Source organism: Arachis ipaensis, chromosome B1 (assembly GCF_059453495.1).
Source record: "Arachis ipaensis isolate K30076 ecotype BB chromosome B1, ASM5945349v1, whole genome shotgun sequence".
NCBI lineage: Eukaryota > Viridiplantae > Streptophyta > Magnoliopsida > Fabales > Fabaceae > Arachis > Arachis ipaensis.
Window position 1 is genome coordinate 63,426,258 of NC_142436.1, and position 72,089 is coordinate 63,498,346.

Below are 72,089 nucleotides of genomic sequence, written 5' to 3' on the forward strand. Positions count from 1 at the left end.
AGAATTTGAAAAATAAAAATTAGAATTTAAAGTTAAATTTCAAAAATAGTTTTTGAAAAAGGTTAGTAATTTTCGAAAATTAGGAATGAAATAAAATTAAAATTAAAAATTGAAATAATTAGTTAATTAAAAGAATTTTGAAAAAGAGGAAGGTAATTTTCGAAAATTAGAGAGAGAAGATTAGTTAGGTGGTTTTGAAAAAGATAAGAAACAAACAAAAAAGTCAATTACTTAGTTGAAAAAGATTTGAAAATCAATTTTGAAAAGATAAGAAGATAAGAAGTTAGAAAAGATATTTTAAAACCAAATTTTTGAAAAAGATATGATTTTGAAAAAGATAAGATAAAAAGATATTTTTGAAAAGATGTGATTGAAATTAGTTTTGAAAAATATTTGATTTTTTTAAAATCACAATTAATGACTTGATTCACAAGAAATCACAAGATATGATTTTAGAACGTAAAGTTTGAATCTTTCCTAACAAGAAAGCAACAAACTTGAAATTTTTGAATCAAAACATTAATTGTTGATGATATTTTCGAAAATATGATATAAAATTAAGAAAAAGATTTTTGAAAAATATTTTTAGAATTTTCGAAAATAAATAAGAAAAATGAAAAAGATATGATTTTTGAAAAAGATTTTGAAAAAGATAAGATTTTTAAATTGAAAATTTGATTTGACTCATAAGAAACAACTAAATTTTAAAAAGTTTTGAAAAAGTCAACTCAAATTTTCGAAAATTTATGAGTGAAAAAGGGAAAGATATTTTTTTGATTTTTGAATTTTTAATGATGAAAGAGAAAAACATTAAAAAGACTCAATGCATGAAAATTTTGGATCAAAACATGTGATGCATGCAAGAACACTATGAATGTCAAGATGAACACCAAGAACACTTTGAACGCCAGTTTACGTCGTCTATTCTTGGCCAAAGTTGGACTATTATATATTGCTGGAAAGTCCTGGAAGTCTACTTTCCAACGCAATTGGAAGCGCGCCATTTCGACACTATGAATGCAAAGATGCACATGAAAAACAACAAAAGACACAAAATAAGAAAACATCAAGATCAAACAAGAAGACTTACCAAAAACAACTTGAAGATCATGAAGAACACTATGAATGCATGAATTTTCGAAAAATGCATAAATTTTTTTTTTCAAAAAAAAATGCAATTGACACCAAACTTAAAAATTGACTCAAGACTCAAACAAACAACATAAAATATTTTTTTATTTTTATGATTTTATTAATTTTTTTTGGATTTTTGTATATTTTTATTCTTCGAAAACATATAGGGAAAAGGAAGCAATGAATTCAAAGTCCTCAATCAAGATTCCAGGAATCATACCATGTTAGTCCAAAGCTTGATGGCCAGCCAAACTTCAGCGTACCATTTTGAATCTTTAGAATTCATTCTTAAAAATTTTAAAATAATTTTCGAAAACAATAGAAAAAATTTTTTTTTGAAAGATTTTTTGAAGAAATTTTTTTTTTCGAAAATAAGAAATAAAAAGCTTAAAATTAAAATAAAATTACCTAATCTGAGCAACAAGATGAACCGTCAGTTGTCCAAACTCGAACAATCCCCGGCAACGGCGCCAAAAACTTGGTGTGCGAAATCGTGATCATTTCATTACTTGGTAACGGTGCTAAAAACTCAATACGCACGTTCATGATCTTATATCTGTTTCACAACTTCGTACAACTAACCAGCAAGTGCACTGGGTCGTCCAAGTAATAAACCTTACGTGAGTAAGAGTCGATCCCACGGAGATTGTCGGCTTGAAGCAAGCTATGGTCACCTTGTAAATCTCAGTCAGGCGGATTAAATTGTATTAAGAAATTATAGTGGATGAAAATAAATAAAATATAAAATAAGATAGTGGTACTTATGTAATTCATTGGTGAGAATTTCAGATAAGCGTATAGAGATGCTTTCGTCCCTCTGAACCTCTGCTTTCCTGCTGTCTTTATCCAATCAATCCTACTCCTTTTCATGGAAAGCTTTATGTAGGGCATCGCCGTTGTCAATGGCTACATCCCATCCTCTCAATGAAAAAGGTCCAAATGCTCTGTCACGGCACGGCTAATCATCTGTCGGTTCTCGATCATACTGGAGTAGGATCCATTGATCCGTTTGCGTCTGTCACTACGCCCAACACTCGCGAGTTTGAAGCTCGTCACAGCCATCCCTTCCCAGATCCTACTCGGAATACCACAGACAAGGTTTAGACTTTCTGGATCTCAGGAATGGCCATCCATGGGTTCTAACTTATACCTCGAAGACACTAATAACTCAGACTCGGTCCCCTGTATTAGATATCCAAGAGATATCCATTCAATCTAAGGTAGAACGGAAGTGGTTGTCAGGCACGCGTTCATAAATTGAGAATGATGATGACTGTCACGATCATCACATCCATCATATTGAAGTGCGAATGAATATCTTAGAAGCGGAATAAGTTGAATTGAATAGAAAATAGTAGTACTTTGCATTAATCTTTGAGGAACAGCAGAGCTCCACACCTTAATCTATGGTGTGTAGAAACTTTACCATTGAAAATACATAAGTGATGAAGGTTCAGGCATGGCCGAATGGCCATCCCCCATAAAGGTCTAAGATAGCATAAAACTAATCAAAGAGAATGTAAATACAATAGTAAAAAGTTCTATTTATACAAAACTAGTTACTAGGGTTTACAGAACTGAGTAAATGATGCAGAAATCCACTTCTGGGGCCCACTTGGTGTGTTCTTGGGCTGAGCTTGAAGTTTACACGTAGAGAGGTCATTCTTGGAGTTGAACGTCAGTTTGCAACTTGTTTCTGGCGTTGAACTCCACTTTGCAACTTGTTTCTGGCGCTGAACGCCAGACTGCAACATGGAACTGGCGTTCAATGCCAGTTTGCGTCATCTAAAATCGGGCAAAATATGGACTATTATATATTTCTGGGAAGCCCTGGATGTCTACTTTCCAACGCAATTGGAAGCGCGCCATTTGAAGTTCTGTAGCTCCAGAAAATTCACTTTGAGTGCAGGGAGGTCAGAATCCATCAGCATCTGCAGTCCTTCTTCAACCTCTGAATCTGATTTTTGCTCAGGTCCCTCAATTTCAGCCAGAAAATACCTGAAATCACAGAAAAACACACAAACTCATAGTAAAGTCCAGAAATGTGATTTTAATTAAAAACTAATAAAAATATACTAAAAACTAACTAAATCATACTAAAACTATGTAAAAACAATGCCAAAAAGCGTATAAATTATTCGCTCATCATTGACCAATCAATTCCTGTGGGATTCGACCTCACTCTATTGTGAGTTTTTACTTGACGACAATTCGGTATACTTGCCGAGGGAGATTTGTTAAGAGACAAGTTTCCGTGCATCAAGTTTATGGCGCCGTTACCGCGGATTGATTTTGTATCAACAATAATTAAATTGGTGGATAACTAGATTAAGCACTTTTCTTTTGTTTGATTTAGTTCCATCTGAGTAATTTACTTTCAGTTTTAGTTATTTCATTTTAGTTATTTCCTTCCCTTTACCTCTCACCCATTTGTGGTGCTATCTGCATATTATTTTTTTTTACTATTTAGTTAATTGACCCACTAACTGTTTGATACATTGTATCACTCACACTAACAGCATTTCTGCAGAAAATACTGTCTGCATCTATCCTTTTTGCTTGTGCCTTATTGGTTGTATGACAGGTAGAAGTGATACGCGGAAAACTTGTCTCTCAACAAATTTTCTTCGGCAAGTGTACCGAATTTGTCGTCAAGTAAAAACTCACAATAGAGTGAGGTCGAATCCCAAAGAGATTGATTGATCAAGCAACTTTAATTAGAGGAATGTTCTAGTTGAGCGAACCAGAATTTGATTTGAGATTTGCAGAAAATTAAATGGCGGGAAAGTAAATAGCAGAAATAGTAAATGCTAGAAATAAAGAGCTGAATGTAAATGGCGGAAAGTAAATTGCAGAATCTTAAACGGGAATGGGGTAATTGCTCATAAAAGTAAATGGCAGAAATTAAAGAGAATGGGTAAGATCAGAAATGGGGAGTTCATTGGGCTCAGGAGATGTTGCATTCTCCGGATCAAGTTCATTTTCATCTCTTCCTCAATCAATGCATTCATTGATCTCCTTGGCAATCTTAAGTGATCGAATTCCAATTTCTTGGTAATTCAATCTCTCAAATCTTGATCAATAGCCAATTCCTTGGTCAATTGCTCATGAGAAGAGATGAAGTATGGTCACTGATTATACCACATGCATTTTCCAAATCAAGTTTTGGTAGGATTATAGTCACATATCCATCCAAACCCAATTTGGTCCAGCATGAGAAAGCATTTCTAGCATGATCTCTTTATTCCTCTTTCAAGGTTCAGAAGAGATCCAAGTATGAATAGCTTCTTTTCCAAGATAACTACCCAATTGGATGAAGATCGAAAGCTTTCTAGTAAAATCAAGAGAAAAGATAGAAGAAGGAGAATGAAAACTAATATTGATCCATCAAATTACAACAGAGCTCCCTAACCCAATGAAAGGGGTTTAGTTGTTCATAGCTCTGGAAAATGAAAACCAAGATGGAGAATACATTATGAAAGTAAAACTAGAAGTGCAGAGAAAGTAAAATACAGAGAGTAGCTCTATGCCAAAGGCTCCCTAAAGTTTCCAACTCTCCTCTTAACTAATTCAAAGCTACTCCTATATATACTACTATTCTCATCTTCTAGTTGGCTCTTCAAGTCTTGGGTATGGGCCTCTGAATCTTGAGTTCGAAGCAGTTATCCTTTTCATTGGGCTTAGCTTTTCTTGCAGAGAGAAAAGGTGAAGTAGGCAGGGACTTTCACTCAGGACGTTAGTGGTGTCAACGTTAAGTGAAAGTGTGGGTTCGAGAACGTTAGTGACAATCACCTTTTTCACTAACGTTTCTAACCCAAATATGATCACGTTGACTTCAACGTTAGTGGCACTAACGTGACCACTAACGTTGCCTCTTGGTCCTTCGCACACGTTATTGGGACTTACCTTTCCCAATAACGTGGAGAGTCCTCCATTGTCCCTACGTTAGAGTCCACGTTAACTAGGTTAACGTGGCTTCTAACGTAGCATTGCCAATTCTTCGAGAACGTTAGTGACACTTACCTTTGTCACTAACGTTCCAATATGCCCCTTTCCCACGTTAGAGTCCATGTTAACTAGGTTAACATTGCTTCTAACGTAGTAATGCTAGCCATCCCCAACGTTAGTGACAAAGGTGAGTGTCACTAACGTTGGCTCATCATCTCTTTATCCACGTTAGCTTCCACATTAACTAAGTTAACGTGGGAGTTAACATTGCTCATGGTGGCTCTTGGTGGTTCACCCCAACGTTAGTGACAAAGGTAAGTGTCACTAACGTTGGCTATCAATTGCTCTCTCCACGTTAGCTTCCACGTTAACTAAGTTAACGTGGGAGTTAACGTGGCTTATGGAGGCTTGGCCAACGTTAGTGACAAAGGTGAATGTCACTAACGTTGGCTTCTCTTTTGCTTCTTAACGTTAGAGTCCACGTTAACTAAGTTAACGTGGCTCTTAACGTGGCCACTTATGAGCTTGTTCCAACGTTAGTGACAAAGGTAAGTGTCACTAACGTTGGCTCCATTTTCTTTCTTCCACGTTAGAGTTCACGTTAACTTAGTTAACGTGACTCTTAACGTGGGTTATGATGGCTTTGAGGGCGTTATTGGCGATTACTTTTCTCATTAACTTTGCAAGTTAGCACCCATTCCACGTTAGAGGTCACGTTAAAGGGACTAACGTGACTGCTAACGTGGTTCTTCTTTGCTTCCTTTATCCTGAAATCAAACAACAAAGTGCATCAAAGTTCTAGTCCAAGTCATGAGTCATGCATCATCCAATTTGTCATATAATTCATGCAAAATTCTCATGAAATCATGTAAAGTGCACAATGTATGCTTGAATCAAGATGTAAGTGAATATCTACCCAAAACTAGCTTATTTTCTAAGAAAATGCATGAAACTACCTTAAAAATAGTAAAGAAAAGGTCAGTGAAACTGGCCAAAATGCCCTGGCATCACAACACTAAACTTAAAGCTTGCTTGTCCCTAAGCAAGTACTGGAACAAGAGAATGATGAATGGAATGCCAAGAGAAATGAGTCATTCTTATGGAAGTCATGTTCCTGGTTTTATGGTGGTTTCATGCATAGCTACTTAGGTTCATTCCTTCACTGGCTTTCAGACCTTTATCATGTTCTAGAATACTCACTTGATTGCATCCCATGAGACTTTTATTCATTGATCCTTTTGTTGTCATTTCAGGGCTTATTTGTGTTCTTAGGCTAAGTGCTCTGTAAGGGGGCAACTCTTTAGAATAAGCTTTCAGCCAACACTCCCGAACCAGTTGGTTTAAGGTGCTAGGTGTTGAAGCACCCCTAAGGACTTACTTCCTCAAGTCTCTCCCCCATACATACACACCACAGGCACATGGTTTGTTTATTTTCTTTCCTTGAGGTCTTGGTGTCCAGCACCTCTTTGGGTTACTAAATGTTCTGTAGCAAAGATTGCTCTTGATAGTAGACTTTCAGCTGATAATCCCGGGTTAGTTAACCCAAGTTACCAGGTGATAAAGCACCCCTGAGAGCTTAGTAATCCAAGAAGATCCTTGGTACAGGAACACCACAGACACATCCCTCAAGACTCAAACCCTTGGTGCCTAGCCTCTTTTCTTGCTATTTTTCTTTTATTCTTCAACTTTGATTGTTCTTTCCATTTTTATTATTAGGATCTTATTATTTAGCTAGTCTCATGGGGTGTGTTCAAGCATATGATTCATGACAGATAGTTGTCTTCCCACCTTGTGGTTGAACCAACTTAGCTAACTTATGACCACACCACAAACTCAGGAACTTACTCCATAGTATGAACTCCACTCTGGTCTTTTATAAAACACTCATTCTCTTTTCATTTGATTCAAAAGGACAAGCATACAATTAAGTAAGGAAATGATGCAGTAATGACATTCAAACTAGCAATCCTAGACCTAAGCAATGAAAAACTTAAAAGACAGAATTTAAAAGGGTTCCAACTAACGAGTAACTATTAATCAAAAGTGCATTCGGACTTCCAACTTTCATCATTCTAAGTACATGGAATTAAGTAACAATACAACCTTCGGGTGATGGTTTCTAGTTGCCCTCTTTTTGTCATCATCCTAGTCTTTGCTACCTCACTTCCTTGGGTGAAGGTGCACCATTTCCTCATAAGATTCCTGCAAAGTTATTGGAAGTTGCTTGTTCCCAAAGCACTTGAAAAATAGTTAGCTTGCATGTATGCTTGTGACTTCTGAACTTAATTTGGTGTGTGAACACCAAACTTAGTTCTTTTTCCAGTACAAAATCTTGCATATATGCAGAGAGCCTCATATCTTGTTATTAACAAAACAATTATTAACTAAAGTCTAACTACATCTAAGTGGTTTCCCTTGATTGGTTGGAGCTAGCAATGTGCTTTGGGAGTGGAGTGTGATTCTAACTAAGATCCTTTGGTGGAACACCAAACTTAGAATTACACTTTCACTCTTGGATTATTTTAGTGTGGAACACCAAACTTAGCTCCTCACAATACATGGGAAACAACTTGTGACCTTTATTGAAATAAAGATGAAAAGGAAACTACCTGAGGTTGGGTTACCTCCCAACAGAGCGCTCTTTTATCGTTGCTAGCTCGACGATTCCTCAATTACTTGAGATGATACTTTACTCTGGGGTTTTCCCCCATGTTGCCCATATAATGTTTGAGTCTTTGTCCGTTTACAGTGAACGTTCTCTCTGAACCTTCATCCATGATTTCTATGTGCCCATATGGCGAGACCTTTGTGACAAGGAAGGGTCCTGACCACCTTGACTTGAGTTTGCCAGGGAACAGTCTCAATTTGGAGTTGTAAAGGAGTACTTGTTGCCCCTTTTCAAAACTCCTTGGTGCCAGATGCATGTCATGTCTTCTCTTCGCTTTTTCTTTATAAATCTTAGCATTTTCATAGGCTTGAGATCTAAATTCCTCCATCTTTTGCAGTTGCAGGATCCTCTTTGCACCAGCAGCAATGCTGTCAAAATTTAGTATCTTGAGAGCCCAGAGAGCTTTGTGTTCCAGCTCCAATGGTAAATGACAAGCTTTCCCATACACCAGTTGATATGGGGACATTCCAAGTGGAGTTTTGAATGCTGTTCTGTATGCCCAAAGAGCATCATCCAGCTTCTTTGACCAATCCTTTCTTGATGCACCCATAGTCTTTTCCAGAATCCTCTTTAGCTCTCTGTTGGATATCTCCATTTGCCCACTTGTTTAGGGATGGTAAGGCGTGGCCACCTTGTGTTTTACCCCATATCGTAGGAGAAGAGCTTCTAGTGGTCTGTTACAAAAATGGCTCCCTCCATCACTGATGAGTGCTCGTGGGACTCCAAACCGGCTAAAGATATTCTTCCTGAGAAAGTTCATGACCACCTTGTTATCATTCGTTGGGGTTGCAATAGCCTCTACCCACTTGGAAACGTAATCTACTGCTACCAAGATGTACTTGTTTGAATATGAGGTTGGGAATGGTCCCATGAAATCGATTCCCCACACATCAAACAGTTCCAGTTCCAAGATGAAATTTTGTGGCATCTCATTTCTTTTGGGCAAGTTTCCAGATCTTTGGCATTCATTACAGCTCTTTACTAGTTCTTTGGCATCCTTGAAAAGGGTGGGCCAAAAGAATCCGCTTTGTAACACCTTTGCTGAAGTTCTGTCCCCTCCAAAGTGGCCTCCATAGCATGAGCCGTGGCAATTCCATAAGACCTCTCATCCTTCTTCTTCCGAAACACATCTTCTAAGGATTTCATCTGAACACTTCTTGAAGAGATATGGCTCATCCCAGACAAAGTATTTTGCATCATTCATGAGCTTCCTTTTTTGATGTTTATTGATCTCTGGAGGTAAGGCCCCAGTTGCCTTGAAGTTGGCAATGTCTGCGAACCATGGTGCTTTGTGAACTGTCATCAGCTGCTCATCAGGGAAGAGCTCATTCACGCTTGTATCATGTGTTCCACTTTCCTCATGAGGGATTCTGGATAGGTAATCTGCTACCTTGTTCTCTACTCCTTTCTTGTCTCTGATTTCAATATTGAATTCCTGCAACAATAAGATCCATCTTATTAGTCTTGGTTTCGATTCTTGCTTGGCAAACAAGTATTTAAGTGTTGTGTGATCTGTGAAAACAATCACTTTAGCACCAATGAGGTATGACCTGAACTTGTCAAATGCAAAAACTATGGCTAGCAACTCCTTTTCAGTAGTGGTATAATTTCTTTGAGAATCATTAAGGACTTTGCTAGCATAGTATATCACATGAACTAAGTTATCTTTCCTCTGCCCTAACACTGCCCTAACTGCAAAATTAGATGCATCACACATCAATTCAAAGGGTAAGTTCCAATCAGGTGGGGAAATGATAGGGGCAGATGACAATCTTTCTTTCAAATGCTCGAATGCTAACATACATGTTTCATCGAAGATAAATGGTGTATCTGATATAAGGAGATTGCTCAAGGGCTTAGCTATTTTTGAAAAATCTTTAATAAACCTTTTGTAAAAGCCAACACGCCCTAAAAAACTTCTAATTGCCTTGACATCACTGGGTGGAGGAAGTTTTTCAATAAGTTCCACTTTAGCCCTGTCCACTTCAATGCCTTGGTTAGAAACCTTATGGCCAAGGACTATTCCTCCTGTCACCATAAAGTGTCATTTCTCCCAATTCAAGACCAGATTGGTCTCTTGGCACCTTTTCAATACTAAGGCAAGGTGACTCAGGCAGCTAGTAAAGGAATCTCCGAATACCGAGAAATCATCCATAAAAACTTCAATGAATTTCTCTATCATATCTGAGAAGATAGAAAGCATGCAGCGTTGGAAAGTCGCAGGTGCATTACATAGCCCAAATGGCATGCGCATGTAGGCAAACACTCCATATGGACAAGTAAATGAAGTTTTCTCTTGGTCTCTGGGATCAACCACTATTTGGTAATATCCTGAATAACCATCAAGAAAACAGTAATATGCGTGTCCTGCGAGTCTTTCCAACATCTGATCCATAAATGGGAGGGGGAAATGGTCCTTTCGTGTAGCCTCATTGAGTTTCTGATAGTCTATGCACATCCGCCATCCTGTGACGGTCCTTGTAGGAATTAGTTCGTTCTTCTCATTGGGAACTACAGTGATTCCTCCCTTTTTGGGCACGACATGCACGGGGCTAACCCAGGGGCTGTCTGAGATCGGGTAGATTACTCCTCCCTGCCATAGCTTCATAACCTCTTTCTGTACCACTTCCTTCATGATCGGGTTCAGCCTTCTTTGAGATTGAATGGATGGTTTGGCATCATCTTCCAACAGTATCTTATGCATGCATATGGCTGAACCGATTCCCTTCAAGTCAGCAAGGGTCCATCCAATGGCATCCTTATGCTTCCGCAATACTTGCAGTAATTCATCCTCTTGATCTTGACTGAGGGATGAGTTTATGATGACCGGGTAGCTTTCATTCTTTCCTAGGTATGCATATTTGAGAGTGGGTGGCAGTGCTTTGAGCTCAAGTTTTGGTGCCTCTATCTTTTCACTCTCTTCCTCTAGTGCACCTTGTATGCGAATCTCTGTTGTTGCAACCTCTTCACTCGATGTAGACTCCTCCTCTATTAACCTTTCAGGCTCTTCTTCTTCAAAACTTTCCTGCACTTCCTCTTCAAGTGAGTCTAACCTCATACATTCCCCCAATTGTTCTGGTGGGTAACTCATGGCCTTGAACACATTGAATGTCATCTTTTCATTGTGCACTCTCAGGGTGAGATCACCTTTTTGGACATCAATGACAGCTCCAACAGTGGCCAAGAACGGTCTTCCCAGGATGATGGAGGTCTTGGCTTCCTCCTGCATGTCCAGCACTACAAAATCTGCCGGGAATATGAAGTCTCCCACTTTCACCAGCAAATCCTCTACTACGCCATGAGGGAATTTGAACGATCGGTCTGCCAGTTGTAAGGCCATTTTTGTTGGTTTAGCCTCCTCGATCTTCATCTTCCTCATCATAGCTACTGACATTAAATTGATGCTGGCTCCTAAGTCACAAAGAGCCTTCTCCACCGTGATTTCCCCTATAATACAAGGGATCTGAAAACTCCCGGGATCCTTCAATTTCTGGGGCAGTTTGTGCTGAATGATAGCACTACATTCTTCGGTTAGTATCACAGTCTCGTTGTTCTTCCAGCTTCTCTTCTTAGTCATTAGCTCCTTTAAAAACTTGGCGTAGAGTGGCATTTGTTCTATTGCTTCAGCAAAGGGTATGTTGATTTGTAGTTTCTTGAAGATTTCCAAAAATCTCAAAAACTGGTTGTCATCCCCCTTTTTCTTCAATTGCTGAGGGTATGGAACTCTTGGGACATCCAGTTTTGGCATCCCTTCTTCTTTTTGCAAACTCGAAGTGGAGGCTTGAGCTCCATCTTGCTTTTCTCCCTTTTCATTTGAGCCCTCTTCTTGTGGTTTCTGGGAGAATTCCTTCAGTTCCTTCCCACTCCTAAGGGTGATAGCTTGACACTCCTCCCTTTTGTGTGAGTCAGTATCACTGCGAAGGTTGTGGCTAGAAATCTGCTTGAATAGATAGCCAATTTGTGTCTCAAGTTTCTTGATGGCAGCATCTTGATTCTGCATATTGGACTGCACTTCCTCTCGGAATGCTTTACTGTCTTGGATCTCTTGGCATATGCCTTCAAGCAGGTTCTCAATCCTTGAGAGTCTGTCATCAGATGATGGTAGGTTGGGATTGGAGGTAAAAGGATAAGGAGTGTTATTTTGGTTTTGATATGGATGTGGAGAGGTGTTGTTATGGTGGTGTTGATATGTTCTCTGTGTGAATTGTTGGTGAGCTACATTATTGTTGGGGTTGTGACGTCTCTGATCTTGGCTTTGATCTTGTTGATTCCCCCACCCAAAGTTTGGGTGATTCCTCCAACCAGGGTTGTAGGTCTTGGAGTATGGGTCATGATTTTGTCTAGGTGAATTCCCAATGTAGTTGGCTTGCTCCTGCTCACTCTCTGCCTCTGCATTCACTCCCTCTTGGGTTGTTGATGAGGTGGTGATTGCTGCTACTTGGTTCCTCTCCATCTTCTTGGTGAGGTCAGCTAATTGCTTGGTAATGAGCTTGTTTTGGGCCAGCAGAACATCTACATTGTTTAGCTCCATCACTCCTCTAGTGTTCCCTCTTTCGGAGGCATAGAAGTAGTCATTCTCTGCTACAGTTTCAATGACATCTATAGCCTCCTCAATGGTCTTCTTATTGTTCAGAGATCCCCCGGATGAGTGGTCTACTGCTTTCTTTGATTCGTAAGAAAGGCCTTCATAGAAAATGTGTAGCTGCACCCATTCATTGAACATATCTGGTGGACACCTCCTTGTTAGGTCCTTAAACCTCTCCCATGCTTCATATAGAGTCTCACCATCCTGCTGCATGAAAGTTTGAACCTCAGTTCTCAGCCTGTTGATTCTTTGAGGAGGATAGAATCTAGCTAAAAATTTGTTCACCACATCTTCCCAGGTTGTCAAACTCTCCTTAGGGAAGGATTCCAGCCATTTAGATGCCTTATCCTTGAGTGAGAAAGGGAACAAAAGTAGTCTATAGGTGTCAGGATGAACACCATTAGACTTCACAGTATCGCATATCCTCAGGAAGGTGGTTAGATGTTGATTGGGGTCTTCTTGGACGCCTCCTCTGAATGAACAGTTATTCTAAACAAGGGTGATGAGCTGTGGTTTTAGTTCAAAGTTGTTGGCATGTATGGTTGGCTTTTGAATGCTACTCCCACAGTTTCCTGGGTTTGGGTTGATGTAGGAGCCTAGAACTCTTCTCTCTTGCCCAGCATGATTTGCTAGACGTTCTCTGCCATGGTTGTAAGCCTCTTCTTCATGAATGTTCTCCATATTCTCCTCCATGTCTAGTTCAAAGTATTCTTCCTCTTCCTCAGCACCTACTACTCTTTTTCCTCTTGCTTCCCTCCTTAATCTAAGGAAGGTCCTCTCAGGTTCAGAATCAAAGGAAGTTGAAGCCCCGCTTCTCCTCTCTGTCATACAACCAGCAAGGTACAAGCAAGAAAAATAGATGCAGAAAGTATTCTGTTAGAATTACTGTTAGTGTGAGTGATGCAATATATCAAACAGTTAGTGGGTTAGTGAACTGAATTGTAAATAAATAAAAAAAATAAACGAAAAAGTAGGGGGAAGGGAAGAAATTAACTAAAACTGAAAGCGAATTAACTCAACAGAAATTTAAATCAAACAAAAGAAAAATGCTCAATCTAGTTATCCTCCAATTTAATCATTGTTGATTCAAAATCAATCCCCGGCAACGGCGCCATAAACCTGATACGCAGAAAACTTGTCTCTCAACAAATTTTCTTCGGCAAGTGTACTGAATTTGTCGTCAAGTAAAAATTCACAATAGAGTGAGGTCGAATCCCACAGAGATTGATTGATCAAGCAACTTTAATTAGAGGAATGTTCTAGTTGAGCGAACCAGAATTTGATTTGAGATTTGCAGAAAATTAAATGGCTGGAAAGTAAATAGCAGAAACAGTAAATACTAGAAATAAAGAGCTGAATGTAAATGGCGGAAAGTAAATTGCAGAATCTTAAACGGGAATGGGGTAATTGCTCATAAAAGTAAATGGCAGAAATTAAAGAGAATGGGTAAGATCAGAAATGGGGAGTTCATTGGGCTCAGGAGATGTTGCATTCTCTGGATCAAGTTCATTTTCATCTCTTCCTCAATCAATGCATTCATTGATCTTCTTGGCAATCTTAAGTGATCGAATTCCAATTTCTTGGTAATTCAATCTCTCAAATCTTGATCAATAGCCAATTCTTTGGTCAATTGCTCATGAGAAGAGATGAAGTATGGTCACTGATTATACTACATGCATTTCCCAAATCAAGTTTTGGTAGGATTATAGTTACATATCCATCCAAACCCAATTTGGTCTAGCATGAGAAAGCATTTCTAGCATGATCTCTTCATTCCTCTTTCAAGGTTCAGAAGAGATCCAAGTATGAATAGCTTCTTTTCCAAGATAACTACCCAATTGGATGAAGATCGAAAGCTTTCTAGTAAAATCAAGAGAAAAGATAGAAGAAGGAGAATGAAAACTAATATTGATCCATCAAATTACAACAGAGCTCCCTAACCCAATGAAAGGGGTTTAGTTGTTCATAGATCTGGAAAATGGAAACCAAGATGGAGAATACATGATGAAAGTAAAACTAGAAGTGCAGAGAAAGTAAAATACAGAGAGTAGCTCTATGCCAAAGGCTCCCTAAAGTTTCCAACTCTCCTCTTAATTAATTCAAAGCTACTCCTATATATACTACTCTTCTCATCTTCTAGTTGTCTCTTCAAGTCTTGGGTATGGGCCTCTGAATCTTGAGTTTGAAGCAGTTATCCTTTTCATTGGGCTTAGCTTTGCTTGCAGAGAGAAAAGGTGAAGTAGGCAGGGACTTTGACTCAGGACGTTAGTGGTGTCAACGTTAAGTGAAAGTGTGGGTTCGAGAACGTTAGTGACAATCACCTTTTTCACTAACGTTCCTAACCCAAATATGATCATGTTGACTTCAACGTTAGTGGCACTAACGTGACCACTAACGTTGCCTCTTGGTCCTTGGTGCACGAATTGTGAATCACACTTTTCACAACTCGTACCACTAACCAGCAAGTGCACTGGGTCGTCCAAGTAATACCTTACATGAGTAAGGGTTGAATCCCACGGAGATTGTTAGTTTGAAGCAATCTATGGTTATCTTGCAATTCTTAGTCAGGAAGTCAATTATATTTATCAGTTGAATTGCGAATGAACAAGAGAGCATGGGTTAAAAGTTACTTGTTATGCAGTAATGGAGAATATGTTGGAGTTTTGGAGATGCTTTGTCTTCTGAATCTCTGCTTTCCTCTGTTCTCTGATTCATGCACGCACGTCCTTCTATGGCAAGCTGTGTGTTAGTGGATCACCGTTGTCAATGGCTACCATCCATCCTTCCAGTGAAAAGGGTCCAGGTGCGCTGTCACTGCACGGCTAATCATCTGCAGGTTCTCAATCGTACCAGAATAGGATTTACTATCCTTTTGCGTCTGTCACTACGCCCAGCACTCACGAGTTTGAAGCACGTCACAGTCATTCAATCCCAGGGCCCTACTCAGAATACCACATACAAGGTTTAGACTTTCCGGACTCTCATGAATGCTGCCATCATTCTAGCTTATACCACGAAGATTCTGATTAAGAGATCCAAGAGATACTCATTCATTCTATGGTGGAACAGAAGTAGTTGTCAGGCATGCGTTCGTGGGGGAATGATGATGATTGTCACGTTCATCACATTCATGTTGAAGTGCAAATGAATATCTTAGATAGGAACACGCATGTTTGAATAGAAAACAGGAATACTTGCATTAATTCATCGAGACACAGCAGAGCTCCTCACCCCCAACAATGGAGTTTAGAGACTCATGCCATCAAAGAGTACAAAGTTCAGATCTAAAATGTCATGAGATACAAAATAAATCTCTAAAAGTTGTTTAAATACTAAACTAGTGGCCTAGGTTTACAAAAAATGAGTAAACTATGATGGATGGTGCAGAGATCCACTTCTGGGGCCCACTTGGTGTGTGCTGGGGCTGAGACTTAAGCGATTCACGTGCATAAGGCTGTTTTGGGCGTTCAACGCCAGTTTTGGATCCATTTCTGGCGTTGAACTCCAACTTTTAATCCTTTTCTGGCGCTGGACGCCAGAATTGGGCAGAGAACTGGCATTGAACGCTAGTTTACATCGTCTATCCTTGAACAAAGTATGGACTATTATATATTGCTGGAAAGCCCTGGATGTCTACTTTCCAACGCAATTGGAAGCGCGCCATTTTGAGTTCTTTAGCTCCAGAAAATCCACTTTGGGTGCAGGGAGGTCAGAATCCAACAGCCTCAGCAGTCCTTTTTCAGCCTGAATCAGATTTTTGCTCAGCTCCTTGAATTTCAGCCAGAAAAATACCTGAAATCACAGAAAAACACACAACTCATAGTAAAGTCCAGAAATATGAATTTTTCCTAAAAACCAATGGAAATAAACTAGAAACTAACTAGAATATCCTAAAAACTATATGAAATTACCCCCAAAAAGCGTATAAAATATCCGCTCATCACAACATCAAACTTAAACTGTTTCTTGTCCTCAAGCAACTAGACAAATAAAATAGAAGACTAATAGGTTGAGAAGCAATAATATCTCAGAGTTTTTTGAGTGAAGCTCAGATTCCAATTAGATGAGCGGGACTAGTAGCTTTTTGCTTCCGAACAGTTTTGGCATCTCACTTTATCCATTGAAGCTCAGAGTGATTGGCATCTATAGGAACTTAGAATTCAGATAGTGTTATTGATTCTCCTATTTCAGTATGATGATTCTTGAACACAGCTGTTTCATGAGTCTTGGCCGTGGCCCTAAGCACTTTATTTTCCAGTATTACCACCGGATACATAAATGCCACAGACACATAATTGGGTGAACCCTTTGGATTATGACTCAGCTTTGCTAAAGTCCCCAATTAGAGGTGTCCAGAGTTCTTAAGCACACTCTTCTTTCTGCTTTGGACCTTGACTTTAACCGCTCAGTCTCAAGTTTTCACTTGACACCTTCACGCCACAAGCACATGGTTAAGGACAGCTCGGTTTAGCCGCTTAGGCCAGGATTTTATTCCCTTAGGCCCTCCTATCCACTGATGCTCAAAGCCTTGGGATCCTTTTTATTACCCTTGCCTTTTGGTTTTAAGGGCTATTGGCTTTTCTCTCTCTTTTTTTTTTTTGCTGCTTTTTCTTGCTTCAAGAATCATTTTTATGATTTTTCAGATTATCAATAACATGTCTCATGTTCATCATTCTTTCAAGAGCCAACATATTTAACAGTCTTAAACAACAAATTCAAAAGACATATGCACTGTTCAAGCATTCATTCAGAAGACAGAAAGTATTGCCACCACATGTAACTAATTAGAATTTCTCTTATTAAAACTCGAAATTTTATTGCCTCTTATTCAAAAGATCTACTATTTTATTCATGTTTGCTGATGATGAGAAAAATAAACTATGGCTTAATTGGAGATAAAATCAAAATAGATACTAATTACTACTATATGACTCTTAAGGTGAACTTCTCTAATGACACTATCACAGAGTTAAAGCAGAAATTGGAATTTAACAACCTTTGTTCTGGGGAATGGGTGTTCCTCTGATCTGTGGGGTGCTTGATCCTTCAAGAGATAATTTCTGGCGCTTCAATTCCCTCAAGTCACGCCCTTGCTCCTCTTGTTCTTTAAACATACAGGTGAGAATTTGACTGTGCTCCTTCTGTTCTTTTATTATTTGTTCCATAGCTTCCCGTATCTTGGTAACAGATGTCTCAAGATACTCCCAGTATTCAGATTGAGGGATTTCTGGGAGAAATTCCTGTGTTTTCTTCTTGGTGGGATCATCCTGTGCTTGTTGTTTTTCCATTGATGCTTTGGTGATTGGTTTCTCAACTGAGATATACTCAGTTATTCCCATCCTTACTCCAGCGTCCTTGCAGAGCAGAGAGATCATGCTTGGATAAGCCAACCTGGCCTCTTTAGAATTTTTGTTAGCAATTTTGTAGAGTTTAGCTGAGATCAGCTGATGAACTTCCACTTCTTTTCCCATCATGATGCAATGGATCATTACTGCTCTTTTAACTGTGACTTCAGAACGGTTGCTAGTAGGCAACAGAGAATGCCCAATGAAGTCCAGCCATCCTCTGGCGACTGGTTTGAGATCTTCTCTCTTGAGTTGATTTGGGACACCCTTTGTGTTGGTGGTCCACCTGGCTCCAGGGATACATATGTCCTCTAGAATCTTGTCCAGGTCCTTGTCTGTTCTCATCATTCTCCTGTTGAAGGAGTCTGGATCATCTTTCAGCTGAGGTAGCGTTAAGATCTCTCTGATCTTGTCAGGGGTGGTATGAACAATCTTTCTTCTGACCATGGTCCGATATTCATAGAAAGCAATTCCAGATAGTTTCTGCTTGTCAGTCTGCCACATATTAGCATAGAACTCCTGGACCATATTTCTTCCCACTTTTGTTTCAGGATTAGCTAGGACTTCCCAGTTCCTGATTCGAATTTGCTCCTGGATCTCCGGATATTCATCTTTTTTCAGATCGAATCTAACTTCCGGGATCACTGATCTCAGACCCATTATTTTGTTATAATGGTCTGAATGTTCTTTAGATAAGAACTTTCCTTGATTCCAAAGTGGTTTTGGAACGCTCTCTTTCTTGCCTCTTGGAGTGGGTTGTTTTCCTTTAGGAGCCATGATCTTAGTGATCGCGGATAAACACACCAAACTTAGAGGTTTGCTTGTCCTCAAGCAAAAGAGAAGAAAAGAGAGGGATAGAAGGAGAGCTATGTGCAATTGTTGATGGAAGGGGAGGGAGGCCGAACCCAAATTTAAAGGGAGGGAGGGTGGGTTTTCGAAAAAAGAGATAACGATATGATAAAAGAGATTGATTTGGAAAAGATAAGATAGAAGATATGATAAGAGAGGATATAGTTTAAAATTGAAAAGATATGAAAGATTTTTGAAAAAGATAAATCTAGATTTTGAAAAAGATAAAGTGGAGATTTTGAAAAAGATATTGATGAGTTGAAAAGATAGATTTGTTTTTTTTAAAAAGATTTGAAAAGAGTTGGATTGAATTTGCAAAGAGGGTTTGTGCTTATGGATTAAGATATACTTGATATTTTTAAAGTAGAATTTTTAGAAATTGGGGATTTTAGAAATCAGGGTTCTTAACATGTTTATGCAAGAAATCATGAATTGAAGTATGAAAATCAAGATTAGAATGAAAAAAATATGAAGAAAAATGAGTTTGCCACCTCCCCATCATCCTGGCGTTTGAACGCCCAAACACTGTCTGTTTTGGGCGTTCAACGCCCAAATGCTGATCTCCTGGGTGTTCAACGCCCAGTTGTTGCCCCTTTCTGGCGTTGAACGCCAGATTGCTACCCTTACTGGCGTTCAGCGCCCACTGGCTGCCCCTTTTGGGCGCTGAACGCCCAAAAATAGGCTCTTACTAGCGTTTTCTTGCCAGTGAGCTCTTTTTCTCTGTTTTGTGTGCAGATTCCTTCTGTAACCCTGTGAACTTATGCAATTGATTCTTTACCTTGTTATCAATGAACTCTATATAAACAAATAAAAATAAAAATAGAAATAGGGCAAAAATACTTAGAGGATTGATGCCCCATGGCTGGGTTGCCTCCCAGCAAGTGCTTCTTTATTGTCTTTAGCTGGACCTTGCTGAGCTTTTATTCTAGCTTCAACCTTGAGCACTCTTGCTCAATGTTGCCTTCAAGATAGTGCTTGATTCTCTGTCCATTGACAATGAACCTCTTATCAGAATCAATATCTTGAAGCTCCACATAACCATATGGTGATACACTTGTAATCACGTATGGTCCCCTCCACCGGGATTTCAATTTCCCGGGGAATAGCCTGAGTCTAGAGTTGAACAGCAGAACCTTCTGTCCTGGCTCAAAGATTCTAGATGACAGCTTTCTATCATGCCACTTTTTTTATTTCTCTTTATAAAGCTTGGCATTTTCGAAAGCCTTGAATCTGAATTCCTCTAGCTCATTTAGCTGGAGCAATCTTTTTTCTCCTGCTAATTTGGCATCAAAGTTTAGGAATCTGGTTGCCCAATAGGCTTTATGTTCCAGTTCCACGGGCAGATGACATGCCTTACCATACACAAGTTGGTATGGAGAGGTCCCTATAGGGGTCTTGAATGCTGTTCTGTAAGCCCACAGAGCATCATCCAAGCTCCGTGCCCAATCCTTTCTACGGGTATTTACTGTCCATTCCAGGATTCTCTTTAATTCTCTGTTAGAGACTTCAGCTTGCCCATTGGTTTGTGGATGGTATGGAGTAGCCACCTTGTGGCGAATTCCATACCGAACCATGGCAGAGTAAAGCTGTTTATTGCAGAAGTGAGTGCCCCCATCACTAATTAGTACTCTAGGGATGCCAAACCTGCTAAAAATATGTTTCTGGAGGAACTTCAGCACTGTTTTAGTATCATTAGTGGGTGTGGCAATGGCGTCAACCCATTTTGATACATAGTCAACTGCCACCAGAATATAGGTGTTTGAGTATGATGGTGGGAAAGGTCCCATGAAGTCAATTCCCCATACGTCAAACAACTCAATTTCCAAGATTTCTTGTTGAGGCATGGTGTAACCATGAGGCAGATTACCAGCTCTTTGGCAACTGTCACAGTTACGTACAAACTCTCGGGAATCTTTATAGAGTGTGGGCCAATAGAAGCCACATTGGAGGACCTTGGTGGCTGTTCGCTCACCTCCGAAATGGCCTCCATATTGAGATCCATGGCAATACCACAGGATCCTCTGTGCTTCTTCTCTAGGCACACACCTACGGATTATTCCGTCTGCACATCTCTTAAAGAGATAAGGTTCATCCCACAAGTAGTACTTTGCATCAGTAATTAATTTCTTCTTTTGTATCCTGTTATATTCCTTGGGTATGAACCTTGCAGCTTTATAGTTTGCAATATCGGCAAACCATGGTGTTTCCTGAATGGCAAATAAATGCTCATCCGAAAAGGTCTCAGAGATCTCAAGAGAGGGAAGGGGCGTTCCTTCTACTGGCTCTATCCGGGATAGATGATCAGCCACTTGGTTTCTGTCCCTTTTCTGTCTCTTATTTCTATATCAAACTCTTACAGAAGCAACACCCATCTGATGAGCCTGGGTTTTGAATCCTGCTTTGTGAGTAGATATTTAAGAGCAGCATGATCAGTATACACAATCACTTTTGATCCTACTAAGTATGATCTGAACTTGTCAATGGCGTAAACCACTGCAAGTAATTCTTTTTCTGTGGTTGTGTAATTTTTCTGGGCATCATTTAGAACGCGACTAGCGTAATAAATGACGTGCAGAAGCTTGTCATGCCTCTGTCCCAAAACTGCACCAATGGCGTGATCATTGGCATCACACATTAGCTCAAATGGTAATGTCCAGTCTGGTGCAGAAATAACTGGTGCTGTGACCAGCTTAGCTTTCAGCATTTCAAACGCCTGCAGGCACTCTGTGTTAAACACAAATGGCGTGTCAGCAGCTAGCAGATTGCTTAGAGGTTTCGCGATTTTTGAAAAATCCTTTATAAACCTCCTATAGAATTCTGCATGCCCTAGAAAGCTTCTGATGGCCTTAACATTGGCAGGTGGTGGTAATTTTTCAATTACCTCTATTTTTGCTTGATCCACCTCTATTCCATTGTTTGAGATTTTATGCCCAAGAACAATCCCTTCAGTCACCATGAAGTGACATTTTTCCCAGTTTAAAACTAGGTTGGTTTCTTGGCATCTTTTCAGAACAAGTTTCAGGTGATCAAGACAGGAGCTGAATGAGTCTCCATATACTGAGAAGTTATCCATGAAGACTTCCAGAAATTTTTCCACCATATCAGAGAAAATAGAGAGCATGCATCTCTGGAAGGTTGCAGGCGCATTACATAGCCCAAATGGCATCCTTCTATAAGCAAACACTCCAGATGGACATGTGAATGCTGTTTTCTCTTGATCTTGAGGATCTACTACAATCTGGTTATAGCCTGAGTAGCCGTCCAAAAAGCAGTAATAATCATGACCTGCTACTCTTTCTAGCATCTGGTCTATGAATGGTAAAGGAAAATGATCCTTTCTGGTGGCTGTATTGAGCCTTCTGTAGTCAATACACATGCACCATCCTGTAACTGTTCTTGTAGGAACCAGTTCATTTTTTTCATTATGAATCACTGTCATGCCTCCCTTTTTTGGGACGACTTGGACAGGGCTCACCCAGGGGCTATCAGAAATAGGATAAATAATCCCAGCCTCTAGTAATTTGGTGACCTCTTTCTGCACCACTTCCTTCATGGCTGGATTTAGCCGCCTCTGTGGTTGAACCACTGGTTTAGCATTATCTTCCAATAAGATTTTGTGCATGCATCTAGCTGGGCTTATGCCCTTAAGGTCACCTATGGACCACCCAAGAGCTGTCTTGTGTGTCCTTAGCACTTGAATAAGTGCTTCCTCTTCCTCTGAATTTAAAGCAGAGCTTATGATCACTGGAAAAGTGTCACCTTCTCCCAAAAATGCATATTTCAAGGATGGTGGTAATGGCTTGAGCTCTGGTTTAGGAGGTTTTTCCTCTTCCAGAAGAAATTTCAGAGGCTCTTTTATGTCCTCTGAATCCTCCAAATCAGGCTGAACATCTTTAAAGATGTCTTCCAACTCTGATTCGAGACTCTCAGCCATGTTGATCTCTTCTACCAAAGAGTCAATAAGATCAACTTTTATGCAGTATTTTGATGTGTCTAGATGCTGCATGGCTTTGACAGCATTCAACTTAAACTCATCATCATTGACTCTCAGGGTTATTTCCCCTTGTTGGACGTTAATGAGGGTTCGTCCAGTTGCTAGGAAGGGTCTTCCTAGAATGAGAGTGGCACTCTTGTGCTCCTCCATTTCCAGCACAACAAAGTCAGTGGGAAAGGCGAATGGCCCAACTCTGACAATCATGTCTTCAATCATGCCTGATGGGTATTTAGTGGAGCCATCAGCAAGTTGGAGACATATCCGGGTTGGTTTAACTTCTTCAGTTAAGCCAAGCTTTCTGATAGTGGATGCAGGTATTAGGTTGATGCTTGCCCCAAGATCGCATAAAGCTGTCTTGGTGCAATTACCTTCTAATATGCATAGTATCAGAAAACTCCCAGGGTCTTTAAGCTTTTCAGGAAAGCTCTTCAGAATGACTGCACTGCATTCTTCAGTGAGGAGAACTCTTTCTGTTTCTCTCCAATCCTTTTTATGACTCAAGATCTCTTTCATGAACTTGGCATAAGAAGGTATTTGCTCAAGTGCTTATGCAAATGGAATCTTTATTTCAAGAGTCCTGAGATAATCTGCAAAGCGAGCAAATTGCTTATCCTGCTCCTCTTTCCGGAGTTTTTGAGGATAAGGTATCTTGGCTTTATATTCCTCAACCTTAGTTGCTGCAGGTTTATTGCCTACAGAAGTGGTTGAAGAAGCCTTTTTAGAGGGGTTGTTATCAGCATTTGTGTGTGTCTGATCCCTCACTGGCAATTGAGTGCCAGGGTTAGAAGTTGGAGTGAATTTAGACGCCAGCTCCTTGTCTGTTCCTGGCATCTGAACGCCAGAACTGTGCCCCTTTTGGGCGTTCAGCGCCAGATCTTGCCCATTTTGGGCGTTCAACGCCAGATCCTTGCCTATTTCTGGCATTGAACGCCAGTCCTGCCTTGTTTCTGGCGTTGAACGCCAGTCCTGAGCATGGTCTGGGCGTTCAGCGCCAGCCTTCCACCAAATTTCTGGCGTTAAAACGCCAGAATTGCTTTTCCCTAGGCTCTTACTGTCCTCAGGTGAATTTTGGGTGGTCTGCTCATTCCTTAGCTCTTTGCTGCCTTGAGGTGGAGTATTTAATGTTTTCCCACTTCTTAATTGAACTGCTTGGCATTCTTCTGTTATTTGTCTTGACAGCTGCTGCTTGGTTTGCTTCAATCGTTCTTCCACATTTATATTAGCCATCCTTGTCTCTTGTAGTTTATCCTTGAATTCAGCTAACTGCTTTGTTAGAAAATCCAATTGCTGAGTGAATTCAGCAGCTTGTTTCACAGGACTGAGTTCAACAGTTACTATTTTAACCTCTTCTTTCATGGAAGGGTCACTGCTTAGGTACAGATGCTGATTCCTGGCAACTGTATCAATGAGCTCTTGAGCCTCTTCAATTGTCTTTCTCATGTGGATAGATCCACCAGCTGAGTAATCTAGAGACATTTGAGCTCCTTCTGCAAGCCCATAATAGAAGATGTCTAACTGAACCCACTCTGAAAACATTTCAGAGGGGCATTTTCATAGCATCTCTCTGTATCTCTCCCAGGCATCATAAAGAGATTCATTATCTCCTTGTTTAAAGCCTTGGATGTCCAGTCTTAGCTGTGTCATCTGTTTTGGGGGAAAGTATTGATTCAGAAATTTTTCTGTCAGCTGTTTCCATGTCCTTATGCTGGCCTTAGGTTGGTTATTTAACCACCTCTTGGCTTGATCTTTCACAGCAAATGGAAACAGTAATAGTCTGTAGACATCCTGATCTATTTCCTTATCATGTACTGTGTCAGCAATTTGTAAAAACTGTGCCAGAAACTCTGTAGGTTCTTCCTGTGGAAGACTGGAATACTGGCAACTTTACTGCACCATGATAATGAGCTGAGGATTCAACTCAAAGCTACTGACTCCAATGGAGGGTATACAGATACTACTCCCATATGAAGCAGTAGAGGGGTTAGCATATGACCCCAGAGTCCTCCTGGACTATTCATTTCCGCTTAGGTCCATGACAGAGAAAGGGAGATGATGTAAAAAAATATTTTTATTTTTATTTATTTATTTATTTACTTATTTATTTCAAAAATAAATTAAAATAAAATAAATAAAAATAGGTGAAGATTTTCGAAAAATGAGGGGAGAGAAAGTGGTAAGGAAATTTTGAAAAAGATATGATTTGGAAAATATTTTAAATTTAAAAAAAATCTGAAATTTTTTTTTTAAAAATAATTTTCAAAAATTTGTTTTAAAATTAGAGAGAAAAGATATTTTTGAATTTAGTGAGGAAAGAGAAAAACAATAAAATAGCACAAGATTTAAAATTTTTAGATCTAATGCTCCTTGTTTTCGAAAATTTTGGAGGAAAAACACCAAGGAACACCAAACTTAAAATTTTAAGATCAAGACACAGGGAAAACTCAAGAACACTTTGAAGACTCACAAGAACACAAGAACATGAAGAAAGAACACCAAACTTAAAATTTTTAGAAAACCAAACTAAAATTTTCAAAAAACAAAGAAAAATCAACAAGAAAACACCAAACTTAAAGTTTGGCACAAAATTTAATAGAAAAATTATTTTTTTAAAAAAAGATTTTTTAAAAAGAGTGTACCAAACTGCCACGGACTTAGACCAATGCTCTAGCCAATTGGGCAATAAATGTAACACTTGTTTTGAAGAAGGATATTTTTAACCAAGAACAATAATAAGAGACTTTAAACCAAAAAGAAAAATTTTCCTAATCTAAGCAACAAAATAAGCCGTCAGTTGTTCAAACTCAAACAATCCCCGGCAACGGCGCCAAAAACTTGGTGCACGAATTGTGAATCACACTTTTCACAACTCGTACCACTAACCAGCAAGTGCACTGGGTCGTCCAAGTAATACCTTACGTGAGTAAGGGTCGAATCCCACGGAGATTGTAGGTTTGAAGCAATCTATGGTTATCTTGCAATTCTTAGTCAGGAAGTCAATTATATTTATTAGTTGAATTCCGAATGAACAAGAGAGCATGGGTTAAAAGTTACTTGTTATGCAGTAATGGAGAATATGTTGGAGTTTTGGAGATGCTTTGTCTTCTGAATCTCTGCTTCCCTCTGTTCTCTGATTCATGCATGCACGTCCTTCTATGGCAAGCTGTGTGTTGGTGGATCACCGTTGTCAATGGCTACCATCCATCCTTCCAGTGAAAAGGGTCCAGGTGCGCTGTCACCGCACGGCTAATCATCTGCAGGTTCTCAATCGTACCGGAATAGGATTTACTATCCTTTTGCGTCTGTCACTACGCCCAGCACTCACGAGTTTGAAGCACGTCACAGTCATTCAATCCCAGGGCCCTACTCGGAATACCACAGACAAGGTTTAGACTTTCCGGACTCTCATGAATGCTGCCATCATTCTAGCTTATACCACGAAGATTCTGATTAAGAGATCCAAGAGATATTCATTCATTCTACGGTGGAACGGAAGTGGTTGTCAGGCACGCGTTCGTGGGGGAATGATGATGATTGTCACGTTCATCACATTCATGTTGAAGTGCGAATGAATATCTTAGATAGGAACACGCATGTTTGAATAGAAAACAGGAATACTTGCATTAATTCATCGAGATACAGCAGAGCTCCTCACCCCCAACAATGGAGTTTAGAGACTCATGCCGTCAAAGAGTACAAAGTTCAGATCTAAAATGTCATGAGATACAAAATAAGTCTCTAAAAGTTGTTTAAATACTAAACTAGTGGCCTAGGTTTACAAAAAATGAGTAAACTATGATGAATGGTGCAGAGATCCACTTCTGGGGCCCACTTGGTGTGTGCTGGGGCTGATACTTAAGCAATTCACATGCATAAGGTTGTTTTGGGCTTTCAACGCTAGGTTTGGATCCATTTCTGGCGTTGAACTCCAACTTTTAATCCTTTTCTGGCGCTGGACGCCAGAATTGGGCAGAGAACTGGTGTTGAACACCAGTTTACATCGTCTATCCTTGAGCAAAGTATGGACTATTATATATTTCTGGAAAGCCCTGAATGTCTACTTTCCAACGCAATTAGAAGCGCGCCATTTTGAGTTCTGTAGCTCCAGAAAATCCACTTTGAGTGCAGGGAGGTCAGAATCCAACAGCATCAGCAGTCCTTTTTTAGCCTGAATCAGATTTTTGCTCAGCTCCTTCAATTTCAGCCAGAAAAATACCTGAAATCACAGAAAAACACACAACTCATAGTAAAGTCCAGAAATATGAATTTTTTCTAAAAACCAATGGAAATAAACTAGAAACTAACTAGAATATCCTAAAAACTATATGAAATTAAACCCAAAAATCGTATAAAATATCCGCTCATCAGTCCTTTGCACACGTTATTGGGACTTACCTTTCCCAATAACGTGGAGAGTCCTCCCTTGTCCCTACGTTAGAGTCCACGTTAACTAGGTTAACGTGGCTTCTAACGTAGCATTGCCAATTCTTCGAGAACGTTAGTGACACTTACCTTTGTCACTAACGTTCTAATGTGCCCCTTTCCCACGTTAGAGTCCACGTTAACTAGGTTAACATGGCTTCTAACATAGTAATGATAGCCATCCCCAACGTTAGTGACAAAGGTGAGTGTCACTAACGTTGGCTCATTATCTCTTTATCCACGTTAGCTTCCACATTAACTAAGTTAACGTGGGAGTTAACATTGCTCATGGTGGCTCTTGGTGGTTCACCCCAACGTTAGTGACAAAGGTAAGTGTCACTAACGTTGGCTATCAATTGCTCTCTCCACGTTAGCTTCCACGTTAACTAAGTTAACGTGGGAGTTAACGTGGCTTATGGAGGCTTGGCCAACGTTAGTGACAAAGGTGAATGTCACTAACGTTGGCTTCTCTTTTGCTTCTTAACGTTAGAGTCCACGTTAACTAAGTTAACGTGGCTCTTAACGTGGCCACTTATGAGCTTGGTCCAACGTTAGTGACAAAGGTAAGTGTCACTAACGTTGGCTCCATTTTCTTTCTTCCACGTTAGAGTTCACGTTAACTTAGTTAACGTGACTCTTAACGTGGGTTATGATGGCTTTGAGTGCGTTATTGGCGATTACTTTTCTCATTAACTTTGCAAGTTAGCACCCATTCCACGTTAGAGGTCACGTTAGAGGGACTAACATGACTGCTAACGTGGTTCTTCTTTGCTTCCTTTGTCCTGAAATCAAACAACAAAGTGCATCAAAGTTCTAGTCCAAGTCATGAGTCATTGGTGCACGAAATTGTGATCTCAGGCAACGGCGCCAGAAACTCTGTAAGCACGTCTTAATGAATCATTTTTCATTCACAAATTCGATACAACTAACCAGCAAGTGCACTGGGTCGTCCAAGTAATAAACCTTACGTGAGTAAGGGTCGATCCCACGGAGATTGTTGGTATGAAGCAAGCTATGGTCACCTTGTAAATCTCAGTCAGGCGGATATAAAGCAGTTATGGAGTTTTCAAACATAAATAATAAATAGATAGAAAATAAGGATAGAAACACTTATATATATCATTGGTGAGAATTTCAGATAAGTGTATAGAGATGCTTTCGTTCCTCTAAACCTCTGCTTTCCTACTGTCTTCATCCAATCAGTCTTACTCCTTTCCATGGCTGGCTTTATGTAAGGACATCACTGTTGTCAATGGCTACTTTTAATCCTCTCTGGAAAATGGTCCGATGCGCTGTCACTGCATGGCTAATCGTCTGGAGGCATCACCCTTGCCAATGGCTGCATCCTATCCTCTTGTGAAAATGGTCCAAATGCTCTGTCACAGCACGGCTAATCATCTGATGTTCTCGATCATACTGGAATAGGATTCACCCTCCTTTTGCGTCTGTCACTACGCCCAGCACTCGCGAGTTTGAAGTTCGTCACAGTCATTCAATCCCAGAGTCCTACTCGGAATACCACAGATAAGGTTTAGACTTTCCGGACTCTCATGAATGCCACCATCAATCTAGCTTATACCACGAAGATTCTGATTAAGAGATCCAAGAGATACACATTCAATCTAAGGTGGAACGGAAGTGGTTGTCAGGCACGCGTTCGTGGGGGAATGATGATGATTGTCACGTTCATCACATTCAGGTTGAATTGCAAATGAATATCTTAGAAGCGGAATAAGTTGAATTGAATAGAAAAACAGTAGTACTTTGCATTAATCTTTGAGGAACAGCAGAGCTCCACACCTTAATCTATGGAGTGCAGAAACTCTACCGTTAAAAATACATAAGTGAAAGGTCCAGGCATGGCTGAATGGCCAGCCCCCAAAACGTGATCACAGGATCAAAAATACAATCCAGGATGTCTAATACAATAGTAAAAAGTCCTATTTATACTAAACTAGTTACTAGGGTTTACAGAAGTAAGTAATTGATGCATAAATCCACTTCCGGGGCCCACTTGGTGTGTGCTTGGGCTGAGCTTGAATGTTACACGTGCAGAGGCTCTTTCTGGAGTTGAACGCCAGGTTGTAACGTATTTCTGGCGTTCAACTCTGGTTTGTGACTTGTTTCTGGCGTTTAACTCTAGACAGCAGTGTAGAACTGACATTCAACGCCCTTTTACGTCATCTAAACTCGGCCAAAGTATGGACTATTATACATTGCTAGAAAGCCCTGGACGTCTACTTTCCAACGCAATTGGAAGCGCTCCATTTTGAGTTCTGTAGCTCCAGAAATTCCACTTTGAGTGCAGGGAGGTCAGAATCCAACAGCATCAGCAGTCCTTCTTCAACCTCTGAATCTGATTTTTGCTCAAGTCCCTCAATTTCAGCCAGAAAATACCTGAAATCACAGAAAAATACACAAACTCATAGTAAAGTCCAGAAATGTGAATTTAACATAAAAACTAATGAAAACATCCCTAAAAGTAACTAGATTCTACTAAAAACATACTAAAAACAGTGCCAAAAAGCGTATAAATTATCCCCTCATCACAACACCAAACTTAAATTGTTGCTTATCCCCAAGCAACTGAAAATCAAATAGGATAAAAAGAAGAGAATATACTATAAATTCCAAACTATCAATGAAACATAGCTCCAATTAAATGAGCGGGACTTGTAGCTTTTTGCCTCTTGAATAGTTTTGGCATCTCACTTTATCCATTGAAGTTCATAATGATTGGCATCTATAGGAATTCAGAGTTCAGATAGTGTTATTGATTCTCCTAGTTCAGTATGATGATTCTTGAACACAGCTATTTTATGAGTCTTGGCCGTGACCCTAAGCACTTTATTTTCCAGTATTACCACCGGATACATAAATGCCACAGACACATAATTGGGTGAACCTTTTCAGATTGTGACTCACCTTTGCTAAAGTCCCCAGTTAGAGGTGTCCAGGATTCTTAAGCACACTCTTCTTTTGCTTTGGACCTTGACTTTAACCGCTCAGTCTCAAGTTTTCACTTGACACCTTCACGCCACAAGCACATGGTTAGGGACAGCTTGGTTTAGCCGCTTAGGCCAGGATTTTATTCCTTTAGGCCCTCCTATCCACTGATGCTCAAAGCCTTGAGATCCTTTTTATTTACCCTTGCCTTTTGGTTTTAAGGGTTATTGGCTTTTTGCTCTTGCCTCTTGGTTTTAAGAGATTTTGGGTTTTTCTGCTTGCTTTTTCTTTTTTTTTTTCGCCTATATTTTTTTTTCTGCAAGCACTACAACATTTATGGGCTATTGCAACATATGTTCAAGATAACACTTAAAAAAAGTTGCCTAATATATATAAAGGTAACTTTTTATACTAGTAGTAATAAAATAGTATTATAACAACGAATTTTTAATAACACACCATAAGTGATGCTATTGATAAATTAGGAGACATTTATTAAGTGTTGCTCTATTAAATATACAAAAACAACTATTATAAAAAGAATATATTACTTTTTTTAAGAGTTGTCTTTAAATTTTATTTTAAACTTTACTTTTCAAGTGTTGCCTAAAAATTTTAATATTTTTTTAAAAAATAAAAATAACTCAAACGACAAGGCTAACTATTATGCGGAGAAAAATGGAAAAAAAAGAAAGAAAGAAGAGTCTCTTGTTGCTAGCAAAACCCAACCCTAATGAAATCCATAACCCCAATCCATTCCAAATGATTCATTCCTCTCTGGTTCTTCAATCCATTCGATGATGACGCGCGTTCCTTTACTGAGCTTCGATCTCAATCTCTGCTCGCGAATGTGATTCGATCGTTGAGCTTTGATCTTCTCTGCTCGCGAATGAGCTTCGATTCTCTGCTCGTTGAGCTTCGATTCTCTGCTCCTCTTCTCATTGAGCTTCGATCCTCTCTGCTCGTGTTCATCACCGCCGGTCACTGTTCAATTATCACTACTCGTGTTTTTTGTAAGATTCTCGTTTCGGCATTATTCTGCAGGTACTGATGATTCTACTGTTCTTTCTCTATTCTATTTTAGCACCTTTTTGTGTTTTGAATCCTAATTTTTGGTTAAACTTGTTGCTGTGTATATTAATTTTAAACTTGTTCCCCTCTATTTCCTATGTGAGTTCGCTTTCTATTTTCATCTTCACTTCTCTGCGATATCACTGATGTTAGAATCGGAGCGTCACGATTTATCCGACGACACCGATTACGCCGCTTCGCAGCAACAAGTAACACTGTTTCTCTATTCCTCTCCTTTCACTTCACAATTTCTCCGGTTCCGATCCGATTGCATTTCAATTAGGGTTGCACGATTCAATTGAATGCTTCACTATTGGATTGCTTTCTTAATTTTTATCATTCCAATCACAAATTTAATTGAGTTGATGTTTTTTTAACATATATAATTTGATTAACTTAAATAACATATACTACTTTTCTGCCAGTATTGAATTACCTATGTGCTTCACAAAATAATTTCTTTAGAATATCTATTTAATTGTGTAATGTGTCCTATTCAAATTTGCAGGCTGCTTTTCTGTTAACTTTGGTTGGATCAGAAGTTGCATATTCTGCTGCACAAGCTACAGTGACAACTCTTTTGAAGGCTTACAAAACAACTAAAAATCATCGATCATTCCCAAAAAACACATCGCTACAAGGTGAGAATGGTGAATATCTTTGGCTTAAGATTACAAGCTTCTGAATTAATTAAGGTAATGGTCATAATGGAGGTTATCTTGAAATGGATGGATCAATCTTCATCATGTACTTATTGGACTAGTTTTTGAAACATGTTTTTCTAAATTATTATTATTAATTGCCAGAAAATAAGTGTCATGCATTAAAAATTATTAGCAAGGCCATTAAAAGATACAATTGTCATGTATTTTTCTTGATTTGGGAATTTAAAAGAACAGCTTAGCTTCCAAATGATATAGATACAAGTGTTAAACACTTGGATGATCAAATTTCTACCTCCTGTACTTTTCAACCTTCCAAGCTTTTAATCACAACCACATTAATATATTTGGTTATTAAGTATCTTAAAAATATTAATCAAAATTATTTATATTTTTTTAATGGCCTTGCTAATAGTGTTTAAAAGCTTTTGTTCTCTCTATGTACAAAATTCATGAAAATAGTAGATTGACTAAAAGGGAAGGAGGTGGTGTGTTGGGAACAAACTTTTGTTTTGAAAAATAAAACCATGAACTTGAAGCTCATCATACAAAATTTGAGTGTGGAATTACAAGCCAAAAAGAGTTCATATATAGAAAAGAGTGGAAAAAGACAAATATTAAAGGTAGAAGTTGGACAAAGTGAATGCACAATTGAGACAGATTAGTTGAAGAAAAGTTTATGAAACCAAATGCATAAGGAAGATATCAATAAGATGATTTTATTATTAGCATACTTACTGCGTTTACTAGAAGACATGGTGTTAGGAGAAAATATTAAGAGATGGTAGATAATAATGTATATCATGAAAATAAAGTGACAGGGGATGTTGGAAGACCAATCCAAAATGAAGCAGCATGAAAATTGGTGGTGCATCATCTAGAGAAAATATAAGAAATACATTAATAGAAGAAAGGATCATAGAATTTAATTGTTATTCATGTTTGTTATTTTGCTTTGTTTTAGTTGTTGAAACATTTACATTCTTTTATTGTATTTCTGTACTTATTTGATTTGTGCTCAATTTTAATTACAATACCAAAAAAATTTGATTCATAAATCAAAACACTTCTCCTTAATTTTGGATTGAGTAAATAACATTGATGTAAAAAAACACGTACCATTATGTTCAAACAACAACTTTTCTTTTTTCTCGTTAGATATTTCTCTTGAAATAAATTAATTCATATTTTATACACAAATATGAATCAAATAGTCACAAAACAGAATGCTTTTGTTTATATAAAACCTGCACTCTCTTGTGTATATAAAAGCTGGACTAAGTGCAGAATCAAATTGATTTTATGCAAGTCACAATTCATTTTCACTCGTACTCTTTCTCATCTTCTCTGGTCTCTCCTTCTTAATCAGATTGATTCCTTCACTCATACTTGGGTATACGCAGCTGAACACTAAGTGCAAATTGTTGCGGCATGACCTCGTAAGATATTTCTATCTTATACTTATTTGCTTTTATATGTTTATGTTATTCTTTTGCACTTTTTTATGTAACAAAATACTGATTATTTAATTAAAAAATTAAAATATAAAAGCATTTTTATTTTAAAATATATCTTTTCAAAAGTAATTATTAATATTTCTTTAGAATAATAAAAGAATTATGATTAGTTTGCATTTGGTTAGCTTTTTAGAATAATAAAAGAATTATTAATATTTCTTTTTATATATTTTATATTGAGCAACCGTGCATATATAGCAAGTTTCAGATTCCATTTTGATAAAAGAAAATTGTTTTTAGCTGGTGTTTAAGACCATAATCATTTTTAGTTTAATAGTAATATCACTATGAACAATTAGGTTTTCCCAGGACTCATCCAAGAACTGGATGAGTTTACCAAGACATAGCCAAGAGTTTAGAGACGGCGTCAATAGATTCTTGGACTATGCTTACTCCGTTGGAAATCCTCAAGGAGAGGAAATTCTATGTCCTTGTGCAAAATGTTGCAACTTCCTTTAGGGTCAAAGAGAGTCTATTTATAGCGATTTAATATGCTTTGGATTTGTCAAGGGCTATACACGATGGGTTAATCATGGGGAAAGTGTAATTGGTATGGATGTCGATACTGGTGATACCGATGAGATTTATTCATGCGATGACATTGAAGGCTTGCTAGACGAAAGGTTTAGGAATGTGGCAGATGTTGAGGGAGAAAAAGAAGGTATGAACGAAGATGCAAAGAAGTTCTATAATTTGGTTGACGAGGCTAGCAAGGAACTATATCCTGGTTGCAAGGGATTTTCTACGTTATCTTTCACCATCCGACTATACTTGTTGAAGTGTCTACATGGATGGAGCAATGCCTCGTTCACTTCCCTCCTGGAGTTGTTGAAAGAGGCTATTCCTAACTTGAATCTCCCTTCTTCTTTCAACAAAGCCAAGGCTATGGTGAGAGATTTAGGTCTTGATTATAAAAAGATTGATGTATGCCCAAATGACTGCATGCTATATTGGAAAGAGCACGAGAATGAAACATGTTGCCATGAATGTGGGACTTCTCGTTGGATTGAGCCTGCGGTAGTTGAAGGTGACATATCTTCAAAGAAAGCTCACAACGTTCCTGCAAAGACATTACGGCACTTTCCCCTAATTCCCAGGCTTCAAAGGCTATTCATGTGCTCAAAGACCGCTAAGAATATGAGTTGGCATCAGGAAGAGCGTAAAAAGGATAGAAAGCTAAAGCATCCTGCCGATGGTCAGTCATGGAAAGATTTTGATAATCGACATTCAGAATTCGCCAAGGAACCTCGTAACTTGAGACTTGGTTTGGCGAGCGATGGATTCAATCCGTTTCGAACCATGAGTATATCTCATAGCACATGGCCGGTTATTTTAATGACTTATAACTTGCCACCATGGATGTGCATGAAACAAGAATACTTCATACTTTCTCTGTTGATTCCGGGACCAAAATCGCCAGGAAATGATATTGACGTGTACCTGCAACCATTGATTGAGGAATTGAAGGAGTTATGGGAACTTGGGATAGAAACATACGATGCTGCAAGAAATAAAACTTTTCAAATGCATGCAGCTCTCTTATGGACAATTAGTGATTTCCCTGCATATGCAATGTTATCCGGGTGGAGTACAAAGGGGAAACTAGCTTGCCCTTCTTGTAACTATGGGACTTGTTCTAGTTATCTTACACATAGTCGGAAGATGTGTTATATGGGTCATCGTGTTTTTTTGCCCGAGGAACATCCATGGAGAACTAATAAGAGGTCATTTAATAGAAAAGAAGAACATCGGAAAGCTCCACCGTTGCTAGAGGGCATGGAAGTTTTAAGTCACTTAGATTCTATGGAGAATTCCTTTGGGAAGACAAAAAAAAAGGTGAATGAAGGCCCGTGGAGGAAAAGGTCAATCTTTTTTTATTTACCTTACTGGAAGTATAACACATCAAGACACAATCTTGATGTAATGCATATAGAAAAGAATATAGTTGATAGTATTCTTGGAACTCTCTTGGATATATCTGGCAAGACAAAAGACCACCTAAATGCTCGATATGACTTGCAAGAAATAGGCATTCGTAAGAATCTTCATCCAAAAGAAATAAGAGGTCATAGAAAAGTGAAGTTTGCAAAAGCATGTTTCTCCATGACTAAAGCTGAGAAATCAATTTTTTGTGATGTCTTGAAGAAAGCAAAGCTACCTGATGGTGCTGCCTCAAATATTTCTCGATGTGTGAACCTTGCAGAAAGAAAAGTATCTGGTTACAAGACTCATGATGCCCATTTTATGCTGCATTATTTACTGCAAATTCCCATCAAAAGTATACTTCCAGATTCGGTCGCAATCCCTTTAATTCGGCTTGGCTCTTTTTTTCGTCAGTTATGTCAAAAGGTTATCACATTAGAAGAGATAAATCAATTGGAAGCAGAGATTGTGATAACACTATGCCAATTGGAGAGGATTTTTCCTCCTTCATTTTTTGACATAATGATGCATTTGCCTATTCATTTGGCTAATGAAGTGAGACTAGGCGGCCCAGTTCAATTTCGGTGGATGTATCCTCCCGAAAGATACATGTGTACTTTGAAGTCATATGTTCGAAATAGAAGTCGTCCTGAAGGATCTATTGCGGAGGCCTACTTGGTTGATGAGTGTTTGACTTTTTGCTCACGTTATTTACATGATGGTGTTCAAACAAAATTGAATAGAATACCCCGGAATAATGATGCTAATGACTTTGAAGCGGAAATTCCACATTCGTTTCCAATTTTGTTTCCTAAGAAAGGCTGTCCATTGGGAGCAAAGAAGGGTGAGCTTTTTTCTCTTGACGACAAGTCTCGAAACCAAGCCCATAGCTATATATTATTGAACTGTGGAAAAATTGAAGACTATGTTAGGTAACTGTCCATTTATAAAACTGTCCATTTCTTTTAATTTTTTTAATTATGAATCATGGTATTATCTCTAGGTTTTACTTACGAAAATCCTAATTTTGGATTTAGAGAGCATGAGGCTGATCAACAAGGAACAAGTTGGGTGAAAGCTAAGAACCATAGTATGACCTTTTCCTCATGGTTTAAAGGACGTGCCATGCGTCAAAATATTCCAGATTGGATTAAGGAGCTTTCTAGAGGGCCTAACAAGATTGCAAAAAAATATTCGGGGTATTTTATCAATGGGTATAGATTTCATACTAGGCAACGTGAGGCAAGACGCAAGACGCAAAATAGTGGTGTAACTTTAGTTGCGTTGACTACGAGCTTTGCAAGTGCAAAGGATCCAAATCCAATTCGTGCAAAAGTTTCCTACTATGGCAGAATAAATGATATAATTGAGTTAGACTACTTTGGCAATTTTAAGGTTGTATTGTTTAGATGTGACTGGTATGAGACTCAAGAGGATGGCTATGGCTCTTCATATGTTCAATTCAACAGAAAATGCTATCAAGAAGAGCCTTTTGTGTTGGCATGTCAAGTACACCAATGCTTCTATGTGCAAGATCCATTTGATCAAAATAAACATTATGTTATGAAGTCAATTCCAAGGGATTTATTTAACATAGGTGACGAAGCTGATGTTGATCCCCAAGCTATTTATGAAAAAGAGCCATCTGACCAGTCAATGGGTCCTTCTATACCCAATGATAATGGTGAAATTGATTTGATTAGGGGTGACTTGCACGAAGTTGTTATAGATGCTTCAAAAGGAGTTCTTCTTTCACAAGAATATAACACAGAATCAGAAGATAATTCCGAAGATGACATTGAATGATTTATACTTTTTTTCCTTCATTACACTAAATAGTAGGGAAGTGGAATGAAAGATGTATATACTTTAACTTTTTAATTGCATTAAACAGCAGGGAAGTGGAATGAAAGATGTATCACTTTTTTTATATATGTGTCTTATGGCATGCCTTCCTGTTTATTTCTATAAAATAGTAGTTTTCTTCTTTTTTTATTAACATACAGCAGCTATAGCATAACTGATTAATTTTATTTCCTTTTTATTTTTAAGGTTCTAATAGAATAGGTTTATTTTGTTTTATTTCAGAAATACAGTGGAAACAAGAACTACTCCAAAGCGGAGAAGACTGGTAAAACAGTATCAAAACAACAAGGAATTCATGCAGAAAAATACAGCAGAAATTCATAAGAAGCAACATTTTATCTCTCCCATGATGGCTGGTGGTCATGGACAAAAGAGAGTGACTCCTATGCCTTCTAAGCAAAGCACTCAAAAAGAAGTCCCAATTTCCAAAAGAATGAAAAGTACGCCGAACCAGAAAATTGTAGCTAGTGAAGAAGAACCAGAAAATCTTAAAAAGCGTCCAACCATGGGTATGGATAAATTTTTGGAGACACATGGGATTCATTTGGAAAGAGAAGATGACGATTTTGAACCAAGTGCTGAAAACGAAAGATCTATTCAAGAAAAGCAACAAAATCTTAGGAAGATAAATACAAAATCAAGTTGTCAAGCCATGACACTTGATACATTTTTGGAGACAAATGGGATTCATGTGGAAGGAGAGGAGGAACATAGTGGAGCAAATGCTAATGAAGTTGGAGATGATGATGATGATGATTTCTCGGATGATGAGGACTATGTTGGTGAATATGAAGATGCAGTTCTTCATGGTGATGACAATCACCTTATGGAAACTAACAATGTTAAAGGTGTTGTACTTTATACATAATTATCATTTTACTTATTCATTAGCATGTATAGCTATATAATTTATTTAAATGGTTAAATTGCACATATTTATAGATACTCCAAAGACTAGAAGGACACGAGGAAAAACAAGGTGTGCTAAAATTCATGCAAGAAGTTGGGAAGAAAGAGAAGAGGTGACTTTTTATAAAGGACAAGCAGTGGGACCAACTCCAAGAAGAGTGAATGATTTAACTTACTTTATTGGAACAATGGGAAGGAATAGTGATTTCATAACATTGATGTACACAAGTTGGAAAGCTGTGCCCCTCAAAGTCAAAAAGCGCATATGGAAATATATTAACGTAAGTGTTTTATTTCTCATATATTTTTTATGATCTGAAAATTTTCAATTTCGTATGGCTTAGCTATAGTTTTGTGAAAATATATAGCTGCTGTTTTATGCTGCAGTTGTCTTTGTTTTTAGTGTTCTTGAATTGTCATTTACAAATTTTTCTTTGTACTTTTTCATAGTCAAAGTTCATTCTTCCAAAAGAGGGGAAAGAGTGGGTGATGACTGGTGTTCGAGAAGCTTGGAAAGGTTACAAAACAAGAATCAAGGGAAAGCATTTTGAGATATATAACAACATTGAAGATATGCTGAAAAATCGCCCTTTAGATATTCCAGAAGTTCAATTTTGAAAGTTAATTGCATATTGGAGTATTCCTTCTGTTAAGGTGAGTTGTAGAATAAATAATTCTGTTTCTTTGTCTTTTTGATGCTTTTGGTTTATTACATATAACTCCCTTTAATTTTGTTGGGTATAGGCTCTATCTCGTTTAAATTCTGAAAATCGTAAAAAGCAACAACATCAACATCGAATGGGACCTATAAGTTTTGCAAGAGTGCGTAATGACATGGTAATAATTTTGATTTTTTATAAGTCTTTTCTAGTTGTATAATGACCATCTTAAAACTAGATAAATATTATTTTTGGCCATTTTTAATACTCTTTCCCCTTACTTGTAGCGTGAAATGAATGAGAACAAAGAAGACCCATCACAGGTTGATGTATTTGTTGCAACTCGAACTGGACGAAAAGGAAAAGAGCTTGATTCAGGAACACAAGCTGTTATTGTAAGTCATAATAAGTTGAAGTAGAACTGCCTTAATTTACAGTATTATTTTAAGTCAGATTGTCCTGTATAAAACTTAAGATCCTATCCTGAACATAAAATCCTGGATTCTCTTCTACCCTTAAGATTCCCAATGGAGGGTTGAAAGAAAATGCCAACAAATGCAGCATTTACTTTTAGGCTGTTTTGGAAAGAAGCATGAGAATCAGTGAGTGGAACAAAAGTGATGAATTAGCTCAAGTTCGTGTATGAATTAGCTCAAAATTATATCATGTTCTCTATTTTAAAAGTGATTGCTCCAATTTAATTTTAGAAGCAAAAGAAACCACTTGTATTGCTGGTGCTTTATTTTTAATTATTATTGAACTAAATTTCACGTTTAAAGAACCAAATGTTATAAGCAATATTCTTATTGTAATTGTATTTATACATGAAGGGTTAAGATTTATTAGGAATGTCCATTGATTAATTAGATTTGGATCCATCTTTAAAGGCCATCAAGCCTATTTTAACTTGACATAAAAAGTAAAAATAAACTGAGTATTACATTAAATGTTACAAAGAAGAAAAGATATTTTAGTTTTGATAGGTGATGACAAGTATCCTAATTGATTGGAGCTGTAAACTACAATACAAGCAGGTGTCATGAATATTAAGAGGAGGGGGGTTGGGAGCGGCATTTATGATGTTGCTGAATTGGCTGATAGGGGTTGGAGTCTACTTTATCTTTTCATTTTGTGTGTACTAGATTTGAAGTCAGATAAGATAACTTAGTCAGTGGTTTGCATTTTATAAATTATAACAGTGTTGCATAGATTACGAAATCTAATGTTCACAAGTCATGAAAAATCATGTCCTATCCTGTCTTGTCTTGTCTACATTAAGTCTTTAAGGTTCCCAATCCCTCTACTTCATCACCGCCTTTGCCATTTCCAATCCTCAAAATTAACAAATTAAGCTGGTGTCTTAATAAATCAACGTTACTAATAATACTACTAATAATAATACTAATCAAAATGGGGAACTCATCATCACATTCTTGCTATGCTTCTTCTTGAACCGAGGAAATAGCTATGACATAACACCTTTATTTTTAGGCTGTTTTGGAAAGAAGCATGAGAATCAGTGAGTGGAACAAGCTAAAATTGTTATGTTTTCTTTTAATAGGATAAACTTAAGAGCCACCAAGAAGTTGGAGACACTCCCGAGAAAGCATTTACTGCAGTATTTGGCAAAGAACAACCAGGAAGAGTTCGATGTTATGGGAGGACAATCACAAAAACATCTCTGCAGAAAGAACGGGAGATTGCTAAAATTAAGCAACAACATGCAGAAACTATAAGTTCAATGAAAACTGAACTTCATGAGACAAAAGATAGAGTCCAAAGTTTGGAGGATCTTGTGAAGCTTCTCTTGCAACAGAGTTCTCTTGGCACAAATATTGATGAAGCATTGTCTTTATTACGAGCTAAGGAATCAACACATGATATAAATAGTAAGCATTTTTCTTTCTCAATTTACTCAGGTACTTCATCAAACACATACCATGCATTATTTTCCGTTATTGCACCTTTTATGTTTCAATTTTTTTTTAAATGCAACTTTAACTAAACCCCAATTCATTTATGTGTTTGTTTTTTATTTGGGAACTTCTGCTTTTATATGCTGTAACTTTATAAGTTGTTTCAATGGATTCTACACTAAAAAATTGAAGTATATGGATCCTGAATTATTTTGTTCCTTTGATTTTATTCTATTAGTATTGTTTTGCTATTTTATGGATAATCATATGGTTAGAACTTAGAACAATCTGGGAGTTTTCTAACACCTGTATTTTCAGCTGACACAGGTTAAGAATTATTGCCTTAATAGGAAAGTTTGATGTTACTCGCACATAGTTATTAGGGGAGTATAACAATGGCTACTGCAGCAGTTATTGGACTCAGTGGAGGCAAGAGGATTTTGAGTTCATCATACCATTACTCTGATGTTATCGAAAAGCTTTCATTTGACACTGATTTTGGATCCACACACTATCAGATTGTTCCAACAAATTTAAGCATAGATATAAAATATACAAGTAGATTGACATCTTTTTGATAAATATTAATTACTATTTTGTTATGACAATTATTGTTAGACAAGAATTTTATTATTTTGTTGAGAATTATTGATGAACATGTATTTGAAATACTAATTGAACTTTTTAATATCTATTTCAATTAGAATTTTATTATTAGTTATTTTGTCTCTTTTATAATTATTTTTTATTGTGCACAAATTTATTTATTAATTAAAATAATTACACATGTATCAACAAAAAAAATTATTGTCAATTTTATTTTTTTATATTTTTATTACAAAAATAATTTTTATTTTTATCAAAAGGCAACCCTTTTATTAGTTGCATATTTTGAATATTAGACAACACTTGTATGGTTGCATATCCAAAAGAAAAAGTAACACTTGTATAGGTTGCATATCCAAAAGAAAAGACAATACTTTAAAGGGTTGCATATTCAAAACTAATAGGCAACACTTCAAAGGATTGCAAATTTCAACTTATAAGCAACACGTAAAAGAGTTGCATTTTATTGCAAATAGACAACACTTTAAAGGATTGCAAACTCCAACTTATAAGCAACACGTAAAAGAGTTGCATTTTATTGCAAATAGGCAACATTTTTTAGTAGTGACTAAAATACGAGAGAAGAGACAACACTGCAAAAGTGTTGTCTCAAACACACCTTTGAAGTGTTGTTGTTTTTCAACCAAAGGCAACACTTACCAAGTGTTGCTCTCAAAAGCGTTGCTTTTGAAACAAAAAAGTGTTGCCTTGATCTAAGGCAACGGCTGCATATGCAACGCCGACCAAAAACGTTGCCTTAGGTCCAAAAGTGTTGCCATAGATCAAAAGCAACTTTTTGTCAGCCTTTAGGCAACACTTTTTAAATGTTGTCTCAGCATGAAAATGTTGTAGTGAAGCTTTGTTCTTTGCTGCTTTTTCCTGCTTCAAGAATCATTTTTATGATTTTTCATATTATCAAATAACATGTCTCCTTATCATCATTCTTTCAAGAGCCAACATATTTAACATTCTAAAACAACAACTTCAAAAGACATATGCACTGTTCAAGCATTCATTCAGAAAACAAAAAGTATTGTCACCACATCAATATAATTAAACTAAGTTCAAGGATAAATTTGAAACTCATGTACTTCTTGTTCTTTTGAATTAAAACTTTTTTTCATTTAAGAGAGGTGATGGATTCATAGGACATTCATAACTTTAAGACATAGTTACTAAATACTAATGATCATGTAATAAGACACAAACATGGATAAGCACTTAACATAAAGAAAACGAAAAACAGAGAATGTAAGAACAAGGAATGAGTCCACCTTAGTGATGGTGGCGTTTCCTTCTTGAGGAACCAATGATGTCCTTGAGCTCTTCTATGTCTCTTCCTTGTCTTTGTTGCTCCTCCCTTATTGCTCTTTGATCTTTTCTTATTTCATGAAGGATGATGGAGTGCTCTTAATGTTCCACCCTTAGTTGTCCCATGTTGGAACTCAATTCTCCTAGGGAGGTGTTGATTTGCTCCCAATGGTTTTGTGGAGGAAAATGCATTTGAGGCATCTCCGGGATCTCATGGTGATGAGCTTCATGCGTCTCTTGAGATCCATGAATGGGCTCTCTTGCTTGCTCCATCCTTTTCTTAGTGATGGGCTTCCCTTCCTCAATGGGAATGTCTCCTTCTATGAAAGCTCCAGCTGAGTAACATAGATGGCAAATAAGATGAGGAAAAGCTAGCCTTGCCCCAGGAGAGGGCTTTTCGGCTATTTTGTAGAGTTCAAGGGAGATGACTTCATGAACTTCTACTTCCTCTCCAATCATGATGCTATGAATCATGATGGCCCGATCCACAGTAACTTCAGATCGGTTGCTAGTGGGGATGATGGAGCGTTGGATGAACTCCAACCATCCTCTAGCCACAGGCTTGAGATCCAGTCTTCTTAATTGAACCGGCTTGCCTTTGGAGTCAATCTTCCATTGAGCTCCTTCCACACATATGTCCATGAGGACTTGGTCCAACCTTTGATTAAAGTTGACCCTTCTAGTGTAGGGGCGTGCATCTCCTTGCGTCATAGGCAAGTTAAACGCCAACCTCACATTTTCTGGACTAAAATCTAAGTATTTCCCCCGAACCATTGTAATGTAATTCCTTGGGTTTGGGTTCTTACTTTGATCATGGTTCCTAGTGATCCATGCATTGGCATAGAACTCTTGAACCATTAGGATGCCGACTTGTTGGATGGGGTTTGTTAGAACTTCCCAACCTCTTCTTTGGATTTCATGTCGGATCTCCGGATACTCATTCTTCTTGAGCTTGAAAGGGACCTCGGGGATCACCTTCTTCTTGACCACAACATCATAGAAGTGGTCTTGATGAGCTTTGGAGATGAATCTTTCCATCTCCCATGACTCGGAGGTGGAAGCTTTTGTCTTCCCTTTCCCTTTTCTAGAGGATTCTCCGGTCTTAGGTGCCATCAATGGTAATGGAAAAACAAAAAGCTTATGCTTTTACCACACCAAACTTAGAATATTGCTCACCCTCGAGCAAGAGAAGAGAGAATAGACGAAGAAGAAGAAGAAAATATGGATGAGAGGAGGGAGAGGTGTATTCGGCCAAGAAGGGGAAGAGAGGGTTGTGTTGTGTGAAAATGAAGAAGAAAGGAGGGCTATATATAGGGAAAGGAGGGGGGTAAGGTTCGGCCATAAGGGTGGGTTTTGGGTGGAAAATTGATTTTGAATTTTGAAGGTAGGTGGGGTTTATGAGGTAGGTTTATGGGGAAGAGTGGATGGATGTGAGTGATGAAGTGGTGATAGGGAAGAGAGATTGAGGTGATTGGTGAAGAGTTTTGGGGAAGAGTGTTTATAGGATTGTGTGAAAGAGGGGTGAGAAGAAGTGAGTGGAGGTAGGTGGGGATCCTGTAGGGTCTACAGATCCTGAGGTGATCCTGTGGGGTCCACAGATCCTGAGGTGTTCAAGGATTTACAACCTTGCACCAAATTAGGCATGCAAAATGCCCTTGCACACAACTCTGGGCGTTCAGCGCCAGATTGGTGCTTGTTTTGGGCGTTGAACGCCCATTTGTTGCCCATTTCTGGCGTTGAACGCCAGAACCATGCTTGTTCTGGGCGTTCAGCGCCAGCTCTTCTCCAGGGTGCAATTCTGGCGTTCAAACTCCCAGATGCTGCCCATTTTGGGCGTTCAGCACCAGAACCATGCTCTGTTCTGGCGTTGAATGCCAGCCAGATGCTTCTTACTGGCGTTTAAACGCCAGTAAGGTCTTCCTCCAGGGTGTGATTTTTCTTCTTCTGTTTTTTATTCCTTTTTCAATTTTTATATTTATTTTGTGACTCCACATGATCATGAACCTAATAAAACATGAAAGAACAAGAAAAATAAAATTAGATATATAAAAATTGGGTTGCCTCCCAACAAGCGCTTCTTTAATGTCAATAGCTTGACAGTGGGCTCTCATGGAGCCTCACAGATGTTCAGAGCATTGTTGAGACTCCCCAACACCAAACTTAGAGTTTGGATATGGGAGTTCAACACCAAACTTAGAGTTTGGTTGTGGCCTCCCAACACCAAACTTAAAGTTTGACTGTGGGGGCTCTGGTTGACTCTGCAGTGAGAGAAGCTTTTTATGCTTCCTCTCTATGTTTACAGAAGGATGACCTCGAGTTGTAAACACAAGGGAGTCCTTATTCAATTGAAGGACTAATTCACCTCTGTCAACATCAATCACAGCTCTTGCTGTGGCTAGGAAGGGTCTTCCAAGGATGATAAATTCATCCTCATCCTTCCCAGTATCTAGGACTATGAAATCAGAAGGGATGTAAAGGCCTTCGACCTTTACTAATACGTCCTCTACTTGTCCATAAGCCTGTTTTCTTGAATTGTCTGCCATCTCTAATGAGATTTTAGCAGCTTGCACCCCAAGGATTCCCAGTTTCTCTATTACAGAGAGGGGCATGAGGTTTATCCCTGAACCAAGGTCACACAGAGCCTTTTCAAAGATCATGTTGCCTATGGTACAAGGTATTACGAACTTTCCAGGATCCTGTTTCTTCTGAGGCAATGTCAGTTGATCCAGATCACTTAGTTCATTGGTGAACAAGGGAGGTTCATCTTCCCAAGTCTCAATACCAAATAATTTGGCATTCAGCTTCATGATTGCACCAAGAAACTTGGCAGCTTGCTCTTCAGTAACATCCTCATTTTCTTCAGAAGAGGAATACTCATCAGAGCTCATGAATGGCATAAGGAGGTTCAATGGAATCTCTATGGTCTCTAGATGAGTCTCAGATTCCTTTGGTTCCTCAGAGGGAAACTCCTTATTGATCACTGGACGTCCCAGGAGGTCTTCCTCACTGAGATTCACGTCCTTAACCTCCCTTACAGGTTCGGCCATGGTAATTAATTCAATGGCCTTGCACTCTCCTTTTGGATTCTCTTCTGTATTGCTTGGAAGAGTACTAGGAGGGGTTTCAGTGATTCTTTTACTCAGCTGGCCCACTTGTGCTTCCAAATTTCTAATGGAGGACCTTGTTTCATTCATGAAACTCACAGTGGTCTTAGATAGATCAGAGACTAAGTTTGCTAAATTAGAGGTATTTTGTTCAGAGTTCTCTGTCTGTTGCTGAGTGGATGATGGAAAAGGCTTGCTATTGCTAAACCTGTTTCTTCCACCATTATTAAAGCCTTGTTGAGGCTTTTGTTGATCCTTCCATGAGAGATTTGGATGATTTCTCCATGAGAGATTATAGGTGTTTCCATATGGTTCACCCATATAATTCACCTCTGCTATTGCAGAGTTCTCAGGATCATAAGCTTCTTCTTCAGAAGATGCCTCTTGAGTACTGTTGGATGCAGCTTGCATTCCATTCAGACTCTGAGAAATCATATTGACTTACTGAGTCAATATTTTGTTCTGAGCCAGTATGGCATTCAGAGTATCAATTTCAAGAACTCCCTTCTTCTGAGGCGTCCCATTACTCACAGGATTCCTCTCAGAAGTGTACATGAACTGGTTATTAGCAACTATGTCAATGAGTTCTTGAGCTTCTGCAGGCGTTTTCTTTAGGTGAATGGATCCACCTGCAGAAGTATCCAATGACATCTTAGCTAATTCAGACAGACCATCATAGAATATATCCAGGATGGTCCATTGTGAAAGCATGTCAGAAAGACACTTTTTGGTCAGTTCTTTGTATCTCTCTCAAGCTTCATAGAGGAATTCACCTTCTTTCTGTCTGAAGGTTTGAACATCCACTCTAAGCTTACTCAGCTTTTGAGGAGGAAAGAACTTGGCTAAGAAAGCCTTGACCATCTTATCCCAAGAGTTCAGGCTATCTTTGGGTTAAGAGTCCAACCATACTCTAGCTCTGTCTCTTACAGCAAAAGGGAAAAGCATGAGCCTGTAGACTTCAGGATCTACTCCATTAGTCTTAACAGTATCACATATCTGCAAGAATTCAGTTAAGAACTGAAAAGAATCTTCAGATGGAAGTCCATGAAACTTGCAGTTCTGCTGCATCAGAGAAACTAATTAAGGTTTCAGCTCAAAATTGTTTGCTCCAATGGCAGGGATGGAGATGCTTCTTCCATGTAAATTGGAATTTGGTGCAGTAAAGTCACCCAGCATCCTCCTTGCATTATTATTATTTTCGGCTGCCATCTCCTCTTCTTGTTCGAAAATTTCTGAAAGGTTGTCTCTGGACTGTTGTATTTTAGCTTCTCTTAGTTTCCTCTTTAGAGTCCTTTCAGGTTCTGGATCTGCTTCAACATGAATATTCTTATCTTTGCTCCTGCTCATATGAAAAAGAGGGACAGAAAAATAATAATAATAATAATAGGGATCCTTTTTACCACAGTATAGAGGTCCCTGTGTGAATAGAAGAAAAGAAGAAGAGAAAATCTGAACTCAGAGAGAGAGAAGGGGTTCGGATTTTTGGTGAGTGAGGAAGAGATGTTAGTAAATAAACAAATAGAAGAAGATGAGAGGGGGAAGTGAATTTTCGAAAATAATTTTTGAAAAAGAGTTAGTGGTTTTCGAAAATAGTTTTTGAAAAAGGATAGTAATTTTTGAAATTTTAAAATCAAAAATTAAAATAATTAGTTAATTAAAAAGAAATTTTGAAAAAGAGGGAAGATATTTTCAAAAATTAGAGAAAGAGAGAGTTAGTTAGGTAGTTTTAAAAAAGATAAGAAACAAACAAAAAGTTAGTTAGTTACTTGAAACAAATTTTGAAAATCAATTTTTGAAAAGATAAGAAGATAAGAAGTTAGAAAAGATATTTTAAAATCAGATTTTGAAAAAGATAAGATAAAGAGATATTTTTGAAAAGATATGCTTGAAATTAGTTTTGAAAAAGATTTGATTTTTAAAAAGATTTTGAAAAAGATAAGATTTTTAAATTGAAAATTTGATTTGACTCATAAAAACAACTAGATTTTAAAAAGTTTTGAAAAAGTCAACTCAAATTTTCGAAATTTATGAGTGAAAAAGGGAAAGATATATTTTTTTTATTTTTGAATTTTTAATGATGAGAGGAAAAAACATGAAAATGATGCAATGCATGAAAATTTTTAGATTAAAACAATGAATGCATGCAAGAATGCTATGAATGTCAAGATGAACACCAAGAACACTTTGAAGATCAAGATGAACATAAAGAACTTATTTTTGAAAAATTTTTAATGCAAAGAAAACATGCAAGACACCAAACTTAAAAATTTTTCATGTATAGACACTATGAATGCAAGAATGCATATGAAAAACAAGAAAAGACACAAAACATGAAAACATCAAGATCAAACAAGAAGACTTACCAAGAACAACTTGAAGATCATGAAGAACACTATGAATGCATGAATTTTTCGAAAAATGCAAGATGAATATGCAATTGACACCAAACTTTCAACTTGACTCAAGACTCAAACAAGAAACATGAAATATTTTTTGATTTCTTATGATTTTTTTATTTTTTTGGATTTTTGTATATTTTTTTCGAAAAAACATATAGGAAAAAGAAAATAAGGATTTCAAAATTTTTTTAATATGAATTCCAGGAATCTTGTATTCTTAGTCTAAAGCTCCAATCCGAGGGTTAGGCATGGCTTAATAGCCAGCCAAGCTTTAGTATGTAACTCAGACATGCCACGGCTGACATTCCAATTAACTTGCCTCTATGCTGATGGTTGGAAGCCACTATCCAAAAGAATTAGACATGGCTTTACAGCCAACCAGGCTTCAACATGCTTCATGAAACTCTAGAATTCATTCTTAAAAATTCTGAAGAAAAATATATTTTTGAAAAGATTTATTTTTTTTTTTCGAAAACAGATGAGAAATTTTTGAAAGGTTTTTGAAAAATTTTTGAAAATAAAACAAAAAGAAAATTACCTAATCTGAGCAACAAGATGAACCGTCAGTTGTCCAAACTCGAACAATCCCCGGCAACGGTACCAAAAACTTGGTGCACGAAATTGTGATCTCAGGCAACGGTACCAGAAACTCTGTACGCATGTCTTAATGAATCGTTTTTCATTCACAACTTCGATACAACTAACCAGCAAGTGCACTGGGTCGTCCAAGTAATAAACCTTACGTGAGTAAGGGTCGATCCCACGGAGATTGTTGGTATGAAGCAAGCTATGGTCACCTTGTAAATCTCAGTCAGGCGGATATAAAACAGTTATGGAGTTTTCGAACATAAATAATAAATAGATAGAAAATAAGGATAGAAACACTTATGTATATCATTGGTGAGAATTTCAGATAAGTGTATAGAGATGCTTTCGTTCCTCTGAACCTCTGCTTTCCTGCTGTCTTCATTCAATCAGTCTTACTCCTTTCCATGGCTGGCTTTATGTAAGGACATCATTGTTGTCAATGGCTACTTTTAATCCTCTCTGGAAAATGGTCCGATGCGCTGTCACTGCATGGCTAATCGTTTGGAGGCATCACCCTTGCCAATGGCTGCATCCTATCCTCTTGTGAAAATGGTCCAAATGCTCTGTCACAGCACGGCTAATCATCTGAGGTTCTCGATCATACTGGAATAGGATTCACCCTCCTTTTGCGTCTGTCACTACGCCCAGCACTCGCGAGTTTGAAGTTCGTCACAGTCATTCAATCCCAGAGTCCTACTCGGAATACCACAGACAAGGTTTAGACTTTCCGGACTCTCATGAATGCCGCCATCAATCTAGCTTATACCACGAAGATTCTGATTAAGAGATCCAAGAGATACTCATTCAATCTAAGGTGGAACGGAAGTGGTTGTCAGGCACGCGTTCGTGGGGGAATTATGATGATTGTCACGTTCATCACATTCAGGTTGAAGTGCGAATGAATATCTTAGAAGCGGAATAAGTTGAATTGAATAGAAAAACAGTAGTACCTTGCATTAATCTTTGAGGAACAGCAGAGCTCCACACCTTAATCTATGGAGTGCAGAAACTCTACCGTTAAAAATACATAAGTGAAAGGTCCAGGCATGGTCGAATGGCCAGCCCCCAAAACGTGATCACAGGATCAAAAATACAATCCAGGATGTCTAATACAATAGTAAAAAGTCCTATTTATACTAAACTAGTTACTAGGGTTTACAGAAGTAAGTAATTGATGCATAAATCCACTTCCGGGGCCCACTTGGTGTGTGCTTGGGCTGAGCTTGAATGTTACACGTGCAGAGGCTCTTTCTGGAGTTGAACGCCAGGTTGTAACGTATTTCTGGCGTTCAACTTTGGTTTGTGACTTGTTTCTGGCGTTTAACTCCAGACAGCAGCGTAGAACTGGCGTTCAATGCCCTTTTACGTCATTTAAACTCGGCCAAAGTATGGACTATTATACATTGCTGGAAAGCCCTAGATGTCTACTTTCCAACGCAATTGAAAGCGTGCCATTTTAAGTTCTGTAGCTCCAGAAAATCCACTTTGAGTGCAGGGAGGTCAGAATCCAACAGCATCAGCAGTCCTTCTTCAACCTCTGAATCTGATTTTTGCTCAAGTCCCTCAATTTCAGCCAGAAAATACCTGAAATCATAGAAAAACACACAAACTCATAGTAAAGTCCAAAAATGTGAATTTAACATAAAAACTAATGAAAATATCCCTAAAAGTAACTAGATTCTACTAAAAACATACTAAAAACAGTGCCAAAAAGCGTATAAATTATCCGCTCATCAGTCATGCATCATCCAATTTGTCATATAATTCATGCAAAATTCTCATGAAATCATGTAAAGTGCACAATGTATGCTTGAATCAAGATGTAAGTGAATATCTACCCAAAACTAGCTTATTTTCTAAGTAAATGCATGAAACTACCTTAAAAATAGTAAAAAAAAGGTCAGTGAAACTGGCCAAAATGCCCTGGCATCAAGAAGAAGCAGAGCTTCAACTTCCTTTGATTCTGAACCTGAGAGGACCTTCCTTAGATTAAGGTGGGAAGCAAGAGGGAAGAGAGTAGTTGGTGCTGAGGAAGAGGAAGAGTACTTTGAACTAGATATGGATGAGAATATGGAGAATCATCATGAAGAAGAGGCTCACAACCATGGCAGAGAAGGTCCAGCGCATCAGGCTGGACAAGAGAGAAGAGTTCTGGGTTCTTACATTAACCCAAACCCAGGAAACTGTGGAAGTAGCATCCAAAAGCTAACCATACATGCCAACAACTTTGAACTAAAGCCACAGCACATCACCCTTATTCAGAACAATTGTTCACTCGGAGGAAGTGTCCAAGAAGACCCCAATCAACATCTAACCACCTTCCTGAGGATATGTGATACTGTGAAGTCTAATGGTGTTCATCCTGACACCTATAGACTACTTCTGTTTCCCTTTTCACTCAAGGACAAAGCATCTAAATGGCTAGAATCCTTTCCAAAGGGGAGTTTAGCAACCTGGGAAGATGTGGTGAACAAATTCTTGGCAATATTCTATCCTCCTCAATGGATCAACAGGTTGAGAGCTGAGGTACAAACCTTCAGACAGCAAGATGGTGTGACTCTATATGAAGCATGGGAGAGGTTTAAGGACTTGACAAGAAGGTGCCCACCAGATATGTTCAATGAATGGGTGCAGTTGCACATTTTCTATGAAGGTCTTTCTTATGAATCAAAGAAGGCAGTAGACCACTCATCTGGGGGATCTCTGAACAAGAAGAAGACCATTGAAGAAGCCATAGATGTCATTGAGACTGTAGCTGAGAATGACTACTTCTATGCTTCTGAAAGAGACAACACTAGAGGAGTGATGGAGCTGAACAATGTGGATGCACTGCTAGCTCAAAACAAGATGATTACCAAGCAATTGGCTGACCTCACCAAGAAGATGGAGAGGAATCAAGTAGCAGCAATCACCACTTCAACAGCAACTCAAGAAGGAGTGAATGAAGAAGCAGAGGGTAGTCAGGAGCAAGCCAACTACATTGGAAATTCACCTAGGCAGAACCATGACCCATACTCCAAAACGTATAATCCTGGCTGGAGGAACCACCCAAATTTTGGGTGGGGAAATCAACAAGACCAAGGCCAAGATCAGAGACGCCACAACCCTAACAACAATGCAGCTCACCAACATCCCACACAGAGATCATATCAACACTCACCTAACAACACATCTCAACATCCATACCAAATCCAAAATGGCCCTTCTCATCCCTCCAATCTCAACTTTCCATCATCGGAAGAAAGACTATCAAGGATTGAGACTCTACTTGAAGGCATATGTAAGAAAATCTAAGATAGTAAGGTGTTCCAAGAGGAAGTGTGATCCAACATGCAGAATCAAGACGCTGCCATCAAGAAACTTGAGACACAAATTAGCTACCTATTTCAGCAAGCTCCCAGCCATGACCTTCACAGTAACATTGAACCAAATCGGAGGGAGGAGTGTCATGCTATCACCCTCAGAAGCGGAAAGGAATTGAAGGAGACTTCCAAGCAACCACAAGAGGAAGATGCAATTGGAAGAAAGGAGGAACAAAATGAAGTTCAAGTCCCCACCTCCAATGCGCATCCAAAGGGAGAAGAGCTGAGGCCATATATTCCGAAAGCCCCATATCCTCAACAATTGAGGAAGAAGGGGGATGACAGCCAGTTCTCCAGATTTTTAGAAATTTTCAAGAAACAACAGATTAACATACCCTTTGCTGAAGCAATAGAGCAAATGCTGCTCTATGCCAAGTTCTTGAAGGAGTTGATGACCAAGAAAAGAAGCTGGAAAAATAATGATACTGTGATACTAACCGAAGAATGTAGTGCTATCATTCAGCATAAACTGCCCCAGAAATTGAAGGATCCTGGGAACTTCCAGATTCCCTGTATTATAGGAGAAATAACAGTGGAAAAGGCTCTATGTGATTTAGGAGGCAGCATAAATCTGATGTCTATAGCTATGATGAGAAAAATAAAGATTGAGGAGGCCAAACCAACAAAAATGGCCTTGCAACTGGCAGACCGATCATTCAAGTTTCCTCACGGCATAGTGGAAGACTTGCTAGTGAAGGTAGGAGACTTTATCTTTCCAGCAGACTTTGTAGTGTTAGACATGAAGGAAGGAGCTAAGGCTTCTATAATCTTGGGTAGACCATTCTTAGCTACTGCCGGAGCTGTCATCGATGTCCAAAAGGGAAAACTTACCCTTAGACTACACAATGAAACAATGATGATCAATGTGTTTAAGGCCATGAACTACCCACATGAACCTTTGGGAGAATGTATGAGGTTGGACTCACTGGAAGATGTAGTACAAGAGACTTTTGAAGAAGAAGAAGAAGAACTTGAGGAGTTAACAAAAGAGGAGGAATCAGCATCAAGCGAAGAAGCTGCAACAGCTGAGGTTCAGGTTCAGGGCACAATAGAGGAGAAGAATGAAAAGAAAGAAGCACCCAAACTTGAACTGAAGGCACTACCACCCACTCTCAAATATGCATATCTAGGAGAAAATGAAAGTTATCCAGTGATCATAAACTCATCTCTCAGCCAAGAACAAGAGGAGGAGCTACTCCAAGTGTTAAAAAGGCACAAGGAGGCCATTGGATAGACCCTTGCTGACTTGAAGGGAATCAGTTCGGCCATATGCATGCATAAGATACTGTTGGAAGATGATGCCAAACCATCCATTTAACCCCAAAGGAGGCTGAATCCAGTCATGAAGGAAGTGGTACAGAAAGAAGTCATGAAGCTGTGGCAAGGAGGGGTGATCTATCTGATCTCCAATAGCCCTTAGGTCAGCCCTGTACAAGTTGTCCCAAAAAAGGGAGGAATCACTGTAGTCTCCAATGAGAAGAATGAACTAATCCCTACAAGGACCGTCACAGGATGGCGGATGTGCATAGACTACAGAAAACTCAATGAAGCTACACGAAAAGATCATTTCCCCCTTCCTTTCATGGATCAAATGCTGGAAAGACTTGCAGGACACGCATATTACTATTTTCTCGATGGTTATTCAGGATATAACCAAATAGTGGTTGATCTAAGAGACCAAGAGAAAACCTCATTCACTTGCCCATATGGAGTGTTTGCCTACAGGCGCATGCCATTTGGGCTATGCAATGCGCGTGCAACTTTCCAACGCTGCATGCTCTCCATTTTCTCAGATATGATAGAAAAATTCATCGAAGTCTTTATGGATGATTTCTCAGTATTCGGAGATTCCTTTCCTAATTGCCTAAATCACCTGGCCCTGGTATTGAAAAGATGTCAAGAGACTAATTTAGTTTTAAACTGGGAGAAATGTCACTTTATGGTGACAGGAGGAATAGTTCTTGGCCATAAGGTTTCTAACCAAGGCATTAAGGTGGATAGAGCTAAAGTAGAACTCATTGAAAAATTACCCCCACCAAGTGATGTTAAGGCAATTAGGAGTTTTCTAGGACATGCTGGCTTTTACAGAAGGTTTTTTAAAGATTTTTCAAAGATAGCCAAGCCTTTAAGCAATCTCCTTGTATCTGATACACCATTTATCTTTGATGAAAAGTGCATGCTAGCATTCAAAAACTTAAAAAAGAGGCTATCCTCTGCCCCTATCATTTCCCCACCTAATTGGAATTTACCATTTGAACTGATGTGCGATGCATCTGATTTCGCAATTGGGGCAGTGTTAGGACAGAGGAAAGATAACTTGGTCCATGTGATATACTATGCCAGCAAAGTCCTCAATGATACTCAAAGAAACTATACCACTACTGAAAAGGAGTTGCTGGCAATAGTTTTTGCATTTGACAAGTTTAGATCATACCTCATTGGTGCCAAAGTGATTGTCTTCACAGACCACACAGCACTTAAATACTTATTTGCCAAGCAAGAATCAAAACCAAGACTAATAAGATGGATCTTATTGTTGCAGGAATTCAATATTGAAATCAGAGACAAGAAAGGGGTGGAGAACAAGGTAGCAGATCACCTATCTAGAATCCCTCATGATAAAGGAGGAACACATGATACAAATGTAAATGAGTTCTTCCCAGATGAACAGTTGATGACGATTCACAGAGCACCCTGGTTTGCAGATATTGCCAATTTTAAGGCAACTGGGCTTTACCTCCAGAAATCAACAAACATAAAAAAAGAAAGCTCATCAACGACGCAAAGTATTTTGTTTGGGATGAACCATATCTCTTCAAGAAGTGTTCAGATGAAATCCTGAGAAGATGTGTTTCGGAAGAAGAGGGACGAGAGGTCTTGTGGAACTGCCACGGCTCGTGCTATGGAGGCCATTTCGGAGGGGATAGAACTGCGGCCAAGGTGTTACAAAGCGGATTCTTTTGGCCCACCCTATTCAAGGATGCCAAAGAACTAGTAAAGAACTGCAATAAATGTCAAAGAGCTGGAAACCTACCCAAAAGAAATGAGATGCAACAGAATTTCATCTTAGAACCGGAACTGTTTGATGTGTGGGGAATCGATTTCATGGGACCATTTCCAACCTCATATTCAAACAAGTACATCTTGGTAGCAGTGGATTACGTTTCCAAGTGGGTAGAGGCTATTACAACCCCAACGAATGACAACAAAGTGGTCATGAACTTCCTCAGAAAGAACATCTTTAGCCGGTTCGGAGTCCCACGAGCACTCATCAGTGATGGAGGGATCCATTTTTGTAACAGACCACTAGAAGCTCTCCTCCTACGATACGGAGTAAAACACAAAGTTGCCACACCTTACCACCCCCAAACTAGTGGGCAAACCGAGATATCTAACAGAGAGCTAAAAACGATTCTGGAAAAGACTGTAGGAGCATCAAGAAAGGATTGGTCGAAAAAGCTGGATGATGCTCTTTGGGCATACAGAACGGCATTCAAAATACCAATCGGGATGTCCCCATATCAACTGGTGTATGGAAAGGCCTATCATTTACCATTGGAGTTGGAACACAAAGCCCTCTGGGCTCTCAAGCTACTAAATTTTGATAATGTTGCTGCTGGTGAAAAGAGGGTCTTGTAGCTGCAGGAAATGGAGAAATTCATATCTCAAGCCTATGAAAATGCCAAAATTTATAAAGAAAAGGAAAAGAGAAGGCACGACCTCCATCTAACACCCAGGAGCTTCGAGAAAGGACAGCAAGTGCTCCTCTACAACTCCAAATTAAGACTTTTCCCTGGGAAACTCAAGTCAAGGTGGTCAGGACCTTTTCTTGTCACAAAAGTCTCGCCATATGGACACATAAAAATCATGGAGGAAAGTTCAAGGAGGACGTTCACTATGAACGGACAAAGGCTCAAGCACTACATGAGCAACATGGGAGAAAGCCCCAAAATGAAATATCATCTCAATTGATGGAGAAATCATCGAGCTAGCGACGCTAAAAGAGCGCTTCGTTGGGAGGCAACCCAACCTAAGGTAGTTTTCTTTTCATGATCATCTCAATAAAGAGTATAAGTAAGTCCATGTATTGTGAGGAGCTAAGTTTGGTGTTGCACACCAAAACAATCCAAGAGTGAATGTGTAATTCTAAGTTTGGTATTCCACCAAAGATTTCAGTTAGAATCACATTACACCTCTTCAATGGCAAGTTGCTAGCCCCAACCAATCAGGGAAACCACTTAACAATAGTTTAGTTTCTATCTTATAGTCAGTTTATTAATAAAAGCACATGAGGTTCTCTGAATGTATTCAATTTGTGTATTAAGCAAGGAACTAAGTTTGGTGTTCGCACACCAAATGAAGTTCAAAAAATCATAAGTATAGATGCATGCTAACCATCCCTCAAGTGCTTGGAGAACAAGCAACTTCCAATAACTTTGCAGGAATCCAATCAACCTTCTGGAAAAATAGTGCACCACCACCCAAGGAGGCGAAGAAAGACGCAGAAGCTATGGATGATGACAACAAAGAGATAGACAAAAAGCACCACCAAAAGGTTGTATTGTTACTTGATTCATTGTGCTTGGAAATGTTAAAAATTGGAAGTCTGAATGTGCCCCTGATTAATAGTTACTCTTTAGCTTAAACCACTAGAATTTAATAATTGCTTTCCCTGCTTTTGTCATATGTGTGCTGGTTCAAGTTACCTATTTTCATCTGCATCTTGCTTATTGTATGTTTGTCCTTTTAAACCAAATAAAAAGAGATGGTATGAAAGACCAGAGTGATGTTCAAGTTGTGGAGTAGGTCCTTAAATTTGTGGTGTAGTAATCACTTAGCAAAGTTGGTTCACCAACAAGGTAGAAAGGCAACTATCTGTCCTGAATCCTATGCTTGAAACACACCCCATGAGACTAGCTAAATAACAAGATCCTAATAAGAAAAAGGAAGAGAACAATAAGAGTTGACAAAGAAAGAAAAGTAATAAGAAATAAGGCTAGGCACCAAAGGCTTGAATCTTGAGGGATGTGTCTGTGGTGCTCTTGTATCAAGGATATGCTTGGATGAATAAGTTCTTAGGAATGCTTCATCACTTGGTAACTTGGGTTAACTAACCCGGGATTATTAACTGAAAATCCACTATCAAGAGCAACCTTGCTACAGAACATTTAGTAACCCAAAGAGGTGCTGGACACCAAGGCCTCAAGGAAAGAAAATAACAAACCATGTGCCTGTGGTGTGTATGTATGGGGGAAAGAGACTTGAGGGAGTAAGTCCTTAGGGGTGTTTCAACACCTAGCACCTTGAACCAAATGGTTCGGGAGTGTTGGCTGAAAGCTTATTTTAAAGAGTCGCCCCCTCACAGAACACTTAGCCTAAGGATGCAATAGACCTTGAAAAGACAAAGGGATCAATAAATAAAAGTCTCCAAGGGTGAAATCAAGTGAGTATTCCAGGGCATGGTAAAGGTCTAAAAGCCAATAAAAGAATGAACCTAAGTTGCTATGCATGAAACCCCATAAAACCAAGGACATGACTTCCACAATAATGATTCATTTCTCTTGTCATTTCATTCATCATTCTCTTGTTCAAGTACTTGCTTAGGGACAAGCAAGCTTTAAGTTTGGTTTTGTGATGCCAGGGCATTTTGGCCAGTTTCACTGACCTTTTCTTTATGGTTTTAGGGTAGTTTCATGCACTTTCTTAGGAAATAAGCAAGTTTTGGGTAAATAATCATTTACATCTTGATTCAAGAAAACATTGTGAATTTTATATGATTTCATGAGAATTATGCATGAATTGAATGATAAATTGAATGATGCATGATCTCATGGGTTAGAACCTAGCTTTGATGCACTTTATTTGCTTGATTTCAGGACAAAGGAAGCAAGGAAGATGCCACGTTAATAGCCACGTTAGTCCAACTAACGTGACCATTAACATGGAAAGGAGGCTAGCTTACAACGTTAACAAGAAAAGTGAACACCAATAACGCTTTCGTGAGCCATCATAGCCCACGTTAGTGCCTACGTTAACTACGTTAACGTGGAGGCTAGAGCTCCAACGTTAGTGGTAAAAGTGAATGCCACTAACGTTGGGGAGAGGGGCATACTTAGCCACGATAAGAGTCACGTTAATTACATTAACGTGAACTCTAACATGGGAGAAGCAATGAAGAGCCAACATTAGTGACACTCACCTTTGTCACTAACGTTGGACTAAGCCTCTATTAGCCACGTTAGTTGCCACGTTAATTGTATTAACGTGGAAGCTAATGTGGAGGAAAGGAATGATGAGCCAACATTAGTGACACTCACCTTTGTCACTAACGTTGGAGATGGCTATCACTACCACGTTAGAAGTCACGTTAACCTAAGTAACGTGAACTCTAACGTGGGAAGAAGGGTGTTTGGAGCGTTAGTGACAAAGGTAAGTGTCACTAACGCTCTCGAAGTTGAAGCATACCCACGTTAAGAGTCACGTTAGCTATACTAACGTGGACTCTAACGTAGGGAAGAAAGGGCCAAGGGCAACGTTATTGGCAAAGGTAAACGCCAATAACGCTCGCGAAGGATCAAGAGGCAACGTTAGTGGTCACGTTAGTGCCACTAACGTTGAAGTTAACGTAACTCATCTTGGGCTAGGAACGTTAGTGCAAAAGGTGATTGTCACTAATGTTCTCGAACCCACATTTTCACTTAACGTTAATGCCACTAACGTCCTAGCCAAAGTCCATGCCTACTTCACACTTTCTCTACAAGTAAAGCTGAGCCCACTGAAGATTCCAAACTGCTTCAACTCAAGATCCAAAGGCCCATATCTAAGACTTGAAGAGCCAACTGGAAGATCAGAAGAGTAGTATATATAGGGGTAGTTTTGAACTAGAGAAGAGCTTTTGGGGGGATTGAGAGGACTACTCTCTATATAATTTTACTTTCTCTGCAACTTCTAGTTTTACTTCAGAATGTACTCTCCATCTTTACTTTCCATTCCCTGAGCCATGAACAACTAAACCCCTTTCATTGGGTTAGGGAGCTTTGTTATAATTTGATGGATCAATAATAGTTTTCATTATTCTTCTTCTTTCTTTTCTCTTGATTTTACTTGAAAGCTTTCAATCTTCATCCAATTGGATAGTTGTCTTGGAAAAGAAACTATTCATACTTGGATTTCTTCTGAACCTTGGAAGAGGAATGAAGAGATCATGCTAGAAATGCTTTCTCATGTTGGACCAAATTGGGGTTTGGGCGGATATGGTGACATATAATTCTCCCAATACTTTAATTTGGAAATACATGTGGTATAATCAGTGACCACACCTCATCTCTTCTCATAAACAATTAGACCAAGGAATTGGCTATTGATCAAGATTTGATAGATTGAGTTAACAAGGAATTGGAATTCAATCACTTAAGATTGCCAAGGAGATCAATGAATGCATTGATTGAGGAAGAGATGAAAATGAACTTGATCCGGAGAATGCAACATCTCCTAAGCCCAATGAATTCCCTATTTCTAATCTTACCCATTCTCTTTAGTTTCTGCCATTTACTTTCATGCTGAACTCCCTTTCCCCATTTAAGATTCTGCAATTTACTTTCCGTCATTTATTTTCAATTTTTTATTTCTAGCATTTACATTTTCTGCTATTTACTTTTCTACCATTTAATTTCCTGCAACTCTCAAACAAAATTCTGCTTAGCTCAACTAGAACATTCCTCCAATTAAAGTTGCTTGACCAATCAATCCCTGTGGGATTCGACCTCACTCTATTGTGAGTTTTTACTTGACGACAATTCGGTATACTTGCCGAGGGAGATTTGTTAAGAGACAAGTTTTCGTGCATCAGGTATTTCCATGAATCATCAACAACATCAACCACTACAATTCCTTATATTAATCTCATAAAACTCATATCTTCAAACAATAGTCATCAAAATCAATATTCATGTTACCCATATCAACATACACACCCAACCACATCACTCAACATCATAATTCATCATTATCACCAATACTTCTCAACAATCACCCTCACCCACAAAATCAATTATTTATCATTACTCATCAACCATATCAACAACCCTCATCAACAACACAAATCATCAATACTCATTAACACCAACAATCCCCAATAATCATCATCAACCACAATAATCCAATATAACTAACAATTACATCCATTCACATATAATTATTCATACACCAATATCATTCAATCCTATCTTAGGGTCAACTAGCCTAAGTTTCCAGAAACATTACATATTACATAAAGGAAATCAAAACCATACCTTGGCCGGCCCAAACGCTCCAAACACCAAAACGAAACCACCAAACTTGATCCAAAGCTTCAACCAACTCCAATAAACACCAAAGCTCAAACTAACAACACATATATCACCAAAATCAAAACCTAAGATAAATAAAACAACTAAACACAAGGGTTTAGTGAAACCTTACCTTACCCAACGAGATTAGGGGTAAAATCTAACAATTACCCGCTACTAGAGATCACCTAAACAGGCAAAACCACAAAATCTACTCAAAACCATAACCTCAAAATTACAGAAATCTAGGGCATGAAACTGGGAAGTGAGGTGCGGTTTCTTACCAGATTCGCTTGGATAGAAACGTAGAGCTCGACGAAAGCTTCGCGTGGCTACAAACAGCTCGTCAATCGGAGCTCCGGATCAAAAGTTATGGAGCTTTGAAGGAGGAGGTGAATAGTGTTTTCTTCTTCTTCCTCCTCTCCTCTCAATTTCTGTTGTGTGTGTGTTTTAATGGAGAATGGGTTCATTAGTTACTTTTTATTAGTTACTTTTTATATTTTTATTAGTTACTTTTTATTATATTTTTATTAGTTTTTATTCAAAAATCACATTTCTGGACTTTACTATGAGTTTGTGTGTTTTTCTATAATTTCGGGTATTTTCTGGCTGAAATTGAGGGACCTGAGCAAAAATCTTATTCAGAGGCTGAAAAAGGACTGCATATGATGTTGGATTCTGACCCTCCTACACTCGAAGTAGATTTTTTGGAGCTATAGAAACCCAATTGGCACGCTCTTAATTTCGTTGGAAAGTAGACATCCTGGGCTTTCCGGAAATATATAATAGTCCATACTTTGCCCGAGATTTGATGGCCCAAACTGGCATCCAAAGCCAGCCTAAAACATCTTGGCGTAAAAGGCCCAAACTGGCACCAGAATTGGAGTTAAACGCCCAAACTAGCACCAAAGCTGGCGTTTAACTCCAGGAGCAGCCTATGCACATGTAAAGCTCAATGCTCAGCCCAAGTACACACCAAGTGGGCCCTGGAAGTGGATTTCTGCACTATCTGCACTTAGTTACTCATTTTTTGTAACCCTAGGTTACTAGTTTAGTATAAAAACTACTTTTAGAGATTTGTCTTTTGTCTTTTGTTAATCTTTTGCTATCATAGACCATTATTCACGTTTTGGAGGCTGGCCTCACGGCCATACCCAGACCTTTTTTACTTATGTATTTTCAACGGTGGAGTTTCTACATACCCAGACCTTCAAACTTGCGAATGTTGGGCACAATGACAGTGTGCAAAAGGACAATAGTCCTATTCCGACGCTAGCGGGAACCGACAGATGATTAGCCGTGCGGTGACAGCGCATATGGATTTGTTTTCATCCGAGAGGATCATACAGCTTGCCATGGAAGGAGGTAACGCACGGTTGGAAGAAGGCAGTAGGAAAGCAGAGGTTCAGAAGCAACAAAGCATCTCCATACGCTTATCTGAAATTCCCACCAGTGAATTACATAAGTAACTTTATCTTATTTTATATTTTATTTATATTTTAATTGTCAAAACCTCATAACCATTTGAATCCGCCTGACTGAGATTTACAAGGATGACCATAGCTTGCTTCAAGCCGACAATCTCCGTGGGATCGACCCTTAATCACGTAAGGTTTATTACTTGGACGACCTAGTGCACTTGCTGGTTAGTTATGCGGAGTTGTGAAGAAGTGTTGAGATCACGATTCCGTCGCACCAAGTTTTTGGCGCCGTTGCCGGGGATTGTTCGAGTTTGGACAACTGACGGTTCATCTTGTTGCTCAGATTAGGTAATTTTATTTTATTTTTAAGCTTTTTATTTTCGAAAAATTCAAAAAAAATATACAAAAAAATTTTATTTTGTTCTTCAATATTTTTAAGAATGAATTCTAGAATTTCAGATGATATGTGAAGCCTGGCTGGCTGCTAAGCCATGTCTAAATTCTTTTGGACCAACTCTTCCACTTATCATTGCAGGAGCTTTTTGATTCCCATCAATTTGGCTGTTGTATATAATGCTCTGCTGAAGCTTGGCTGGCCATTGGCCATGTCTAATCTTTTAGACCGAAGCTTTCACATAAAGCTTGGCTGGCTATTAAGCCATGTCTAAATTTTTGGACCGAAGCTTTAGATTAACATTGCATGATTCCTGAAATTCTTATTAAAAATTTTGAATTTCTTTATTTTCTTTTCTTGATTAAATTTCGAAAAAGAACGAAAAAAATTTAATAAAATCATAAAAACCAAAAATTTCATGTTTGAGTCTTATGTCAAATTTTAAGTTTGGTGTCAATTGCATCTTTTAAATCTTTCTTTAAAATTTCGAAAGTTCATGCATGTGTTCTTCATAATCTTCAAGTTGTTCTTGATGATTTTCCTTGTTTGATCTTTACATTTTCTTGTTTTGAGTCTTTTCTTGTTTTCCATATGCATTTTTGAATTCTTATTGTCTAAAGTTTAAAAATTTTTAAGTTTGGTGTCTTGCATGTCTTTCTTTTCTTAAAAATTTTTCAAAAATAAGTTCTTGGTGTTCATCTTAACATTCAAAGTGTTCTTGGTGTTCATCTTGACATTCAAAGTGTTCTTGCATGCATTTTTGTTTTGATCTTAAATTTTTATATTTTGTTTCATTTTTATGTTTTTCTCTCTCCTCATTAAAAAATAAAAAATAAAAAATAATATCTTTCCCTCATTTTACTCATAAATTTCGAATATTTGAGTTGATTTAGTCAAAAACTTTTAAAATTTAGTTGTTTCTTGTTAGTCAAGTCAAAATTTCAAATTAAAAATTCTATCTTTTTCAAATCTTTTTCAAAAATCAAATCTTTTTCATTTTTTTTTTACTATTTTTGAAAATTTTCAAAATTGATTTTCAAAATCTTTTTTTATTTTTATTTCATATTTTCGAAATTAATGCTAACATTTAATGTATAGATTCAAAAATTTTCAAGTTGTTACTTGCCTATTAAGAAAGGATCAATCTTTAAATTCTAAAATCATATCTCTTAGTTTCTTATTAGTCAAGTAATTAACTTTAATTTCGAAAATCAAATCTTTTTAATTTCCTTTTCAAATCCTTTTCAAAATAAATTTCAATCATATATTTTTCAAAATCAATTTCAAAATCTTTTCTAACTTCTTATCTTTTCAAAATTGATTTTCAAATCTTTTTCAATTAACTACTTTTCTCTCTCTAATTTTCGAAAACTCATCACCACTTTTTCAAAATTCTTTTTAATTACTAATTGTTTTAAATTTTAATTTAATTTTATTCCTTTTTATAATTTTCAAATTATAACTAATAATTAAAATAAAAACAAAAATATTTTCCTTTTATTTTAATTTAAAATTCGAATTCTCTCTCTCTCTCTCTCTCATCTCTTTCTATTTATTTATTTACTAACACTTCCCTTCTTCTTATAATTTGAACCCTTTCACTCTCTCTGTGTTCGAATTCTTCAACTTCTCTCTTCTTCATTCTACTCTTCTATTCTTCTACTCACATAAAGAAATCTCTATACTGTGACATAGAGGATTCCTATTCTTTTCTGTTCTCTTCTTTTTCATATGAGCAGGAGCAAGGATAAGAACATTCTTGTTGAAACTGATCCGGAACCTGAAAAGACTCTAAAGAGGAAGCTAAGAGAAGCTAAAGCACAACACTCTGGAGAGGACCTGATAGAATTTTTCAAAAAAGAAGAGATGGCCGAACCCAACAACAATGGTGGAGAGGCAAGGAAGATGCTTGGTAACTTTATTGCACTCTCTTTTGACTTCTGTGGAAGGAGCATCTCAATTCCTGCAATTGGAGCAAACAACTTTGAGCTTAAGCCTCAATTAGTTTCTCTGATGTAGCAGAATTGCAAGTTTCATGGACTTCCATTGGAAGATCCTCATCAGTTTTTAGCTGAATTCTTGTAAATCTGTGACACTATTAAGACAAATGGGGTTAATCCTGAGGTCTACAGACTTATGCTTTTCCCCTTTGCTGTAAGAGACAGAGCTAGGACATGGTTGGACTCACAACCTAAAGATAGCTTGAACTCTTGGGAAAAGTTGGTCAATACTTTCTTGGCCAAATTCTTTCCACCTCAAAAATTGAGTAAGCTTAGAGTGGAAGTCCAAACCTTCAGATAGAAGGAAGGTGAATCCCTCTATGAAGCCTGGGAAAGATACAAGAAATTGATCAGAAGGTGTCCTTCTGACATGTTTTCAGAATGGAGCATCATATGTATATTCTATGATGGTTTGTCTGAATTGTCCAAGATGTCATTGGACCACTCTGCTGGAGGATCTCTTCATCTGAAGAAGACGCCTGCAGAAGCCCAGGAATTCATTGAAATGGTTGCAAATAACCAGTTGATGTACACTTCTGAAAGGAATCCTGTGAATAATGGGACAACTCAGAAGAAAGGAATTCTTGAGATTGATACTCTGAATGCAATATTAGCTCAGAATAAAATATTGACTCAAAAAGTCAATATGATTTCTCAGAGTCTATCTAGAATGCAAGCTGTAACAGGTAGTACTAAGGAAGCTTCCTCTGAAGAAGAAGCCTATGACCCTGAGAATCCTGCAATGGAAGAGGTGAATTACATGGGAGAATTCTATGGAAATACCTATAATCCTTCATGGAGGAATCATCCAAATTTCTCATGGAAGGATCAACAGAAGCCTAATCAAGGCTTCAGTAACAATAATGGTGGGAGAAATAGGTTTGGCAATAGCAAACCTTTTCCATCATCTTCTCAGCAACAGACAGAAAATTCTAAGCAGAGCCACTCTGACTTAGTAATTGTAGTCTCTGATCTATCTAAGACCACTCTCAGTTTTATGACTGAAACAAGGTCCTCCATTAGAAATTTGGAGGCATAAGTGGGTCAGCTGAGTAAAAGAGTTACTGAACTCCCTCCTAGTACTCTTCCAAGCAATACAGAAGAGAATCCAAAGAGAGAGTGCAAGGCCATAAACACGTCCCACATGGCTGAACTTATAGAGGAGGGAAAGGTAGTGATTTCTAGTGAGGAAGACCCCAATGGACGTCTACTGGCCTCCAAGGAGTTCCCTAATGAGGAACCCAAGGAATCTGAGGCTCATATAGAAACCATAGAGATTCCACTGAACTTACTGTTGCCATTCATGAGCTCTGATGAGTATTCTTCCTCTGAAGAGGATGAAGATATTGCTGAAGAGCAAGTTGCTCAGTATCTAGGAGCAATCATGAAGCTGAATGCCAAGTTATTTGGTAATGAGACTTGGGAGGATGAACCCCCATTGCTCATCAATGAACTAAATGATCTGGTTCAACTGAAATTACCTCAGAAGAAACAGGATCATGGAAAGTTCTTAATACCTTGTACCATAGGCATCATGACCTTTGAGAAGGATCTGTGTGACCTGGGGTCAGGGATAAACCTCATGCCCCTCTCTGTAATGAAGAAACTAGGGATCTTTGAGGTGCAAGCTGCAAGAATCTCACTAGAGATGGCAAACAATTCAAGGAAATAGGCTTATGGACTTGTAGAGGATGTCTTGGTGAAGGTTGAAGGCATGTACATCCCTGCTGATTTCATAATCCTAGACACTGGGAAGGATGAGGATGAATCCATCATCCTAGGAAGACCCTTCCTAGCCGCAGCAAGAGTTGTGATTAATGTGAACAGAGGAGAGCTAGTCCTTCAATTGAATGAAGACTACCTTGTGTTTAAGACCCAAGGATCTTCTTCTGTAACCATGGAGAGGAAGCATGAAAAGCTTCTCTCAATACAGAGTTAAACAGAGTCCTCACACTTAATTTCTAAGTTTGGTGTTGGGAGGCCATCATTAAGCTCTAAATCTCTGTGAAGCTCTCTAAGAGCTCACTGTCAAGCTATTGACATTAAAGAAGCGCTTGTTGGGAGGCAACCCAATGTTATTTGATTATATTTATTTATTTTCCATTGTTATTTTATATTTTCTTTAGGTTGATGATCATGTGAAGTCACAAAAATAGCTGAAAAATCAAAAACAGAATGAAAAAACAGCATAAAAAATAGCACCCTGAAGAACGGGCATCTGGCTGGCGTTAAATGCCAGAAATGAGCATCTGGCTGGTGTTTAACGCCAGAAATGGCAGCAGAATGGCGTTTAATGCCAGAAAAGGTAGCAGAGCTGGCGTTAAATGCCAGAATTGGCACAGAATGGGCGTTTGAATGCCAGAATGGTGCAGGGACTCAAATCCCTTGACACCTCAAGATCTGTGGACCCCACAGGATCCCTACCTACCCCACCTCTTCTTCTCTCCTCTTCACACCTTTCTATAACACTCTTCTCCAAACACCCTTGACCAATCCCATCAAAACCTCTTCCCCAAACACCCCTCACCTATCAAATCTTACCCTCTTCCCCACAACCTCTTCACCACTCACATCCATCCATCATTAAACCCCACCTACCTCACCATTCAAATTCAAACCATTTCCCTTCCAAACCCAATCCCTCATACACGGCTACCCTCTCTCCCTTACCCTATAAATACCCCCTCCTCACTTCCTTCACTTTCACACTTTATATACACTACTACCCCCTTGGCCGAATTCACACCCCCTTCCATCTCCTCTATTTCTTCTTCTTCTACTACTACTTTCTTTCATCTTTTTTTTTGCTCAAGGACGAGCAAACCTTCTAAGTTTGGTGTGGGAAAAGCTAAAGCTTTTTGTTTTTCATAACCACTAATGGCACCTAAGGCCGGAGAAACCTCTAGAAAGGGGAAAGGGAAGACAATTGCTTCCACTTCCGAGTCATGGGAGATGGAGAGATTCATCTCAAAGGTCTATCAAGACCACTTCTATGAAGTTGTGGCCAAGAAAAAGGTGATCCCCGAGGTCCCTTTCAAGCTCAAAAAGAGCGAATATCCAGAGATCCAACATGAAGTTCGAAGAAGAGGTTGGGAAGTCCTCACCAACCCCATTCAACAAGTTGGGATCTTAATAGTTCAAGAGTTCTATACCAATGCATGGATCACTAAGAACCATGACCAAAGTGTGAACCCAAACCCAAAGAATTGGCTCACAATGGTTCGGGGGAAATACTAGGATTTTAGTCCAGAAAATGTGAGGTTAGCATTCAACTTGCCAATGATGCAAGGAGATCCTTACCCTTTCACTAGAAGGGTCAACTTTGATCAAAGGTTGGACCAAGTCCTTAGAGACATTTGTGTGCAAGGAGCTCAATGGAAGAGAGACTCAAGAGGCAAGCCAGTTCAACTAAGAAGACTTGACCTCAAACCCGTGGCTAGGAGATGGTTGGAGTTCATCCAACACTCTATCATTCCTACTAGCAACCGGTCTAAAGTTACTGTAGACCGGGCCATCATGATCCATAGTATCATGAATGGAGAGGAAGTAGAAGTTCATGAGATCATATCCCTAGAACTCTACAAGGTGGCGGACAAGTCTTCCACTTTGGCAAGATTAGCCTTCCCTCATCTCATTTGTCACCTATGCAGTTCAGCCGGAATTGCCATAGAGGGAGATATCCTAATTGAAGAGGACAAGCCCATCACTAAGAAAAGGATAGAGCAAACAAGAGCCCACTCATGGACCTCAACAAGAGCATGAGGAAATTCCTCATCATGAAATCCCTGAGATGCCTCAAGGGATACATTTTCCTCCACAAAACTATTGGGAGCAAATCAACACCTCCCTAGGAGAATTGAGTTCCAGTATGGGACAACTAAGGATGGAGCACCAAGAACATTCCATCCTCTTCCATGAAATTAGAGAAGACCAAAGAGCCATGAAGGAGGAGCAACAAAGGCAAGGAAGCGAAATAGAGGATCTCAAGCACTCCATAAGATCTTCAAGAGGAAGAACTAGCCGCCATCACTAAGGTGGACCCGTTCTTTAATTTCCTTGTTTTTATTTTTCTGTTTTTCAAAAATTATGCTTTATGTTTTGTCTATGTTTATGTCTTTATTACATGATCATTAGTGTCTAGTGTCTATGTCTTAAAGCTATGAATGTCCTATGAATCCTTCACCTTTCTTAAAATGAAAAATGTTTTTTACTTGCAAAAGAACAAGAAGTACATGATTTTGAATTATATCTTGAAATTAGTTCAATTGTTTTGATGTGGTGGAAATACTTTTTGCTTTCTGAATGAATGCTTGAACAGTGCATATTTGTGAATTTGTTGTTTATGAATGTTAAAATTGTTGGCTCTTGAAAGAATAATGAAAAAGGAGAAATGTTATTGATAATCTGAAAAATCATAAAATTAATTCTTGAAGTAAGAAAAAGCAGTGAATACAAAGCTTGCGAAAAAATGAAAAAAATGGGGAAAAAAATAATAAGAAGAAGAAAAAAGAAGAAAGAAAAAGAAAAAGCAAGCAGAAAAAGCCAATAACCCTTTAAACCAAAAGGCAAGGGTAAAGAGGATCCAAGGCTTTGAGCATTAATGGATAGGAGGGCCCACAGGAATAAAATTCTGGCCTAAGCGGCTGAACAAAGCTGTCCCTAACCATGTGCTTGTGGCGTGAAGGTGTCAAGTGAAAAGCTTGAGACTGAGCGGTTAAAGTCGTGGTCCAAAGCAAAAAGAGTGTGCTTAAGAGCTCTGGACACCTCTAACTGGGGACTCTAGCAAACCTGAGTCACAATCTGAAAAGGTTCACCCAGTTATGTGTCCGTGGCATTTATGTATTCGGTGGTAATACTAGAAAAGAAAATGCTTAGGGTCACGGCCAAGACTCATAAAGTAGCTGTGTTAAAGAATCAACATACTGAACTAGGAGAATCAATAACACTATCTGAATTCTGAGTTCCTATGGATGCCAATCATTCTGAACTTCAAAGGATAAAGTGGAGATGCTAAAACTGTTCAGAAGCAAAAAGGCTACAAGCCCCGCTCATCTAATTGAAGCTAATCTTCATTGATAAGTTTGGAATTTATTGTATTTTCTCTTCTTTTTATCCTATTTTGTTTCTAGTTGCTTGGGGACAAGCAACAATTTAAGTTTGGTGTTGTGATGAGCGGATAATTTATACCCTTTTTGGCATTATTTTTACATAGTTTTTAGTAAGTTTTAGTTACTTTTTATTATATTTTTATTAGTTTTTATTAAAAAATCACATTTCTGGACTTTACTATGAGTTTGTGTGTTTTTGCTGTAATTTTAGGTATTTTCTGGCTGAAATTGAGGGACCTTGATGTGTGTTTTCGGAAAACGAAAAAAAATGAATTCCAAACACACAAATCTAACCGGCAAGTGCACCGGGTCGCATCAAGTAATAAAAACTCACGGGAGTGAGGTCGATCCCACAGGGATTGAAGGATTGAGCAATTTCAGTTTAGTGGTTGATTTAGTCAAGCGAATCAAGATTTGGTTGAGTGACTTGTGATTAACAGAATTTAAATTGCATAGAAAGTAAAGGGAATGGGTAAATGGCATAAAATTAAAGAGAACAGAAAATAAAGTGCTGAATCTTAAAGAACAAGTAATGTAAATTGCAGAAACTTAGATTGCAAGAAATGTAAATTGCAGAATCTTAAAGTGCAAGAAATGTAAATGGCTTGAATTGTAAAGGGAATTGGGAAGTGGATTTGCAGAATTTAAACAAGGAAAAGTAAAATTGCAACAAGCAGGGAAGTAAAAGATGGATTTAATTGCAATAGATCTCAAACAGAAAATGTAAATCGCTTGAAGAAGTGTTCAACAGAGAAATAAAAAGGGAATTTCAGATCTCAGGACCCAAGAGACTAGGTAACCAAGTCTAGATCTCAATGCCTTCCTAGATCCAATCCAGAAATCAATTGCAAGAGAATTTAAAGATCAAGCAGTAGAAGAAGCAAAACCAAATTCAATTTCCAAAAGTGCAGTAAAGTGAGACAGAGAGATCTCAAGGTGAGATTGAGATAGAATTTCCTCAATTCTTCAACCCAAGATCCAAGACAAATGTAATTGAAATTGAAAACGAGAAAACTAAGAAGAAGAGAATTCAATTCTCCTCTCCGAAATTCAGAAACTCAAGACAACTCAAAACCAAAAGCTCTCAGCAAAACTAAAACGGAAAATTCTCAAAGGAAAGAAAAAACTCTCTCGAAAACTTAAATCCTAAGCTATTTATACACTTTCTTCAAATGGTCTTCAAGCCTTGAATTGGGCCTTTGTTCTTGATGGAATTGGGTTGATAAAGGCCTTGGTTGATTGCTCTTGGAGTTGGAGAAAGATCCATTGTGAACCGGGTTGAAAAACATAAAAGCTTGAGTAAAAGTTTGAGTAAAAGTTTGAGGTCAAACTTTTACTCAAACTTTTTATACCAGATGGCTTCACTTTGCTGCTACCAACGTTTGAGCCAAAGTTTGAGGTCAAACTTTTGCTCAAACGTTGGCCCCCTTGTAAATGTGTGTTGCGCCAACGTTTGAGCAAAAGTTTGACCTCAAACGTTGGCGCAAGCTTTTTCTCCCAGGGTGTGCAAGTGTGGCGCCAACGTTTGAGCAAAAGTTTGACCTCAAACGTTGGCGCAAGCTTTTTCCTCCAGGGTATTGATTTTGTGATGCCAACGTTTGCCAAAAAGTTTGAGGCAAACGTTAGCTCAAGCTTTTTTTCCTCTGGAGTGTTTTCAACTCTTTTAAAAGTTTGAGCTAAAGTTTGAGGCAAACTTTTGCTCAAACTTTTTGTTCTCTCTTGCTCCTAGCCATTCCTTCTTTCTTCAACCTTCTTCAAAACTCTTTTCACCTATCATCAATCAACCAAACACATCAAAGCTTTGCTTAAAATCATGAGTTTGTTATTCTTTCATAATATATGACAATTATAGCATAAAATCTCATGAAATTGTATTAATTCATACATGGTTGATTGAATCAAAGGAAACATGGAAATCTACCTAATTGGCTTGCTTATGGCTCAAGAAAGTGCATAAATCAACCGAAAACAAAAGAAAAAGGCTAGTGAAACTAGGCTAAGATGACTTGTCATCACAACACCAAACTTAAAGCTTGCTTGTCCCCAAGCAAGAAAAGAATTATTGAGAAGAAAGAATGAAATGGAAGAGGATGTTCATGCTAGCAGAGTATTATTGGTAGTTCATGGGGTTTTCTGTGGATATGTAAACACTCACTTCTTATTGACTTTTAGGCCTAGAAAGTCTCCTTCAAGCATCAAGCAACACACTGCTATGACCTCTCACTATTCCTTTGTCCTTGACTATTATTTTTTTTTCTCTAAAAGCTTTAGTTCAGTGTCATGTGTAACAAGTTCTTTTCTTTCTTTATACTTGACACATTATTCACTATAGACACTTGGCTCACATTCCTTCTTAAAACATTGATGTCCAGCACCTCTTTGGGTTACTAAATGCCTTGTAGTTAGGTTGCTCTTGATAGTGGACTTTCAGCTGATGATCCCGGGTTAGTTAACCCAAGTCACCAAGTGTTGATGCACTCCAAAGAACTTAATAATCCAAGCAGATCCTAGTACAAAGACACCACAGGCATATATTCTAAGGTTCAAGCTATTGGTGTCTAGCCTTGTTTCCTTTTTTTTTTCTTTTATTCTATTGCCCATTTTTGGCTTTTTCTTTTCTCTGTTTGTTTTTCTTTTTAACCAAGGACTTTTATTTGATTGAGATTCATAGACAGTAGGCCACTTTCTACTTAGAAGGAGACATCCTAGTTCTTTTATTCACTAAAAGTGAGCTATCATACAATCACACTTACATACCACCATTTACTTTTATTGTACTTCTATCTAACAGAGAACTATCTTACTTCACATTCAAACGTTTCTTTTATTGAATTAAATATGCAGGGGACAAAGCATGCTTTTTGTTAAGTGAAAGTAAACACACAAGCACACACTTAGACTAGCTTATTTATTGCAAAAAGATAGATTCTACTTGTACTAGATGAACACTTCAGCAAGACATAAATCAAAGCATTTCTCAACAGCAGAAGTTAAGTATAGATACAACCTATCGGTTTGCAGTTCTTTTGTCCTTCCTTCTGCTGTGCCCCTTTTGAGT

General features: G+C 38.3%; 1 protein-coding gene, 3 non-coding genes and 1 pseudogene across 4 annotated transcripts; 4 read left to right on the plus strand and 1 right to left on the minus strand.

Moving 5' to 3' along the window:
* Nucleotides 1-12,468: 12,468 nt before the first annotated feature.
* Nucleotides 12,469-12,575, plus strand: LOC148576822 (small nucleolar RNA R71). The gene has a single exon (XR_015904663.1). It is a non-coding gene; the product is annotated as a small nucleolar RNA R71 (small nucleolar RNA).
* Nucleotides 12,576-30,777: 18,202 nt separating this feature from the next.
* LOC148576823 (uncharacterized) lies at nucleotides 30,778-35,533 on the plus strand (annotated as a pseudogene).
* A 50-nt stretch (nucleotides 35,534-35,583) lies between these two features.
* LOC148576824 (uncharacterized) lies at nucleotides 35,584-36,867 on the plus strand. Its single transcript, XM_088500611.1, has 2 exons — nucleotides 35,584-35,993; nucleotides 36,099-36,867. Exons 1-2 carry the CDS (start codon nucleotides 35,584-35,586, stop codon nucleotides 36,865-36,867), a joined length of 1,179 nt encoding a protein of 392 aa, XP_088356737.1.
* Nucleotides 36,868-46,137: 9,270 nt separating this feature from the next.
* LOC148576825 (small nucleolar RNA R71) lies at nucleotides 46,138-46,245 on the plus strand. Its single transcript, XR_015903916.1, has one exon. It is a non-coding gene; the product is annotated as a small nucleolar RNA R71 (small nucleolar RNA).
* Nucleotides 46,246-50,930: 4,685 nt separating this feature from the next.
* Nucleotides 50,931-51,037, minus strand: LOC148576826 (small nucleolar RNA R71). Its single transcript, XR_015902952.1, has one exon. It is a non-coding gene; the product is annotated as a small nucleolar RNA R71 (small nucleolar RNA).
* Between the last annotated feature and the right edge of the window lie 21,052 nt (nucleotides 51,038-72,089).

Excerpts from the sequence above, each read along its gene's own strand:
- LOC148576824 (XM_088500611.1), top strand. The coding sequence starts at position 35,584 with ATGATGCATTTGCCTATTCATTTGGCTAATGAAGTGAGACTAGGCGGC. Across the intron at positions 35,994-36,098 it reads AAAATTGAAGACTATGTTAG|AGAGCATGAGGCTGATCAAC; the intron begins GTAACTGTCCAT and ends TTTTGGATTTAG.